The sequence below is a fragment of the Podarcis pityusensis genome (genome assembly GCF_964106645.2).
Source record: "Podarcis pityusensis genome assembly, chromosome: 13".
NCBI lineage: Eukaryota > Metazoa > Chordata > Lepidosauria > Squamata > Lacertidae > Podarcis > Podarcis pityusensis.
This window is the reverse complement of record NC_138038.1, coordinates 9,920,883-9,977,501: the sequence shown is the minus strand read 5'-3', so window position 1 is coordinate 9,977,501 and position 56,619 is coordinate 9,920,883. Positions and strand designations below refer to the sequence as shown.

General features: G+C 49.6%; 1 protein-coding gene across 1 annotated transcript; it reads right to left on the bottom strand.

Annotated features, from left to right (window-relative positions):
• Positions 1–29,575: 29,575 nt before the first annotated feature.
• LOC308460403 (mucin-17-like) lies at positions 29,576–50,099 on the bottom strand. The gene is made up of 11 exons (XM_080976762.1): positions 49,281–50,099; positions 46,212–46,325; positions 44,168–44,286; positions 43,956–44,014; positions 42,630–42,784; positions 41,671–41,727; positions 37,729–37,891; positions 36,689–36,850; positions 34,821–34,921; positions 32,384–32,445; positions 29,576–30,768 (listed from the first exon to the last, which is right to left on the bottom strand). The coding sequence occupies exons 1-11, from the start codon at positions 50,077–50,079 to the stop codon at positions 30,730–30,732; spliced, it is 1,830 nt and encodes a 609-aa protein (XP_080832888.1). The 5' UTR covers positions 50,080–50,099; the 3' UTR covers positions 29,576–30,729.
• Between the last annotated feature and the right edge of the window lie 6,520 nt (positions 50,100–56,619).

Below are 56,619 nucleotides of genomic sequence, written 5' to 3'. Positions count from 1 at the left end.
GTGGTTGTGGGAGTGGCGGAAGTCGTGATAGGCGAGTCAGTGCTGGTGGTTGTGGGAGTGGCGGTAGTCGTGACAGGCGAATCAGTGCTGGTGGTTGTGGGAGTGGCGGTAGTCGTGACAGGCGAGTCAGTGCTGGTGGTTGTGGGAGTGGCGGTAGTCGTGAGAGGCGAGTCAGTGCTGGTGGTTGTGGGAGTGGCGGTAGTCGTGACAGGCGCGTCAGTGCTGGTGGTTGTGGGAGTGGTGGTAGTCGTGACTGGCGAGTCGGTGCTGGTGGTTGTGGGAGTGGCGGTAGTCGTGACTGGCGAGTCAGTGCTGGTGGTTGTGGGAGTGGCTGTAGTCGTGACAGGCGTGTCAGTGGTGGTGGTGGTGGTTGTGGGAGTGGCGGTAGTCGTGACAGGCGTGTCAGTGGTGGTGCTGGTTGTGGCAGTGGTGGTCGTCGTGACAGGCGAGTCAGTGCTGGTGGTTGTGGGAGTGGCTGTAGTCGTGACAGGCGTGTCAGTGGTGGTGGTGGTGGTTGTGGGAGTGGCGGTAGTCGTGACAGGCGTGTCAGTGGTGGTGCTGGTTGTGGGAGTGGCGGTAGTCGTGACAGGCGAGTCAGTGCTGGTGGTTGTGGGAGTGGCGGTAGTCGTGACAGGCGAGTCAGTGGTGGTGGTTGTGGGAGTGGCGGTAGTCGTGACAGGCGAGTCAGTGCTGGTGGTTGTGGGAGTGGCGGTCGTCGTGACAGGCGAGTCAGTGGTGGTGGTTGTGGGAGTTGGGGTAGTCGTGATAGGCGAGTCAGGCCTGGTGGTTGTGGGAGTGGCAGTAGTCGTGACTGGTGAGTCAGTTGTGCTGGTTGTGGGAGTGGCGGTAGTCGTGACTGGGGAGTCAGTGCTGGTGGTTGTGGGAGTGGCGGTAGTCGTGACAGGCGAGTCTGTGCTGGTGGTCGTGGGAGTGGCGGTAGTCGTGACAGGCAAGTCAGTGCTGGTGGTTGTGGGAGTGGTGGTAGTCATGACAGGCGTGTCAGTGGTGGTGGTGGTTGTGGGAGTGGCGGTAGTCGTGACAGGCGAGTCAGTGCTGGTGGTTGTGGGAGTGGCGGTAGTCGTGACAGGAGAGTCAGTGCTGGTGGTTGTGGGAGTGGCGGTAGTCGTGACAGGCAAGTCAGTGGTGGTGGTGGTTGTGGGAGTGGCGGTGGTCGTGACAGGCGAGTCAGTGCTGGTGGTTGTGGGAGTGGTGGTAGTCGTGACAGGCAAGTCAGTGGTGGTGGTGGTTGTGGGAGTGGCGGTGGTCGTGACAGGCGAGTCAGTGCTGGTGGTTGTGGGAGTGGCGGTAGTCGTGACAGGCGAGTCAGTGCTGGTGGTTGTGGGAGTGTCTGTAGTCGTGACAGGCGAGTCAGTGGTGGTGGTTGTGGGAGTTGGGGTAGTCGTGATAGGCGAGTCAGGCCTGGTGGTTGTGGGAGTGGCAGTAGTCGTGACTGGTGAGTCAGTTGTGCTGGTTGTGGGAGTGGCGGTAGTCGTGACTGGGGAGTCAGTGCTGGTGGTTGTGGGAGTGGCGGTAGTCGTGACAGGCAAGTCAGTGCTGGTGGTTGTGGGAGTGGTGGTAGTCGTGACAGGCGTGTCAGTGGTGGTGGTGGTTGTGGGAGTGGCGGTAGTCGTGACAGGCGAGTCAGTGCTGGTGGTTGTGGGAGTGGCGGTAGTCGTGACAGGCGAGTCAGTGCTGGTGGTTGTGGGAGTGGCGGTAGTCGTGACAGGTGAGTCAGTGCTGGTGGTTGTGGGAGTGGCGGAAGTCGTGATAGGCGAGTCAGTGCTGGTGGTTGTGGGAGTGGCGGTAGTCGTGACAGGCGAATCAGTGCTGGTGGTTGTGGGAGTGGCGGTAGTCGTGACAGGCGAGTCAGTGCTGGTGGTTGTGGGAGTGGCGGTAGTCGTGAGAGGCGAGTCAGTGCTGGTGGTTGTGGGAGTGGCGGTAGTCGTGACAGGCGCGTCAGTGCTGGTGGTTGTGGGAGTGGCGGTAGTCGTGACTGGCGAGTCAGTGCTGGTGGTTGTGGGAGTGGCGGTAGTCGTGACAGGCGAGTCTGTGCTGGTGGTCGTGGGAGTGGCGGTAGTCGTGACAGGCAAGTCAGTGCTGGTGGTTGTGGGAGTGGTGGTAGTCGTGACAGGCGTGTCAGTGGTGGTGGTGGTTGTGGGAGTGGCGGTAGTCGTGACAGGCGAGTCAGTGCTGGTGGTTGTGGGAGTGGCGGTAGTCGTGACAGGCAAGTCAGTGCTGGTGGTTGTGGGAGTGGTGGTAGTCGTGACAGGCGTGTCAGTGGTGGTGGTGGTTGTGGGAGTGGCGGTAGTCGTGACAGGCGAGTCAGTGCTGGTGGTTGTGGGAGTGGCGGTAGTCGTGACAGGCGAGTCTGTGCTGGTGGTCGTGGGAGTGGCGGTAGTCGTGACAGGCAAGTCAGTGCTGGTGGTTGTGGGAGTGGTGGTAGTCGTGACAGGCGTGTCAGTGGTGGTGGTGGTTGTGGGAGTGGCGGTAGTCGTGACAGGCGAGTCAGTGCTGGTGGTTGTGGGAGTGGCGGTAGTCGTGACAGGCGAGTCAGTGGTGGTGGTGGTTGTGGGAGTGGCGGTAGTCGTGACAGGCGAGTCAGTGCTGGTGGTTGTGGGAGTGGCGGTAGTCGTGACAGGCGAGTCAGTGCTGGTGGTTGTGGGAGTGGCGGTCGTCGTGACAGGCGAGTCAGTGGTGGTGGTTGTGGGAGTGGCGGTAGTCGTGACAGGCGAGTCAGTGGTGGTGGTGGTTGTGGGAGTGGCGGTAGTCGTGACAGGCGAGTCAGTGCTGGTGGTTGTGGGAGTGGCGGTAGTCGTGACAGGCGTGTCAGTGGTTGTGGTGGTTGTGGGAGTGGTGGTTGTCGTGACAGGCGTGTCAGTGGTGGTGGTGGTTGTGGGAGTGGCGGTAGTCGTGACAGGCGAGTCAGTGCTGGTGGTTGTGGGAGTGTCTGTAGTCGTGACAGGAGAGTCAGTGCTGGTGGTTGTGGGAGTGGCGGTAGTCGTGACAGGCAAGTCAGTGGTGGTGGTGGTTGTGGGAGTGGCGGTGGTCGTGACAGGCGAGTCAGTGCTGGTGGTTGTGGGAGTGGTGGTAGTCGTGACAGGCAAGTCAGTGGTGGTGGTGGTTGTGGGAGTGGCGGTGGTCGTGACAGGCGAGTCAGTGCTGGTGGTTGTGGGAGTGGCGGTAGTCGTGACAGGCGAGTCAGTGCTGGTGGTTGTGGGAGTGTCTGTAGTCGTGACAGGCGAGTCAGTGGTGGTGGTTGTGGGAGTTGGGGTAGTCGTGATAGGCGAGTCAGGCCTGGTGGTTGTGGGAGTGGCAGTAGTCGTGACTGGTGAGTCAGTTGTGCTGGTTGTGGGAGTGGCGGTAGTCGTGACTGGGGAGTCAGTGCTGGTGGTTGTGGGAGTGGCGGTAGTCGTGACAGGCAAGTCAGTGCTGGTGGTTGTGGGAGTGGTGGTAGTCGTGACAGGCGTGTCAGTGGTGGTGGTGGTTGTGGGAGTGGCGGTAGTCGTGACAGGCGAGTCAGTGCTGGTGGTTGTGGGAGTGGCGGTAGTCGTGACAGGCGAGTCAGTGCTGGTGGTTGTGGGAGTGGCGGTAGTCGTGACAGGCGAGTCAGTGCTGGTGGTTGTGGGAGTGGCGGTAGTCGTGACAGGCGAGTCAGTGCTGGTGGTTGTGGGAGTGGCGGTAGTCGTGACAGGCGAGTCAGTGCTGGTGGTTGTGGGAGTGGCGGTCGTCGTGACAGGCGAGTCAGTGGTGGTGGTTGTGGGAGTGGCGGTAGTCGTGACAGGCGAGTCAGTGGTGGTGGTGGTTGTGGGAGTGGCGGTAGTCGTGACAGGCGAGTCAGTGCTGGTGGTTGTGGGAGTGGCGGTAGTCGTGACAGGCGTGTCAGTGGTTGTGGTGGTTGTGGGAGTGGTGGTTGTCGTGACAGGCGTGTCAGTGGTGGTGGTGGTTGTGGGAGTGGCGGTAGTCGTGACAGGCGAGTCAGTGCTGGTGGTTGTGGGAGTGTCTGTAGTCGTGACAGGCGAGTCAGTTGTGCTGGTTGTGGGAGTGGCGGTAGTCGTGACTGGGGAGTCAGTGCTGGTGGTTGTGGGAGTGGCGGTAGTCGTGACAGGCGAGTCTGTGCTGGTGGTCGTGGGAGTGGCGGTAGTCGTGACAGGCGTGTCAGTGGTGGTGGTGGTTGTGGGAGTGGCGGTAGTCGTGACAGGCGAGTCAGTGCTGGTGGTTGTGGGAGTGGCGGTAGTCGTGACAGGCGAGTCTGTGCTGGTGGTCGTGGGAGTGGCGGTAGTCGTGACAGGCAAGTCAGTGCTGGTGGTTGTGGGAGTGGTGGTAGTCGTGACAGGCGTGTCAGTGGTGGTGGTGGTTGTGGGAGTGGCGGTAGTCGTGACAGGCGAGTCAGTGCTGGTGGTTGTGGGAGTGGCGGTAGTCGTGACAGGCGAGTCAGTGCTGGTGGTTGTGGGAGTGGCGGTAGTCGTGACAGGCAAGTCAGTGGTGGTGGTGGTTGTGGGAGTGGCGGTGGTCGTGACAGGCGAGTCAGTGCTGGTGGTTGTGGGAGTGGTGGTAGTCGTGACAGGCGTGTCAGTGGTGGTGGTGGTTGTGGGAGTGGCGGTAGTCGTGACAGGCGAGTCAGTGCTGGTGGTTGTGGGAGTGTCTGTAGTCGTGACAGGCGAGTCAGTGGTGGTGGTTGTGGGAGTTGGGGTAGTCGTGATAGGCGAGTCAGGCCTGGTGGTTGTGGGAGTGGCAGTAGTCGTGACTGGTGAGTCAGTTGTGCTGGTTGTGGGAGTGGCGGTAGTCGTGACTGGGGAGTCAGTGCTGGTGGTTGTGGGAGTGGCGGTAGTCGTGACAGGCGAGTCTGTGCTGGTGGTCGTGGGAGTGGCGGTAGTCGTGACAGGCAAGTCAGTGCTGGTGGTTGTGGGAGTGGTGGTAGTCGTGACAGGCGTGTCAGTGGTGGTGGTTGTGGGAGTGGTGGTAGTCGTGACAGGCGTGTCAGTGGTGGTGGTGGTTGTGGGAGTGGCGGTAGTCGTGACAGGCGAGTCAGTGCTGGTGGTTGTGGGAGTGGCGGTAGTCGTGACAGGCGAGTCAGTGCTGGTGGTTGTGGGAGTGGCGGTAGTCGTGACAGGCGAGTCAGTGCTGGTGGTTGTGGGAGTGGCGGTAGTCGTGACAGGCGAGTCAGTGGTGGTGGTTGTGGGAGTGGCGGTAGTCGTGACAGGCGAGTCAGTGCTGGTGGTTGTGGGAGTGGCGGTCGTCGTGACAGGCGAGTCAGTGGTGGTGGTTGTGGGAGTGGCGGTAGTCGTGACAGGCGAGTCAGTGGTGGTGGTGGTTGTGGGAGTGGCGGTAGTCGTGACAGGCGAGTCAGTGCTGGTGGTTGTGGGAGTGGCGGTAGTCGTGACAGGCGTGTCAGTGGTTGTGGTGGTTGTGGGAGTGGTGGTTGTCGTGACAGGCGTGTCAGTGGTGGTGGTGGTTGTGGGAGTGGCGGTAGTCGTGACAGGCGAGTCAGTGCTGGTGGTTGTGGGAGTGTCTGTAGTCGTGACAGGCGAGTCAGTTGTGCTGGTTGTGGGAGTGGCGGTAGTCGTGACTGGGGAGTCAGTGCTGGTGGTTGTGGGAGTGGCGGTAGTCGTGACAGGCGAGTCTGTGCTGGTGGTCGTGGGAGTGGCGGTAGTCGTGACAGGCGTGTCAGTGGTGGTGGTGGTTGTGGGAGTGGCGGTAGTCGTGACAGGCGAGTCAGTGCTGGTGGTTGTGGGAGTGGCGGTAGTCGTGACAGGCGAGTCTGTGCTGGTGGTCGTGGGAGTGGCGGTAGTCGTGACAGGCAAGTCAGTGCTGGTGGTTGTGGGAGTGGTGGTAGTCGTGACAGGCGTGTCAGTGGTGGTGGTGGTTGTGGGAGTGGCGGTAGTCGTGACAGGCGAGTCAGTGCTGGTGGTTGTGGGAGTGGCGGTAGTCGTGACAGGCGAGTCAGTGCTGGTGGTTGTGGGAGTGGCGGTAGTCGTGACAGGTGAGTCAGTGCTGGTGGTTGTGGGAGTGGCGGAAGTCGTGATAGGCGAGTCAGTGCTGGTGGTTGTGGGAGTGGCGGTAGTCGTGACAGGCGAATCAGTGCTGGTGGTTGTGGGAGTGGCGGTAGTTGTGACAGGCGAGTCAGTGCTGGTGGTTGTGGGAGTGGCGGTAGTCGTGAGAGGCGAGTCAGTGCTGGTGGTTGTGGGAGTGGCGGTAGTCGTGACAGGCGCGTCAGTGCTGGTGGTTGTGGGAGTGGCGGTAGTCGTGACTGGCGAGTCAGTGCTGGTGGTTGTGGGAGTGGCGGTAGTCGTGACAGGCGAGTCTGTGCTGGTGGTCGTGGGAGTGGCGGTAGTCGTGACAGGCAAGTCAGTGCTGGTGGTTGTGGGAGTGGTGGTAGTCGTGACAGGCGTGTCAGTGGTGGTGGTGGTTGTGGGAGTGGCGGTAGTCGTGACAGGCGAGTCAGTGCTGGTGGTTGTGGGAGTGGCGGTAGTCGTGACAGGCGAGTCAGTGCTGGTGGTTGTGGGAGTGGCGGTAGTCGTGACAGGCGAGTCAGTGCTGGTGGTTGTGGGAGTGGCGGTAGTCGTGACAGGCAAGTCAGTGCTGGTGGTTGTGGGAGTGGTGGTAGTCGTGACAGGCGTGTCAGTGGTGGTGGTGGTTGTGGGAGTGGCGGTAGTCGTGACAGGCGAGTCAGTGCTGGTGGTTGTGGGAGTGGCGGTAGTCGTGACAGGCGAGTCTGTGCTGGTGGTCGTGGGAGTGGCGGTAGTCGTGACAGGCAAGTCAGTGCTGGTGGTTGTGGGAGTGGTGGTAGTCGTGACAGGCGTGTCAGTGGTGGTTGTGGGAGTGGCGGTAGTCGTGACAGGCGAGTCAGTGCTGGTGGTTGTGGGAGTGGCGGTAGTCGTGACAGGCGAGTCAGTGGTGGTGGTGGTTGTGGGAGTGGCGGTAGTCGTGACAGGCGAGTCAGTGCTGGTGGTTGTGGGAGTGGCGGTAGTCGTGACAGGCGAGTCAGTGCTGGTGGTTGTGGGAGTGGCGGTCGTCGTGACAGGCGAGTCAGTGGTGGTGGTTGTGGGAGTGGCGGTAGTCGTGACAGGCGAGTCAGTGGTGGTGGTGGTTGTGGGAGTGGCGGTAGTCGTGACAGGCGAGTCAGTGCTGGTGGTTGTGGGAGTGGCGGTAGTCGTGACAGGCGTGTCAGTGGTTGTGGTGCTTGTGGGAGTGGTGGTTGTCGTGACAGGCGTGTCAGTGGTGGTGGTGGTTGTGGGAGTGGCGGTAGTCGTGACAGGCGAGTCAGTGCTGGTGGTTGTGGGAGTGTCTGTAGTCGTGACAGGAGAGTCAGTGCTGGTGGTTGTGGGAGTGGCGGTAGTCGTGACAGGCAAGTCAGTGGTGGTGGTGGTTGTGGGAGTGGCGGTGGTCGTGACAGGCGAGTCAGTGCTGGTGGTTGTGGGAGTGGTGGTAGTCGTGACAGGCAAGTCAGTGGTGGTGGTGGTTGTGGGAGTGGCGGTGGTCGTGACAGGCGAGTCAGTGCTGGTGGTTGTGGGAGTGGCGGTAGTCGTGACAGGCGAGTCAGTGCTGGTGGTTGTGGGAGTGTCTGTAGTCGTGACAGGCGAGTCAGTGGTGGTGGTTGTGGGAGTTGGGGTAGTCGTGATAGGCGAGTCAGGCCTGGTGGTTGTGGGAGTGGCAGTAGTCGTGACTGGTGAGTCAGTTGTGCTGGTTGTGGGAGTGGCGGTAGTCGTGACTGGGGAGTCAGTGCTGGTGGTTGTGGGAGTGGCGGTAGTCGTGACAGGCAAGTCAGTGCTGGTGGTTGTGGGAGTGGTGGTAGTCGTGACAGGCGTGTCAGTGGTGGTGGTGGTTGTGGGAGTGGCGGTAGTCGTGACAGGCGAGTCAGTGCTGGTGGTTGTGGGAGTGGCGGTAGTCGTGACAGGCGAGTCAGTGCTGGTGGTTGTGGGAGTGGCGGTAGTCGTGACAGGCGAGTCAGTGCTGGTGGTTGTGGGAGTGGCGGTAGTCGTGACAGGCGAGTCAGTGCTGGTGGTTGTGGGAGTGGCGGTAGTCGTGACAGGCGAGTCAGTGCTGGTGGTTGTGGGAGTGGCGGTCGTCGTGACAGGCGAGTCAGTGGTGGTGGTTGTGGGAGTGGCGGTAGTCGTGACAGGCGAGTCAGTGGTGGTGGTGGTTGTGGGAGTGGCGGTAGTCGTGACAGGCGAGTCAGTGCTGGTGGTTGTGGGAGTGGCGGTAGTCGTGACAGGCGTGTCAGTGGTTGTGGTGGTTGTGGGAGTGGTGGTTGTCGTGACAGGCGTGTCAGTGGTGGTGGTGGTTGTGGGAGTGGCGGTAGTCGTGACAGGCGAGTCAGTGCTGGTGGTTGTGGGAGTGTCTGTAGTCGTGACAGGCGAGTCAGTTGTGCTGGTTGTGGGAGTGGCGGTAGTCGTGACTGGGGAGTCAGTGCTGGTGGTTGTGGGAGTGGCGGTAGTCGTGACAGGCGAGTCTGTGCTGGTGGTCGTGGGAGTGGCGGTAGTCGTGACAGGCGTGTCAGTGGTGGTGGTGGTTGTGGGAGTGGCGGTAGTCGTGACAGGCGAGTCAGTGCTGGTGGTTGTGGGAGTGGCGGTAGTCGTGACAGGCGAGTCTGTGCTGGTGGTCGTGGGAGTGGCGGTAGTCGTGACAGGCAAGTCAGTGCTGGTGGTTGTGGGAGTGGTGGTAGTCGTGACAGGCGTGTCAGTGGTGGTGGTGGTTGTGGGAGTGGCGGTAGTCGTGACAGGCGAGTCAGTGCTGGTGGTTGTGGGAGTGGCGGTAGTCGTGACAGGCGAGTCAGTGCTGGTGGTTGTGGGAGTGGCGGTAGTCGTGACAGGCAAGTCAGTGGTGGTGGTGGTTGTGGGAGTGGCGGTGGTCGTGACAGGCGAGTCAGTGCTGGTGGTTGTGGGAGTGGTGGTAGTCGTGACAGGCGTGTCAGTGGTGGTGGTGGTTGTGGGAGTGGCGGTAGTCGTGACAGGCGAGTCAGTGCTGGTGGTTGTGGGAGTGTCTGTAGTCGTGACAGGCGAGTCAGTGGTGGTGGTTGTGGGAGTTGGGGTAGTCGTGATAGGCGAGTCAGGCCTGGTGGTTGTGGGAGTGGCAGTAGTCGTGACTGGTGAGTCAGTTGTGCTGGTTGTGGGAGTGGCGGTAGTCGTGACTGGGGAGTCAGTGCTGGTGGTTGTGGGAGTGGCGGTAGTCGTGACAGGCGAGTCTGTGCTGGTGGTCGTGGGAGTGGCGGTAGTCGTGACAGGCAAGTCAGTGCTGGTGGTTGTGGGAGTGGTGGTAGTCGTGACAGGCGTGTCAGTGGTGGTGGTTGTGGGAGTGGTGGTAGTCGTGACAGGCGTGTCAGTGGTGGTGGTGGTTGTGGGAGTGGCGGTAGTCGTGACAGGCGAGTCAGTGCTGGTGGTTGTGGGAGTGGCGGTAGTCGTGACAGGCGAGTCAGTGCTGGTGGTTGTGGGAGTGGCGGTAGTCGTGACAGGCGAGTCAGTGCTGGTGGTTGTGGGAGTGGCGGTAGTCGTGACAGGCGAGTCAGTGGTGGTGGTTGTGGGAGTGGCGGTAGTCGTGACAGGCGAGTCAGTGCTGGTGGTTGTGGGAGTGGCGGTCGTCGTGACAGGCGAGTCAGTGGTGGTGGTTGTGGGAGTGGCGGTAGTCGTGACAGGCGAGTCAGTGGTGGTGGTGGTTGTGGGAGTGGCGGTAGTCGTGACAGGCGAGTCAGTGCTGGTGGTTGTGGGAGTGGCGGTAGTCGTGACAGGCGTGTCAGTGGTTGTGGTGGTTGTGGGAGTGGTGGTTGTCGTGACAGGCGTGTCAGTGGTGGTGGTGGTTGTGGGAGTGGCGGTAGTCGTGACAGGCGAGTCAGTGCTGGTGGTTGTGGGAGTGTCTGTAGTCGTGACAGGCGAGTCAGTTGTGCTGGTTGTGGGAGTGGCGGTAGTCGTGACTGGGGAGTCAGTGCTGGTGGTTGTGGGAGTGGCGGTAGTCGTGACAGGCGAGTCTGTGCTGGTGGTCGTGGGAGTGGCGGTAGTCGTGACAGGCGTGTCAGTGGTGGTGGTGGTTGTGGGAGTGGCGGTAGTCGTGACAGGCGAGTCAGTGCTGGTGGTTGTGGGAGTGGCGGTAGTCGTGACAGGCGAGTCTGTGCTGGTGGTCGTGGGAGTGGCGGTAGTCGTGACAGGCAAGTCAGTGCTGGTGGTTGTGGGAGTGGTGGTAGTCGTGACAGGCGTGTCAGTGGTGGTGGTGGTTGTGGGAGTGGCGGTAGTCGTGACAGGCGAGTCAGTGCTGGTGGTTGTGGGAGTGGCGGTAGTCGTGACAGGCGAGTCAGTGCTGGTGGTTGTGGGAGTGGCGGTAGTCGTGACAGGCAAGTCAGTGGTGGTGGTGGTTGTGGGAGTGGCGGTGGTCGTGACAGGCGAGTCAGTGCTGGTGGTTGTGGGAGTGGTGGTAGTCGTGACAGGCGTGTCAGTGGTGGTGGTGGTTGTGGGAGTGGCGGTAGTCGTGACAGGCGAGTCAGTGCTGGTGGTTGTGGGAGTGTCTGTAGTCGTGACAGGCGAGTCAGTGGTGGTGGTTGTGGGAGTTGGGGTAGTCGTGATAGGCGAGTCAGGCCTGGTGGTTGTGGGAGTGGCAGTAGTCGTGACTGGTGAGTCAGTTGTGCTGGTTGTGGGAGTGGCGGTAGTCGTGACTGGGGAGTCAGTGCTGGTGGTTGTGGGAGTGGCGGTAGTCGTGACAGGCGAGTCTGTGCTGGTGGTCGTGGGAGTGGCGGTAGTCGTGACAGGCAAGTCAGTGCTGGTGGTTGTGGGAGTGGTGGTAGTCGTGACAGGCGTGTCAGTGGTGGTGGTGGTTGTGGGAGTGGCGGTAGTCGTGACAGGCGAGTCAGTGCTGGTGGTTGTGGGAGTGGCGGTAGTCGTGACAGGCGAGTCAGTGCTGGTGGTTGTGGGAGTGGCGGTAGTCGTGACAGGCGTGTCAGTGGTTGTGGTGGTTGTGGGAGTGGTGGTTGTCGTGACAGGCGTGTCAGTGGTGGTGGTGGTTGTGGGAGTGGCGGTAGTCGTGACAGGCGAGTCAGTGCTGGTGGTTGTGGGAGTGTCTGTAGTCGTGACAGGCGAGTCAGTTGTGCTGGTTGTGGGAGTGGCGGTAGTCGTGACTGGGGAGTCAGTGCTGGTGGTTGTGGGAGTGGCGGTAGTCGTGACAGGCGAGTCTGTGCTGGTGGTCGTGGGAGTGGCGGTAGTCGTGACAGGCGTGTCAGTGGTGGTGGTGGTTGTGGGAGTGGCGGTAGTCGTGACAGGCGAGTCAGTGCTGGTGGTTGTGGGAGTGGCGGTAGTCGTGACAGGCGAGTCTGTGCTGGTGGTCGTGGGAGTGGCGGTAGTCGTGACAGGCAAGTCAGTGCTGGTGGTTGTGGGAGTGGTGGTAGTCGTGACAGGCGTGTCAGTGGTGGTGGTGGTTGTGGGAGTGGCGGTAGTCGTGACAGGCGAGTCAGTGCTGGTGGTTGTGGGAGTGGCGGTAGTCGTGACAGGCGAGTCAGTGCTGGTGGTTGTGGGAGTGGCGGTAGTCGTGACAGGCAAGTCAGTGGTGGTGGTGGTTGTGGGAGTGGCGGTGGTCGTGACAGGCGAGTCAGTGCTGGTGGTTGTGGGAGTGGTGGTAGTCGTGACAGGCGTGTCAGTGGTGGTGGTGGTTGTGGGAGTGGCGGTAGTCGTGACAGGCGAGTCAGTGCTGGTGGTTGTGGGAGTGTCTGTAGTCGTGACAGGCGAGTCAGTGGTGGTGGTTGTGGGAGTTGGGGTAGTCGTGATAGGCGAGTCAGGCCTGGTGGTTGTGGGAGTGGCAGTAGTCGTGACTGGTGAGTCAGTTGTGCTGGTTGTGGGAGTGGCGGTAGTCGTGACTGGGGAGTCAGTGCTGGTGGTTGTGGGAGTGGCGGTAGTCGTGACAGGCGAGTCTGTGCTGGTGGTCGTGGGAGTGGCGGTAGTCGTGACAGGCAAGTCAGTGCTGGTGGTTGTGGGAGTGGTGGTAGTCGTGACAGGCGTGTCAGTGGTGGTGGTGGTTGTGGGAGTGGCGGTAGTCGTGACAGGCGAGTCAGTGCTGGTGGTTGTGGGAGTGGCGGTAGTCGTGACAGGCGAGTCAGTGCTGGTGGTTGTGGGAGTGGCGGTGGTCGTGACAGGCGTGTCAGTGGTTGTGGTGGTTGTGGGAGTGGTGGTTGTTGTGACAGGCGTGTCAGTGGTGGTGGTGGTTGTGGGAGTGGCGGTAGTCGTGACAGGCGAGTCAGTGCTGGTGGTTGTGGGAGTGTCTGTAGTCGTGACAGGCGAGTCAGTGGTGGTGGTTGTGGGAGTTGGGGTAGTCGTGATAGGCGAGTCGGTGCTGGTGGTTGTGGGAGTGGCAGTAGTCGTGACTGGTGAGTCAGTTGTGCTGGTTGTGGGAGTGGCGGTAGTCGTGACTGGGGAGTCAGTGCTGGTGGTTGTGGGAGTGGCGGTAGTCGTGACAGGCGAGTCTGTGCTGGTGGTCGTGGGAGTGGCGGTAGTCGTGACAGGCAAGTCAGTGCTGGTGGTTGTGGGAGTGGCGGTAGTCGTGACAGGCGAGTCAGTGCTGGTGGTTGTGGGAGTGGGGGTAGTCGTGATAGGCGAGTCAGGCCTGGTGGTTGTGGGAGTGGCGGTAGTCGTGACTGGTGAGTCAGTTGTGCTGGTTGTGGGAGTGGCGGTAGTCGTGACTGGGGAGTCAGTGGTGGTGGTTGTGGGAGTGGCGGTAGTCGTGACAGGCGAGTCTGTGCTGGTGGTCGTGGGAGTGGCGGTAGTCGTGACAGGCAAGTCAGGGCTGGTGGTTGTGGGAGTGGCTGTAGTCGTGACAGGCGTGTTAGTGGTGGTGGTGGTTGTGGGAGTGGCGGTAGTCGTGACAGGCGAGTCAGTGCTGGTGGTTGTGGGAGTGGCAGTAGTCGTGACAGGCGAGTCAGGCCTGGTGGTTGTGGGAGTGGCGGTCGTCGTGACAGGCGAGTCAGTGGTGGTGGTTGTGGGAGTGGCGGTAGTCGTGACAGACGAGTCAGTGCTGGTGGTTGTGGGAGTGGCGGTAGTCGTGACAGGCGAGTCAGTACTGGTGGCTGTGGGAGTGGCGGTAGTCGTGACAGGCGCGTCAGTGCTGGTGGTTGTGGGAGTGGCGGTAGTCGTGACAGGCGAGTCAGTGCTGGTGGTTGTGGGAGTGGCGGTAGTCGTGACAGGCGAGTCAGTGCTGGTGGTTGTGGGAGTGGCGGTAGTCGTGACAGGCGAGTTAGTGCTGGTGGTCGTGGGAGTGGAGGGAGTTGTGACAGGCGAGTCAGTGCTGGTGGTTGTGGGATTGGCTGTAGTCGTGGCCGGCGTGTCAGTGGTGGTGGTGGTGGAGGGAGTGGCCGTAGTCGTTATTGGCGATTCAGTTGTGACGGTTCTGGGAGTGATGGTAGTTGTGGTCATTGAGGTGGTTGTGGGAGTGTTGGTAATTGTAGTTGGAGAGCAGGTGGTTGTTGGTGTGGTTGTTGGTGTGGTGGCAGTCGTGACTGGCGATGCGGTGGTGGTGATTGTGATACCTGTGGTAATCGTGACAGGCAAGGCCTTAGTTGTTGTTATGGGACTGTTGGTAGTCGTCAACTGCAAGGTCGTGGCGGTGTTCTCCTTTGTGGTTGCTGCGGTCGTCTCCTTTGTGGTGGCGGCGTTCTCCTTTGTGGTGCCGGTTGCTGAAGTGGCGGGAGCTGTGGCCAGTGAGGTCATAGTATTGGTGTCTTCTCTGGTTTTGGTTGTTGTGGGAATGGAGGTAGGCCCACCTGGCAAGCTGTTAGTCGTGGTCACTTCTGTGATGGTGTTGGGAGATCCGCTTGTTTGTTTTGGAGCACCCCTTTCCTCTACGTTTCCCATCCTTTTTTCGATGTTGAGAAAGTTATTCCCACTTTTGGTGGTTTTTTGGGTTGTGAGCTGAATCCTGCCTGGTCTTTCTGTTGTATCCATTTCACCTCTTTCTTCTTCATTCCCTTTTACTCTCCAGCTAACATCTACAAGATAGAAGATGGGCGTAGAGTTAATTCATAATTTCTGTGTGTCAATCTCAGTTATGATTGAGCGGCATTCAAAATGCTATTGCCCCATAGATTTCTACAAAGCCGATATGATACCAGCAATTTTGTTTTCAATTCCTTTCCTAATGACCCCTCCTGTGGAATTTGCATTTTTTTCAAAGCTTCACTGAGTTGTTTAGTATGACCTCAAGGCCTGGTCCCAGTTCATACCCTCTGAGTGTATACAAGCACTGACCCACTTGTTAGCAATCGGCAACTCTATGATTCTATCATTCTATGGCTCACTCTATCTTCCTTTAAACTGAATTACATTTTGCCATTTAACACCCGTTAACTCAGTTTGCAGATGGCTATGGGAATCATGCAACATATTTTTCTTTTTCTTCTTTGTTTGCTACTGCTAGAATTAGTGGGGATTTGTCAGGATAGAAGAATTTGCTAGGGAGTGTTTCAATTTGATGCTATTTGTCATAGGAACCAACTCCTAGGGACCGTCAGGGACTTGGTCCCCACAATAAAATATTTGAGGGGACTGGACTCCCCCCAAGTTGATGGGTAAAGTAAAGGTAAAGGGACCCCTGACCATTAGGTCCAGTAGTGACGGACTCTGGGGTTGCGGCGCTCATCTCGCTTTACTGGCCGAGAGAGCTGGCGTACAGCTTCCGGGTCATATGGCCAGCATGACTGAGCCGCTTCTGGCGAACCAGAGCAGCGCACGGAAACGCCGTTTACCTTCCCGCCGGAGTGGTACCTAATTATCTACTTGCACTTTGACGTGCTTTCGAACTGCTAGGTTGGCAGGAGTTGGGACCGAGCAACGGGAGCTCATCCCGTCATGGGGATTCAAACTATTTTTGGAAGTTGAAAGTCTGACGGGGCTTCTGTGGCTTCTGATTGGCTGCAGGAACTTCCTGCAGCCAATCAGAAGCTGCACACTGGTTTCCTAATATTTTGTCATCTAATAAATTTTATTGGAAATTTTATTTACAACATAACACAACCTCCCCCAGCACAGAAATCCACCCCCATCAGACACAAACATAACAAACAACAAGCATAGTATACAACAATACAAACAACCAAATAAAAGACTTCTTTATCCTGTTTCTGGCATCCTTAGTTACTTCTTATAAGCTGTTTCCTTTATGAATAATTATTAAGATTTTTCTAATTATAACTTAAATATCCACAAAGTCTCCTGCAGATATTAATCGAAACAAGTCCAGGTATGAATTTTAGGGCACTGTTTTGTGAAGTATTCTCTGCATTTCCTCCATGCTTTTTGAAACTCTTGTCTAGTGTGATCTCTAATTGCCTCTGTTAATCTAGCCAGTTCAATATACTCTAACAGTTTGTCTTGCCATTTCATTTTTGTTGGCACAATTTCTTTTTTCCAGTTTTTAGCAATTAGGATCCTTGCCGCTCCTGTAGCGTAGAGGAATATTTTCTGATCTTCTCTTGCTATACCTGCGTCTGTTATCCCTAGTAGAAAAGCTTCTGTACTTTTTATAAAGTTATACTTAAACATTTTTTAAGCTCGTCATATACTATGTTCCAGAAGTCAAACGGTCTTCCGGAATTGATTCCGTTCGACTTCCAAGGTACGACTGTATTTTATTCAAGTTGGTACCCCTGCTTTGTGTTGGATATAAAAATAATCAGAACACATTGAAGGAATGATACCCGGCACTATAACTAGTACAGTTGTACCTTGGTTGTTGAACTTAATCCGTTCCAGAAGTCCGTTCGACTCCCGAAACCATTTGAAAACCAAGGTGCGGTTTCCAATTGGCTGCAGGAGCTTCCTGCACTCAAGGGGAAGCCGCGTCAGACATTCAGCTTCTGGAAAACGTTCGCAAACAGGAACACTTGCTTCCGGATTTGCGGCGTTCGGCAGCCAATTTGTTTGGGAGCTAAACCGCTCAGGAACCAAGGTACCACTGTACTGTTCAGGGTTGCCGACTTGAATAAAATATTGGGCAGGGCCCAGGTAAGACCTGCCCCACATAATCAATCACATGATGTCTTGCAGGCACACCATTTGAATGGCAATGCCCATCAACTTTGGGAGCCCCCGGCCCCCTCAAATATTTTATGGGTGGGGGCTGAAGGGACCTTGGTCCCTAGGAGTTCTGGTACTGTTACACAGCACCCCAGTCTCTGAGCGGAATGAGGCACAGCGGAGACTGTGGTGTCTTTACGATATATGGTTTTTTTTAAAACACATATCTCCAGCCTGATGGAAGGCTTCACAGCATCAAGACCCTAAAAGGGTCTTGTTTCTCCCATAACCTCAGCCCTGGTTTCCAGCAGAAATCGGCTTCTGGCTTACATAACTCAACTCATCTGTGGCGTTATCTGTTGAGGGAGTGGCCCCCCTCATCTGCTGACTCACACAGAGCTTATTTCGTCCTCCTCAAGAAGCTAGTTTTGCTTTATTAACTTTTAACACTTCCTGGATCCAGGGATTAGAAGGATCTGGAACCCAGATCTAGGGAACAGTGGAGTCTGGCACGCAGCTTGACACCCCCAGCAGTTCTGCCACTGCTGCTTCTCCCGCCTGGACCAAGGAAAGCCAGCTATGTGCCGCTGGTCCTGAATGTGGAGATACGGTTTTTAAAGGCACAATAACCCTGTTCTGCCCAGTTCCAGCCCTAATGCTGAAGCTGAGTCTGCCATCTTGTACCAGCTTACCTGGGAGCAAGCCCCATGAAACTCAAATAAACATACTGTATTTTTTTGCTCTATAAGACGCACTTTTCCCCTCCTAAAAAGTAAGGGGAAATGTGTGTGCGTCTTATGGGGCGAATGCAGGCGGGAGGCTCTGCTCAGCGCTCCCTTTAAAGAGCCGTGTGGAGGGTGTGTGCGGCTCTTGGGGGCTTTTTCCCGAGGAGGGAGAAGGGCAGCCCATCAGTCCCTTCTCCCTCCTCGGGGAAAAGCCCCCAAGAGCTGCAAACACGCTCCGCGTGCTCTTTAAAGGGAGCGCGGCTCTTGGGGGAGCCTTCCTCCCGCTGCCAGGCGATCCCGCTTGCTGTCCTGGCTTCTGGCTTAGCCACGCGAAGCCTCTTGAGGGCAGGGGGTGTCTTCATCCCACTGCCCTGAAGAGGCTTCGCGCGGCTATCCCAGAAGCCAGAACAGCAAGAGGCTATCCCAGAAGTCAGATCCCTCTTGCTGTTCTGGCTTCTGGGATTCAGAATATTTTTTTTCTTGTTTTCCTCCTCCAAAAACTAGGCGCGTCTTATGATCTTATAGAGCAAAAAATACGGTAATTCTGAATTAACCAGTGTACAGTAAGTTCAGTGATTCTTAAGGAGTGGGAGCCCTGCAATTGTTGTGTTGCAGTGGGGCAACTTCCCTCGGGTGCCCCTCTTTCATCACAGGCCAAACTATGGAAATTGCAAGGACTGCTTGGAAATAAGGCAGAAATGGGAAAGTGTACTAAAGGGGAGGGAGAAAAGCAGCTCTTTGGGTCACCACAGATTCCTAATGCCCAGTGTCCAAGCAACTCAGCTATCAATCATAGATCCAACTTCACTCATTTGCTAAAAACAGCGAAAAACAGCCACCACACACAGAAGCATAAATACAATCATATTGTATTGGTCCAGCTCCGAGGGCCTTCTGGTGGTTCCCTCACTGCGAGAAGCCAAGTTACAGGGAACCAGGCAGAGGGCCTTCTCAGTAGTGGCCCCCGCCCTGTGGAACGCCCTCCCATCAGATGTCAAAGAGAAAAACAACTACAGTGGTACCTCAGGTTACAGACACTTCAGGTTACAGACTCCGCTAACCCAGAAATAGTACCTCGGGTTAAGAACTTTGCTTCAGGATGAGAAGAGAAATCGTGCAGTGGTGGCGCGGTGGCAGCAGGAGGCCCCATTAGCTAAAGTGGTACCTCAGGTTAAGAACAATTTCAGGTTAAGAACGGACCTCCAGAAAGAATTAAGTTCTTAACCCGATGTACCACTGTACCAGATTTTTAGAAGACATCTGAAGGCAGCCCTGTTTAGGGAAGCTCTTAATGTTTAATGGACTATTGTATTTTAATATTCTGGAAGCCACCCAGAGTGGCTGGGGAAACCCAGCCAGATGGATGGGGTATAAATAATATATTATTATTATTATTATTATTATTATTATTATTATTATTATTATCATTATTAGGCTATGGTTTCTTGCTAAGAAAAACCAGGTCAAATAGAGGGGAAGTTCAAGTACGAACAAATGAAAGCGACTTTATCTGTTAGGTGTTTAGCAAAGGCACAGGTGTGGCTCCTCACCACCATCTTTTTAATATTCTGACTATGGTTTAAAAATAAATTTTAAAAAAATCTCAGGATATCAACATATAGAGCAAAATGCCATGAAACAACCAAGCACAAAATCACCCAGCACATCTTCCTTCCATCAAGGGCATTTTGAACCAATCTAAGGGCTCATACAGAAAACCTGATTGCCATTTGCTCTGATTCAACAGTAAAATGCTGGTTTTATCGGGGAAAGTGCCGGGACAAATAAAATAAACAAACCACTACAACATGGGTTTTAAAGCACAGATCTGTGCCTAGTAACATGTCTCAAAAGGAAGTCCTGATGAGCCCTCACTGTCCAATCCATATTATTTACAACAAGTCTCTCCAAAGCCCTCCATGAGTTTGTTTAAAACCTGAAACAACTTAAAAGTTAAATGTGATTAAATAGAAATTTGGTGCTTCTGGGCAGGATAAATAAAACAGCTGTATATAAATCACTGTTTATGACTGGTGTATATTGCAAATAAACACACAGAGAGAATAGCCTCCATTTGATTATTATTTAACAATGAGTGCCTGGCTGACTCTTCAGCTTCCAAAGTCACAAAAAGCAACAGAAGACTCACTACATGCCTTGAGCCTCCAGCCTTTATTTTAGGCAGACCCAGAAGCCTTGAAGGTGGCTCAGTAAGAACAGAGGCGCCTGTCTAGCCAGAAGCATTGTTCTCTGAGATAAGGGCCGTAGCTGAGCTTATTCTATCAAACAATGGCCCTCTAGATTAAACAATTGGCCCTCCAGATGTTAATGGACTCCCCTTTGCCCCAGCCAGGATGGTGAATGCTCAGAGATGGTGGAAGATGGAGCCCCTCAAGATATGGAGGACCATAGGTTCTCCAGATCTGCTGGCAAACATGAGGCATTGGAAGCCTTCCCCATCAAACCCTTGTTAGTGACCTGGGATGGTTGTGATGATATACAGTCGTACCTTGTCTCTCGAACAAATTGGCTCCCAAACAAATTGGCTCCCAAAACGATCGAAATCCAGATGTGAGGGTTCCGGTTTTCGAACGTTCTTTTGGAAGCTGCGCTTCGGTTTCTGGACATTTTGGAGGTCCAACGGACTTCCGGAACGGATTCTGTTCGACTTCCAAGGTACGACTTGGCAAAGGAAAGTCATTGTGCACATACTCAAAGGCACATCCTTCTTCATTATTGCTTCATAGCTGTCTCAAAATCCTGGGGCTGCCCCCCATTTCCCACAACACAACCTTCTCCTCACCCTAGGCCGCCACTCACCTGCCTCCGCAACGGAGCTGGCGAAACAGGTTGCCAGGAGCAACACCCAAACTCCCTTCATCTTCTGCTGCACCTTGCTATGTGAGAGAGGTCCTCTGTTTTAGGCCTCAAGATTTTGAAGAGGCTGCCAATCACAGGAGCGAGACTGTGGCTCTGGGGCTCCAGCAGACCAAGTGGTGCTGTCAACTTTTGTGTAAAGGATATGTACTCAGCCCAGTAGACCTCTGACCTCCCAGGCACAGGGCATCATTCCTACTCACTTAAACGAAGAAAACAGAGCCAGCATTCCATTGGAACAGAATTAGTACTAGCAAATAAAAAATTATTGGGTTATATAATTTGCTCGCAGTTAGCAGAGAACAAGGACGGTGGACTCTCTGGCATAATAAAAAATGATGATGGTTCAACAACCCTACCCTCTTCAGGTAGAGTTGATTCTTCTTGCGTAATACAGCACTTGATTACCAGAGAATGTCTGGCTTTGTGGACCAAAAGCCGTACCGGGGGTGGCTCATCCCATTTCGCAGTTAGAGCTAAAACTCTTGGCAAAGCTAACAGACAAACTGCGAGGGAAAAGACAATAGTGACTTTGAAAAAGAACCTTTTACATCATATCTGCAGAAACAACAAAAAAAACACCAGAGTCATTGGCAGGATTTAAATAAATGTTTGCAATTTTATTTACACAAAACAGGAAACTTAATAGTATGACAATATGGAAGTATATATAAACAGCAGAATATAATATGAGATGTAATAAACCAGGGACGTAAGTTGAGGGAAGTCAGCAGGGAAGGGGGAAATTGAAATCTGAATGTAATGTAATGATTATAGATATTGTTTTTTTTTTAAAAAAAACCCCAATAAAAATGATTAAAAAATGATTAAAATAAATAAATAAAATAAAACAGCAGGTGCGGCCCCACCCTGCCACCGCAACTCTTCCAACATTTCCCCAATGAAAATAGAGACGTCTCATTCCATAAGGCTAATTTTACTATTTATACTCCACACATCTAACTGGGATGCCCAAGCCACTCTGGGTGGTTTCTAATATAAAAAAACCCAGAATACAACATTGAACCTTGAGAAAACAAACATCCCTATACAGGATTGCCTTCAGATGGCTCGGGGGTCAGATAACTCTATACCCTCCAACCTATCTCTGATGAAAATAGGAACATCCCAAGAAAAAGCGGGACATTCTGGGATCAGATCAGAAACCGGGACGGCTTCTCTAAATCAGGGACATCCCTGGAAAATAGGGACTGCAACCTGCACCACTTGCCGTGCCACCTTCACCGCCGGCAGAGAAGTAGCAGTGCCATGAGACCAATTTTGGGCGAGAGCTGGAGCACACCACAAGATCTTGTGTGATTAGGGTAAGATCTCACCTGAAATCAACACGGAGGACAGCGGCGGAGGTGGCAGGGTGGCTGTGGGGCCACTGCCCAAGGGGCTTCCCCATCACCCCACCTAATGCCTGGGCCAGGGTGAAGCGCTTGCCTCAGGTGCCAGAAGTGCAAGAACTGGCAATCTGCCCACTCCACTGTTCCCACCGCCGCAAGGGACATGCCTGTATCATCATTGTTAAGTTGTGGGTGAACATATCAGACGACACAGCGATTCTTCCAAAGCAGCTCTTTATTTGTAAGCTGGAACAGAACTGAACTGAGGAGCTCAGTCAGCCTGCTTATATAGAGCTCCAGAACAATCGCAACTGTTGCAACTTTCTAAAACTATCCAATCACTGAACGTCACTTTCGATCCTTCATTTGCATAACTATCTACAGTATCCCCCTGCTGGCCCAGGGTAAAAACTTCAGTACATAACAATCATCATCAAACCTTTTATTGGCATCACATGCAAACATCCAAAACAAATCAGTACAGAATCACCACTTCCCCAGTGGCACAAAACATTTGCTAAAAGAAAATAGGCAGAGTAGTCTATCCTCACAGCTCTAGGTCTCCAGGGAGATCAGACGTCTGCAGTGTATTTCAACGACAAAAAACCAAACAGAGATATTTAGCCACTAACTTGATGAGCTCCTGATCATTCCCCAGTAATAGAAAATGTATGACCTCCGACTCCGGTTTCCATTTGGGGATGCAGAGTTGATCTAGAAATTGCTGATGGAGATCAGCATATAGTTTACAACTGAGAACCATATGTGTAAGGGTTTCCACCAGGTGGTCTTCACATGGGCAAGTTCTTTCTCCTTCCACCCTGCATGAGAACCTTCCCCAAAGGAGGTTGGATGGATTTGAATTAAACCTGGCCAGCAAAAATGCCCTTCTTTCTTGAGTAGCAGAAATTCAAGGTAATTGTGGTTAATTTCATGTGCCCAAGAAAGTTGAAAATAAAGAGCGGAGCATGTTTTCTCTGCTGCTACTGTTAGTTCGTTGCGTTCAATATCCCACAACCTAGTTTTTATTATAGCCTTGGCAGATGGTAGGGACATTGATCGCAAAAGTTCCACCAACAGCCCAAGTTGCTGTACCTTCTTGTTAAACTCTGGAGCAGATCATTAAGCAAACAGTCTGTGAGCACCTAGAAAGGAATGCTGTGATCACCAATAGTCAGCATGGATTTCTGAAAAATAAGTCATGTCAGACTAACCTGATCTCGTTTTTTGACAGAATTACAAGCCTGGTAGATGAAGGGAACGCAGTGGATGTAGCCTACCTTGATTTCAGCAAGGCATTTGACAAGGTGCCCCATGATATTCTTGTAAAGAAGCTGGTAAAATGCGGTCTTGACTATGCTACCATTCAGTGGATTTGTAACTGGCTGACTGACCGAACCCAAAGAGTGCTCATCAATGGTTCCTCTTCATCCTGGAATAGAGTGACTAGTGGGGTGCCACAGGGTTCTGTCTTGGGCCCGGTCTTATTCAACATCTTTATCAACGACTTGGATGATGGACTCAAGGGTATCCTGATCAAATTTGCAGATGACACCAAACTGGGAGGGGTGGCTAACACCCCAGAGGACAGGATCACACTTCAAAACGACCTTGACAGATTAGAGAACTGGGCCAAAGCAAACAAGATGAATTTTAACAGGGAGAAATGTAAAGTATTGCACTTGGGCAAAAAAAATGAGAGGCACAAATACAAGATGGGTGACACCTGGCTTGAGAGCAGTACATGTGAAAAGGATCTAGGAGTCTTGGTTGACCACAAACTTGACATGAGCCAACAGTGTGACGCGGCAGCTAAAAAAGCCAATGCAATTCTGGGCTGCATCAATAGGAGTATAGCATCTAGATCAAGGGAAGCAATAGTGCCACTGTATTCTGCTCTGGTCAGACCTCACCTGGAGTACTGTGTCCAGTTCTGGGCACCACAGTTCAAGAAGGACACTGACAAACTGGAACGTGTCCAGAGGAGGGCAACCAAAATGGTCAAAGGCCTGGAAACGATGCCTTATGAGGAACGGCTAAGGGAGCTGGGCATGTTTAGCCTGGAGAAGAGGAGGTTAAGGGGTGATATGATAGCCATGTTCAAATATATAAAAGGATGTCACATAGAGGAGGGAGAAAGGTTGTTTTCTGCTGCTCCAGAGAAGCGGACACGGAGCAATGGATCCAAACTACAAGAAGGAAGATTCCACCTAAACATTAGGAAGAACTTCCTGACAGTGAGAGCTGTTCGACAGTGGAATTTGCTGCCAAGGAGTGTGGTGGAGTCTCCTTCTTTGGAGGTCTTTAAGCAGAGGCTTGACAACCATATGTCAGGAGTGCTCTGATGGTGTTTCCTGCTTGGCAGGGGGTTGGACTCGATGGCCCTTGTGGTCTCTTCCAACTCTATGATTCTATGAAACTGTTGTAGCCCTGGGGAAAGAAAGGGGTCTAACAAAACTTCACTGAGGAGAGGATCTTTATCTGATGTAAGGCAGATGTTTAACCAGCATAGGAGAAAGCTCACCCAGGCGATAATCTCTACCTTGTGTTGACCTCCCTCTTGGCACAAGACTGCCTAGGGTACACAGTGGGGGACAGTAAAAATCTTGAAGAGGAAAGCTGCCTTTTTTTTCAAGATGGTGTCGTTAGAGGAAGCATCGATTTGAGCGCCCCGTCAGTTGTGCGGTTTTTATTAGTTTTTATTAGCTTTTATCAGTTCTAGTATTTTATTGCTCGGTATCTTTTTCTTAATTACTATAAATTTAAGCTAAAAGTTATAGAGAACGCCCTGGAAAGTCTCGGAGAAAGCCTTAATTAGCTCCAGCTCGACTCAATCTACCAACTACTTATTAGCAGGAGAGGAGATAAAACGCCCTAATCTTGTGTTGTAAACAAAATCTGCCCTTTTTCCCTTATGGTGTATCCTAGAGCCCATATAGAGTCCTTACGTGGGTTCCCTATTGGTAGGAGAAAATAACAAAGGCCAACCAGAGAATATTGAGAAGCAAAGCAGCTAGTAAGCCTGATCTTTATGGATCTGTTGCAACAGGGTGCTCCCCTCACACGCAGGAAAGGAGGAGGACCCAGAACCAAGGTGTGTCTGCCCTTATATAGACATTTTAAATTCCCTGCCCTGGAGCTCAAGACCACCCCTCCATACATCATACATACATCACAGAAGGAGTGTAACCCAAGACCACCCCCCACAAACATTATACCTACATCACAGAAAAGGTGGTCTACAACAGAAATTTGAATGTTGTTGCTTTTCCTGTCTATCAGGTTATCTGATAATGCCTTATCTGATTGCCTTTCCTGGTAATTTGTCACCCTTTGAGATGGTGATTTCCCAATTCCTGAGGCAATGGGAAGGTTCCCTGACCGGACTTCCGGGTTGGCGCCATCGCCGAATGGCGGACTCCCTCCGAGCTCCGGAGGGAGTCTGCTCGGCAGGGGCTGGGTCCTACCGCACCGGCGATGCGGGGACCCTTAAAAACCACGGCCACGAGGGTCGTGGACATGGAGACTCGGCTGGCACCGCTAGCGCCCTCCCGACTCGTGAAGGAGCCTTTTTAAAGGCTAAGGATCGGGTGCCGGGGAGAAGCGTGGTGCTTTGAGTCCTCTGCTATCCCTGCCGAGCGCAGCCGCATGCCATCCGGCGGAGAGCGCTGACTTCTTCTATTGAAAATTCGGACTTTTAGACAACAACCCGTGAGTAATTTGGAAACTGGGTTTAAAAAGAGGAAAAAAAGAATTTCTTTTTGAATTGGATATGAGCGGGGGGGGATCCAAAAAGGAAGTCAGTCCCCCCCCCTATTGTAAACCTTTCAAGACAAGGACGGGGCAACCAAGGTCCAAAAAGATTTGTATTGCTGATAAAAACTAAGAATTCTACGATGGGGAATTATAAGAACTGTGCTGGAGGATGAACTGAGGGAGAAGAAACGTAACCCCCCCCCCCTGGGAACCGGGGTGATTGAAGAGAGAGCCTGGTGAAAAGAGTCGGAGATTTTGACAGCTGTCAAAGTAGCTGTCAAAGTCGGAAAGCAGAGAGGATTTTATTATGAGAACTTTGCTGGCTAAATTTGTTACAATTTGCTACAACTTGTTAAAACTTGGATACAAAATGGCGAAAATATGGATAACAATCGGACTTTTGGACTAGAGAAGACAAAGTTATAACAATCCCCCTAGAGGAGTTTCGGGACATTACAAAGATGGTCGTAAGTGAAAAAAAACACCATTGGAATTTTACAGGACTGGTTATCTTCTGGGAAAGCTGCGAAACGGAAACAATATTTTGTCTACAGGGTGTTCAGCTAAAGGAGACAATAGAATTTTCTATTGAAGAAAGGAAGGGACTGAACGCAAGTTTTTGTTCCTGAATAATAATAATCCCTGCAGACTTACTAAGCTTCTGAATTAGAACGTTTCAGCAGCGGAACAAGAGGAAACTGGACTACAATTTGGAAAGAACAATGGGGGGAGCTTTATTACAGATCTGAAGTTAAGTGTTCTAAAAATGATTATGAAAGGGAAAAAAAAAAAGAAAAGAAAAAACCAGCAAGGAGTTGGGGGAAATAGGTGATTTATGGATTGTAAGAATCCCAGGCGGATAACATGGTTTGGTGGTCAGGGGGAAATTAAACCGGGGACAGGGGGGGAGAACTAAAATCCAAAGGCTTGTTAACTTCTTTTTTTTTGAACTGGCTTTGTCTTATCTATTATACTCTTTATTTCTTATTTCTGATACTTTTATTATGTGGGGTGTTTTTATTATTAAAAAAAAGGGAAATTGTGGAATGAAAATGGGGTGGGCCCTGGGAAAGAAATTTTTTGTGTTTTATTAAGGGTATTGATGTGGAGTGCAGAAATTTTAAATTCAAATAATGGTTTAAACAAATTAAGTTTTTAATTAGAATTGAGAGCTTGTGGAGCCAACAATATGAAAAAGGAATATGGTAGGGGTGGGGGAAGGGGGGAGTCCCAGAAAGCGGATATATGAAAATAAGGCTATGAACGTATTTAAATTCCTGCTTTCTGTATTTTCTTTTTTTTTTGAAAATTTTAATAAATATTATTCAAAAAAAAAAAAAAAAAAAAAAAGGGAAGGTTCCCTGACCCCCTCCCTCCTCGCAGAGAAAACATTTGGTCAGTTGGGGAGTCAAAATGGTTTCAGGTCGGGCTTCCTGTGCTGATCTATGTACGTGCTTGGTTGGTATATTTATGAACATTTATTATTATATATAAGACCTTAAATTTTATTATTACAATTGGAAGGACGCTGGGTTTCCTGATTTACAGCAGAAAATAGTAGCAGCTGTTGGCTGTACACCGGGGTGGCCAACTCCCAAGAGACTGTGGTCTACGCACAGAGTTAAAAACTGGCAGTGATCTACCCCCTTTTGGGGGGTTCAGGTCAAAGTTGAGCGCTTTTTTAAGGAATGAAAGCCCTATTTTGGGGGAGGATGGGATGGCCCGTTTTTTAGGGGTTCAGGTCAAAGTTTTTTTTAGGGAGGAGGAAAGCCCCGTTTTGGGGGGATGCAAGGCAATAATGTTGAGCTTTTTTAAGGGGAGACAAAGTTGTTGAGCTTCTTTGGGTGGAGCCAGTGATCTACCACAGACATCCAGTGATCTACCAGTAGATCACGATCTACCTGTTGGACATGCCTGTTGTACACCATCAAGGACGATTTAGAGAAAGAGAAAGAGAACTTAATTGAAGGGTGGCCCCAGGATGACTAAGGTGGAGGTGGGGAGGTCTGGATTTTAATGCAGCCTTCCAGGACTCTATTTGCAGACCCAACAAGGGTCCCTATTTTCCAGGGACAGTCCCAGATTTATAGAAGCCATCCCAGTTTCTGATTTGATCCTCGAAAGTCCTGCTTTTCCTTAGGACATCCCTGTTTTTGTTGGAGAAATGTTGGAGTGTATGGAGTTATCCAACCCACCCTCCCTGAGCCAAGGAGAGAAGTAACTATACAACCTTTAGAAGACTTCTGGAAGCAGCCTCGTAAGGGGATTAAAAAAAAAAAAAGTTTAATGTTTTATTATGTTTTTATACACGTTGGAAGCTGCCCAGAGTGGCTCGGGCAACCCAGCCAGATGGGCAGGCTACAAACAATGCTCTTTTTCTAGAAAAGAGGTGCCAGAACTCACCATGAACACCTCACTTGTTCTCTTATACAGTCGTACCTTGGAAGTCAAACGGAATCCATTCTGGAAGTCCATTTGGCTTCCAAAATGTTTGGAAACCAACGAGCGTCTTCTGATTGGCAGCAGGAAGTTGGAATGGCTTCTGTAAATCTGGGACTGTCCCTGGAAAATAGGGACGCTTAGAGGGTATGATTCCTGGGAAGATCCATAATATGGAGGCTGCTGCCAAGACGTGCCAGGTCACACTGCCACCTCGAAGGACCACAGAGGATGGCACTGCCAACAGTGCCTCCCCAGCTGATTTTAGAAGCATTTTTGTTAGGGATTGTAGGACAAGACCCGCCAAGGGAAATGAAGAATTTATTTATGTATGCAACAACAGCGGCAAGTGTCTTGATAGCACAAGGATGGAAGAATGAGGAAATCCCGACGAAAGAACAATGGCAAGAGAAATTGATGAACTATGCAGAAATGGCTAAACTGACAAACAGACTTTAAAGAATGAAAACATTTTACGTACAGTGGTACCTCTGGATGCGAACAGGATCCATTCCGGAGCCCCGTTTGCATCCGGAGCAGAACGCAACCTGCGTCTGCGGTGCACATGCCACGATTTGCTGCTTCTGCGCATGCGCGCGACGTCATTTTGAGCGTCTGCGCATGTGCGAGCTGCGAAACCCGGAAGTAACCAATTCCATTACTTCCGGGTCGCCGCAGGACGCAACCTGAAAACGCTCAACCTGAAGTGAATTTAACCCGAGGTATGACTGTATTACTTAAAAAGACAACAAAATGAATCAGACTCCTTGGCAGGTTTTGAATAAACATCCACAAATCTATTGATTGTTAATATAGTAGATAGGTAATATAAGGATTTATACAATTTTACAGTATGCAGAGAACAATATTTAGTTGAGAGATCAGAGAGAGGAGCTGAGGGAAGTCTTGTTGGGGGAGGGAGGGTTTGATGGGGGGAAATAGGGGGGAAATGATGAATATGAGATGTTTTTGTTATGTACTGAAGTTCTCACCCTGGGCCAGCAGGGAGATACTGTAGATAGTTTTCACTCAGGTCCACATATGCAAATAAGGGATTGAAAGTGACGTTCAGTGATTGGATAGTTACAGAAATTGGTTACAGTTGCGTTGTACTGGAGCTCTATATAAGCAGGCTGGCTGAACCCTTCAGTTCAGTTCAGTTCTGGCCTATGAATAAACAAGAGCTGTTTGAAGAATCGCTGTGCCGTCTGATATGTTCACCCACAACTTAACAGTTTTGATACGTTGTTATGTTGAAACTGTTAATTAAAAAAAAAAACACCAGTGCCTCCTCAGCTGATTTCAACAGGCAGGGAGATCTGCCCAGGAGGATGTGGTCTTTTAAGTAACTGGTGGCCAAATTTATCGAGACTTCTTTATCTAGACATCTTGAATTGGGCTCAGAGGTTGATTGGCAACCAGTACATGTCATCGCAAGTGGAGTGATATGTGATATGAAGCGCACCGGGTGCAATTTATGCGCCGTCGTCAGGAGCAACGGCATATACGATGTATGGCAACAACAACTGATTCCAGAGGTTATAATGGCAAGCAGGTATGTTTTTGCTTATGGACAGAAGAAGAAAAAGCACAGCACTCTGAGAGCAAAGTTTACGGTGCAATATAAATACTTTAATTGCTTACAGAATCTGAAAACAAAACACCTTGAAAAACATAATCTCTATTCAGAACTTTAAACACACACGCACACATACAAAAACCACCAGCAGCAATTAAATCATTTTCTGCCATGTCTGGAAAATCCCCTGAAATTTGGTGTGCATGGGAAAGGAATGCCCGTTTTAGGGGCCGCAGCTTGGAGGCAGAAAGGAGGAAAAGTCCGTCCCCCCAAAGTATCCTATTAGCCCTATTGCACGCTTCTCGTCCAAGAAACGACACTTTATCATAAATACAAGCATTTCTAAGGCATTCATCCATACAACCACCCTGTGTAGCATTCTATTTAAAAAACATTTATAAAAAAATAATAGCGAGGTAAAAGCTGTGGCGGTGTGGACGCAGGTGGCGCTGTGGGTTAAACCACAGAGCCTAGGACTTGCTGATCAGAAGGTTGGCGGTTCGAATCCCCGCGACGGGGTAAGCTCCCATTGCTCTGTCCCTGCTCCTGCCAACCTAGCAGTTCCAAATCACGCCAAAGTGCAAGTAGATAAATAGGGAAGGTAAATGGCGTTTCCGTGCGCTGCTCTGGTTCTCCAGAAGCAGCTTAGTCATGCTGGCCACAGGACCCGGAAGCTGTACGCCGGCTCCCTCGGCCAATAAAGCGAGATGAGCGCCGCAACCCCAGAGTTGGCCACGACTGGATCTAATGGTCAGGGGTCCCTTTACCTTTACCTAAAAGCTGTTACTTGGCAGACCAAAACTATGGCTAAAGTGCTATAATGCTTGGCACACACAATGATAGAACACCCTCCATCTGTCACATTCCTTGTCCTTTTTCTCTCCTTTTATTTGCCAAAGAAAGATCTGATTTTGGTGGCGGCTATTTAATCTTTCCAAAATGCCCCACATGGTGTATTGATCCATGTGGCTTTCTGAAAAGCCGCCTTTTCACCCCCACACGCCTGGTACACAGTTAACTCCCCAACAAAAGGAATTTGAATGTCACACACACACAATTTGCCATGCTTTTAAATTCTTTTCTTTTGTAAAATGCATGTGCTGCTTAATTGCAAACAGAATCTCTCGTTTTACGAAAAAATAAACCAAATATTAAAGGTAACAATAAAAGGCAGAGTTAAAAACAGGAAATCAAAAAACCCCCAAAAAGATTAATATTATAAATTAAAATCAGTTCCAGAGTGAGGTATTGATGGTGATATATTAGATTTGAATCTATGGGTTGTCTGTGCAAACTTAGAAGTGCTGGACAACCGTGTGTATTGGAAGAAGTCGTCGATAGTGCTTGCACCGCCATTCAACGAAGCCTGGGAAAATCAACACGTAGGGTGAGTCGCGTTTGGGCAGAAAGGGATTACTGGTTCGATGTGTGTCATGTGACAAAGGGTGTACACAAAGAACATCTGTGACTGTTTCTAAAAAAACTTTCAACATTCCCCTACAATTCTGTTACAGGTGACGTAAGATATATTCTTCTTTTTTTATAGCACGTTGAAACTGTATCGTTATGAATCACCCTGCATTTTTTTAAAAATGGCAAATTAGGAGGGGTGTATTGGGGGCACACACAAAAATGGGTTGACCACACCTGGATGTAATTTACAGATGAGGACTCCAACATATATTGCTTAGGGATATCGAATGAACCACTCCATGATGTTTCCTTCCCTCCATGGATTGTAGCACAGTTTATGGATTCTTTTTTGTGCAAACAGTCATGTGTACTCTTTGTTGGTTCCTCTACGGATCTGTTTTCAGCAGAGTGGTCTTCTTCATAATAGGCTGAGAGTCTCATCCAGGAAACAGTTTCAGAAGAATTTTTTAAAGCTGGCATGCTGAACTCCACTGCCACCCATCAGACCCGCCTTTCTGTTAGTGGGCTTCCAGTTGCGATCCGTTGGGTGTTAAGTTTCTTCATTCACCTCAGCTCCTGGAGGGAACTATCCGAAACGAGTCCCAGGGTGGGAATCAACACTGGGTTGTTATCTCTGGCTTCTGGAACTGCAGCTGCAAAGAGAAGTATAAAGTGTTATGTACTGAAGTTCTCACCCTGGGCCAGCAGGGGGATACTGTAGATAGTTATGCAAATAAGGGATCGAAAGTGACGTTCAGTGATTGGATAGTTTTAGAAAGTTCTTACAGTAACGTTGTACTGGAGCTCTATATAAGCAGGCTGACTGAACCCTTCAGTTCAGTTCTGTCCCGGCCTGTGAATAAACAAGAGCTGTTTGAAGAATCGCTGTGTCGTCTGATATGTTCGCCCACAACTTAACATAAAGTGTGTTGTGAGGTCCATGAAAAAGCAGAGCTCATTTGAAACCAGAAGAAACGCGAAACTCTGCTTCTTCCTGACTTCGAAAGTAGCTGCATATTTAACAGAGTGAATATTGCCTGTGATCGTTGCAAAATATCAGAGGCAGAATAAAATTGCCACAACTGCTGAATGAGAATCAAAGTTGTATGAGTTTGCCACGACGGCAAGCTTATTGCTTATGTAAGGGGTACAAGATATGCATGACAAAGCTATACACATTTAGGATACTTTTATCAATTTTTGGCATGCATACAGTTTATGAAATTTTATAAATTATGATTTTGGATCTGTGGAATCAACAGAGCTTGTTAACAAAGGAGATGTGCAAAAAACAAATTGATGTTTGGAATTGTCGTTTTAAATTTATTTATTTTTATAGAAAAAACGAAACCTAATCACTTCCGTATTTGCATCACACAGCTAAGTCTGAACTGAAATACCCTCCCTTTTTACTGCCACATTTGCTAATTAATATGGAGAAGGGGCTCAGCAATTTTAAGGGAGGGGTGACAAGACCGTTGTCTTGCTTCAGTAATGGACTGGATGAGAGCCAACAAACTGAAGCTCAATCCAGATAGGACTGAGGCACTGTCAGTGGGCGATTCCCTTGACCAGATGGATGGGAGGTTGCCTTCTCCCTCTGAAGTAGCAGATAAGATAGCTTGGGTGGTCCTCCTGGAACCTTTGCTGTTGCTTGAGGTTCAGGTGGCCTCAATAGCCTTCCATCAGCTTCAGCTGGTGGTCCAGTTGTGCCCTATTAGGACCGGGATAGCTTAACTTCTCTTGTCTATGCTCTGGTAACCCTTAGGCTGGATTACTGCAAAGTGTTATATGTAGGGCTGTCTCTGAAGACGGTTCGGAAGCTTCAGTGGCCTTGTTGCTCACCGGGGCAAGATGGTTTGAGCATATAACTGACTGCCAATCATATAACCAGCTGCCAATCAGTTTCTCAGCCCAATTCAAAGTGCTGGTTTTGACCTATAAAGACTCAAATGGCTCAGGCCTTTCGAACTGTGTGGCGTGTGTGTTGTTTGTTACTATGTTATGTATTTTTGTGTTTCTACATTTTAACACCCCTCCCCCCGGTGATCCTCGGATGAAGGGCGGAATAGAAATTTAATAAATAGTAACTGGTGCTGGCAATGATTCATATGTTGACCGATGGCTATTACTACGTCTCTCATGTTTCATAATGGCGCAGATCTCCATGCTTGCTTTCGCTGTCTACACAATCATCACCTGTCGATTGATCTCAGGAGATGATAACCGAAAAAAATCTGCCCAAGATGAAACTATAGCTGTACGTACCTGCATTTCAGTATCTACTGCATCAAGAGTTGGTCTGAACACCTGTTTTCTGTCTTCAAGTCCTAAGAAACAAAGAGTATTATTATTATTATTATCATTATTTGTATACCACCCTTCTTCCAAGGATCACAGGGCTGTTTACAATACAGATACACAAAAATGCATGTCATAGTAACAAACAAAAAACAACAACGCTCCTTCCACATAGTATTAGTACAGTGGTGCCCCGCAAGACGAATGCCTCGCAAGACGAAAAACTCGCTAGACGAAAGGGTTTTGCGTTTTTTGAGTCACTTCGCAAGACGAATTTCCCTATGGGCTTGCTTCGCAAGACGAAACGTCTTGCGAGTTCTTGTGAGTTTGTTTCCTTTTTCTTAAAGCCGCTAAGCCGCTAATAGCCGCTAAGCCGCTAAGCCGTTAACAACCGCTAAGCCTCTAATAGCCGCTAAGCCGCTAATAGCCGTGCTTCGCAAGACGAAAAAACCGCAAGACGAAGAGACTCGCGGAACGGATTAATTTCGTCTTGCGAGGCACCACTGTATTTCTTAATTTAAGAGCAGCAAGAGTATTGGAATGATTTATTGGCCGTAACCCAGAAAGCCCCTTTCCGCCTCTTACACAGCCTTTCCTGGGGGCACACAGTGAGGGTTCTCACTTCTTCCTCCCTAAGGGAATAGCTCAGTCGGTAGAGACGGAGACTCTTAATCACAGGGTTCGAGCCCCACATTGGGGGAAAGATTCCTCCATTGCAGGGGGTTGGACTAGATCATCCTCGTGGTCCCTTCGAACCCTATGATTCTAAATTTTGGGGCTGCATTGCACCAGAGTTTTGAGCCAAAGCTCTGAGAAGACAGTCCTGGCCGGTGGTGTTGCGTCCTTTGCTGGCACCCGGGGTGTGCGTGCCAGCGGGGAATGCAGGCGAGGCGTGGAGGGTGAACAAAACCTGCCAGGCCAACCCAGCCATCACCGCCAATGCCGCTGGGCAGGCACAGGGCATGGAGAGTTCATGGGGTCATGTTGCGCTTCCTGCCCACGTGCCCAGGAGAGAGTCCGGCTGGCCGACGAGGCCCTTGGTGTTCGCATCCCCCTCCTTCCTGCCCTCATGCTATGCCTCTGGTCCTGGCCTGTGGCCAGCAAGATATCACGCTGCAAATACCGCCTTGCTGAGGGCATAATTGTTATAAGAATTTTAAGGTCTCAAATACAGAATCAATATTCGTAAATGCACACATATCTAAATATATGAACCATGTGTCTGAAATAGTATGGGAGAGCAATCCTGAAGCCATTTGGACTCTCCCAATGACCTCAGATATAACTCTGAGGTAAGGGAGGCAAATGAGGAAAGCCTTCCCATTGTCTTTTTGCTTGCAAATCCTGTCTTAAGGGCATATTTGTGTATGAATAGGGTGAGCCTAGGGCTTGCCAATCAGAAGGTCAGTGGTTCGAATCCCCGCCACGGGGTGAGCTCCCGTTGCTCAGTCCCAGCTCCTGCCAACTTAGCAGTTCGAAAGCATGTCAAAATCCAAGTAGATAAATAGGGGGAAGGTAAACGGCGTTTCCGTGCGCTGCTCTGGTTCGCCAGAAGCAGCTTAGTCATGCTGGCCACATGACCCAGAAGCTGTACGCCGGCTCCCTCGGCCAATAAAGCGAGATGAGCGCCGCAACCCCAGAGTCAGTCACAACTGGACCTAATAGTCAGGGGTCCCTTTATCTTTACCTTAGGGTGAGCCTGTGACCTGGATTCAAGAACTAAATTATTAACCATCACCAAAGAATGTCCAGGCTGCCCAGGTAATGCAATCAGGAACCATTATCAGGTATCCTTGCAAACAGGATTTCTGCTGTAGACCCACCTCCTTCTGTGATGTGTGTGTGTATATATATATATATATATGGGGTGGTCTTGAGCTACAGGTTGGGCAGTTTCAAGAGACTATATAAGGGCTTGCGCAACATTGTTCCGGGTTCTCCTCTCTCCTGCGTGTGACGAGTGGGGACCCTGTTGCAACAGTTCCTTGAATAAAGATCAGCCTTGCTAGCTGCTTTGCTTCTCAATATACAGTGGTACCTCTGGTTGCAAACGGGATCCGTTCCGGAGGCCTGTTTGCAACCTGAAAAGAACGCAACCTGTGACTGCGCGTCTGTGCATGCGCGGGTCACAATTCGCCACGTCTGCACATGCGCGTGACGTCATTTTGTGCGTCTGCGCATGCGCGAGCAGTGAAACCCAGAAGTAACCCTTTCCGGTACTTCCGGGACGCAACCTGAAAACGCGCAACCTGAAGCAAACGTAACATGAGGTATGACTGTACTCTGGTTGGGCTCTGTTATTCTCTCTTACCAATAGGGAACCCACTTAAGGACTCTATGGGGGCTCTGGAATACCCCATAAGGGAAAAGGAGCAGTTTTTCTTATAACATAATGAATCATTACCATCCTCGCAGGCTGCTTTATTCACGATGCTCAGGCCTTTGGAAGGCTTCCACTCTTCCTCTTGATCCTCCACATACCAGAGCTCCTCTCCGTCAAGGAAGCTGCAAGGACAATATGCACAGGTCACTCCTAGGATGACGCCTCCTGGAAAAGATTGCACATTGTCTCTATCTCTCCCTCTCATAGGGGTGCCAGCTCAAGGGCTTCTGCTACCTGAGGCAGCAGCCTCACTCTACCTAACGGGTGGTCTGTCCTTGTCCCTCTGTCTTCCTCATCACCACACCCTCCATGTTCTGCCTTGTTAACGGAGAAATCTGAAGGCTCCCTTGGACAAAAAACAAGGACACCAGCCAGGAATACCAGAGCTAAACAGCAGCCAGTAGGCTTGGTCTTTATTGAAGACTGTCGCGACAGGACTCCCACCTGCCACAAGGTGGAACAAGATGGAAGCCCCAAATAAAATAGCCCCAAACTTTTATTATAATCCCCATGTTACCCCCCCTCCAAACTACATCACTCATACATCACGGTTGCATGAAAGGGGAGGTCTGGTGGCAGTAATCTGAGCATCCTGGACCCTGCCCTATGGTTCTCCTTGCCCTCCACCAAACACCCATCTAGTGTAACAAAAAAAATCTTTACATTTCCCTGTTTCCCAGCCAAGTTAATCACACCCTTTTGTCTTCATCTGGGTTTGTTATTTCTGGAATAACAATACCTGTCTGGCACTCAGGTATCAGGATGCCAGCGATTATCACTCAGGCAGAGGGGCTGCTGAGTAGCTGAGCTCACATGTCTATATGAAGTGAGCCAGTACATAGATACATTTATCAGTGAATTCTTACATTTGGTATCGTGCAGCAGAGGCCCTTTGAATAGATAGGAAGAAACTGTGATGAAGTGTTTTGTGGGGACAAATCACAAAAGTCACAAACGTGATTGTGCTGGTTTTGGTAGTGGGCTGCATGTGCATGATATCTGCTGGAGGGGCAACCCCCCCCCCAACCTATACATAAATTCCTGCAATAGCCTCAGAAGCCCAATTTTTCAATTCTTTCTATTCGCAGTCCCATTTACACAACCCAGAAATATAGCCCTGTTAATGTTCCTGCACGTCCCTCTCAGAGATCCGGGGACAACCTGGGCCTTTTCTAACTCAAGAGAAAACTTTGTTCAGTTCACATACAATGGTATCTTGGTTTTCTAGCGTCTTAGAAGCCAAAAACCTGGAAGTAAGGTAATTGCTTCCGTTTTCAAACGCGCCTCAGAAGTTGAACGGCTTCCCCTGTGTGGTTTTTTTTCAATTTTCTCAATGGAAATTGCAGGCGGTCCTTTGCACCTCGGTTTTCAAACGTTTCGGAAGCCGAACGGTCTTCCGGAATGGATTACGTTCAAAAACCGAGGTACCACTGTATTAATGTGAAGTCGCTTAACAATTCACATTTACGCAGGGCAATGTGTGAACTAAAACACAGCAGCCCTTCAGAAACCCCCCCCCCACTGTTTTCTGAATTTTCCATGCAGTTCTTGAACTGAAACAAGCACGTAAAAAAGTGTGTTGTGAAAAATTGTGCACGAAAATGCTTATATTCGTGAAAATACTGTATCCTCCCCCCCTGGTGAAAATACTGTATATTAAAAACCATTATATACGGGGAATTTGCTTGCAAAAATGGACATGGGGATATATATATATATATATATATATATATATATATATATATATATTGCAAACTAATGAGGCAAGAACTGAAAAAGTTGGCAGGGTGGGGGATAAACTGAGAGAAACCGAGAATGATAGATTCATCCATCATTCTTTCTCTCTCTCAGTGAACCAAGTTCTCCATTGGAACTCTTGTGTTTCTTACCTCTCTTTAGATTTCTTCCTCATGGCTCTGAAGAGGAAGAAAGCCAGGACAGCACTGGTCACAAACAAGATGGCGAGCCCAATACCAAGGCCCACCTCACTCTTCTGGAAGCGTGTCTCGCAAAAATCTCCTGTGTACCAAAACTTGTCCATATCACTGCACCTGTGAGGGAAAAGATAGAGAGGTTGCTATACCCCAAACCTTAGCATGCAACCTGCTTGAGGCCACTGACATCTTCATCTGCAAGCGTTTGGTGTCCCTTCATGCTTCGTCTAGAAATGTCCCAATACACATGCATTCTCTTACCCACATTATATCAGCGATAATCATCCCGCGAGGGCGTTGCCCGCGGCAAGTGTCCCGGGGGCGGCGTGCCGATGTCACCCCTCCTCAGGGATGACACCCAGGGCGGACCACACCCCCCGCCCCCACCGCGCCCCCCACCCCCCGCTTTCTCTGCCAGTTGGTGCGTGCAAATTTTGCTATGTTTACATTTTGTTAGGTAAAGGTAAAGGGACCCCAACCATTAGGTCCAGTCGTGACCGACTCTGGAGTTGTGGCGCTCATCTCGCTTTATTGGCCAAGGGAGCCGGCGTACAGCTTCTGGGTCATGTGGCCAGCATGACTAAGCCGCTTCTGGCGAACCAGAGCAGCGCACGGAAACGCCGTTTACCTTCCCACTGGAGTGGTACCTATTTATCTACTTGCACTTTGACATGCTTTCGAACTGCTAGGTTGGCAGGAGCAGGGACCGAGCAACGGGAGCTCACCCCGTCGCGGGGATTCGAACCACCGACCTTCTGATCGGCAAGTCCTAGGCTCTGTGGTTTAACCCACAGCGCCACCTGTGTCCCTACATTTAGTTAACAACGTGCTAACGAGAACTTTTGCAGGACATGTGGGGGGGAAATGGGGTGTGTGTGTGTGTGTGAGTGCAGACAGGTATAGGGGTCATTATTTCAAGCTTTAAGTAGTGGGTGGTCTGAAGAGCCTGGAGCTGGGGGGGTTTTCTGCTACGCCCCCGCCGCCTGTCCACTTACAAGCACTCGGGGCCTGTTTCACGAAGGCGACACTCTCCATAGTGGCAGTTCCAGGAAATCTTTGTGCCCTTGATGCAGTTGGTAATACAGCGCAATGTTCCCGTGGACATATCGGCATAATAGTAGGCTGCATATTGAGGCTTGACGATATTTTTGCAATAATCTGGGAAAGAAAAAAAGGAAGAAATCTGGTCGTTTGGCGCAAGTCAAAGCAAAGGGGCATAACAAGTCAGTTTGCTGAAACTTAGAAAGTCTATTTTCAGTGCCTAAATGAGAGATTTCCTGGTGGAATAACCCGGACCAATCACTGGGAGCACTCATGGAAATCTTAAAAAGCAGAGAGATACATGGAGCATGGGTTTGTCAATGACATCCAGTCTCAGGGGTGGGATACCGTATTGACCTGAATATAAGCCGCACCCAAATATAAGCCGCGCCTTTAAAATTGGAGGGGGGGGGGGAGGAAAAAAAATTAAAATTAGCAAAGATCTACCACACAAATGATAATTTATGCTGAAAGTGTAAAGAAAAAGAAGGTACTTTTTATCATATGTGGTGGACGTGTCCTAAGGTGAAAGACTTCTGGGAAAAGATTTATAATGAGCTGAAAAAAATGTTGAAAAATACATTTATTAAAAAACCAGAAGCCTTCCTACTTGGAATAATAGGATTGGAACTGCCCAAAAAAGATGTTAGATTGTTTTTGCATGCCACTACAGCAGCAGGGGACGCGGGTGGCGCTGTGGGTTAAACCACAGAGCCTAGGACTTGCGAATCAGAAGGTCGGCGGTTCGAATCCCCACGACGGGGTGAGCTCCCGTTGCTCGGTCCCTGCTTCTGCCAACCTAGCAGTTCGAAATCATGTCAAAGTGCAAGTAGATAAATAGGTACCGCTCCGGCGGGAAGGTAAATGGCGTTTCCGTGCGCCGCTCTGGTTCGCCAGAAGCGGCTTAGTCATGCTGGCCACATGACCCGGAAGCTGTACGCCGGCTCCCTCGGCCAATAAAGCAAGATGAGCGCCGCAACCCCAGAGTCGGTCACGACTGGACCTAATGGTCAGGGGTCCCCTTTACCCTTTACCTTACAGCAGCAGGACTGCTACTAGCTAAAAATTGGAAATCTCAAGAACTACCAACAGTAGAAGAATGACAGATGAAGATGTTGGACTTTTAGGAGCTGGCTGACCTGACTGGAAGAATCTGCGATCAGAAAGAAGAGGAGTACCAAGAAGATTGGAAGAAATTTAAAGACTATTTAGCTAAATATTGTAACATAAGATAATTAGAAGTTACTTGAAAGTATCAAATAGGCTTAGGATTAGAGTAAGAATGAATTGTAATACATTATGGATTTCATTATTATGAAAAGAGAAGAAGATAGTAAATTGAAGGAGTTAATTTTATTAGAAAGAGGATATTAGAGAGCTGTTACAATGAAATTCAGTTAGGAGGAAGTCAGTTAACAATGAAATTTAAATTGGGTTTTAGAAGTATTATGAGTGTATATTCTTGTTTCTCTTTTCTTTTTAGTCTTTTCTTTTGTGTGTTTTTACATGTTATGTCTGTTATAAAGGTGGAAAATCAATTTGAAAAATTTGAAAAAAAGAAAAGAAAAAGAAAAAATACCCGAATATAAGTCGCTCCATTCCTTGCTGTTCCTGGCTGCATACTGGGCAAGGGGCTCTTCCCCTTCCTCACTCTATCCCTTCCTGGCCTTGGGGGAGAGGAGGGGGGACTACGCACTGGGCAGGCACCGCTTCGCCCCCCCCCCCCCGAGCTCCTGGCTGCATACCACACGGTCGGAATTTGGGGGAGAGGTCAGGCTTATATTCAGGCCAATACGGTACTTGATGCTGGTGACATTGTCCTGTCCATCATCACCTCCCTCCTTGCATCTCAGATTTTTTTCAATGAATCTGGGACACTTTTTTTGTTTGTTTTGTTTTTTGAAGCTGAGTAGCAACAGGGAAATCAGCCCTGAGTGCTCACTGGAAGGACAGATCCTGAAGCTGAGGCTCCAAGACTTTGGCCACCTCATGAGAAGAGAAGACTCCCTGGAAAAGACCCTGATGTTGGGAAAGATTGAGGGCACAAGGAGAAGGGGACGACAGAGGACGAGATGGTGGGACAGTGTTCTCAAAGCTACCAGCATGAGTTTGACCAAACTGCGGGAGGCAGTGGAAGACAGGAGTGCCTGGCGTGCTCTGGTCCATGGAGTCACGAAGAGTCGGACACGACTAAACAACAACAGGTGATAAAATGCATTCTACTTGGCAGGGCAGGCTACCTGCTTCCATTGGCATTTTCTAAGGACAACTGGTTTAGACACGGCTGTGTCTGCTCTGAATGGACAGGCAATGGCAGATGGAGGAGACACTTTTCAGTGTCCCAAGGGCTGCATTGCCTTGTGGGAAACATTCTGAAGGCTGCATGACAGTAGCCGGCGGGGCCTGAAGCAAAAATTGGCGAAGCCATAGATATAATAATAAAAGAAAATTATTACAAATTAGTTTGGAGGTAGTATTTAACACCAGTCAGATTAAATCAAATAAACAAGGAATATTTTGTGTTATGTTGGAGGGGATGCCAGGAAGCCAGCATGAGGTGGGGGTGTAAATATGTACAATTTTTCTGGCAAAGGGAGTTTGAGCAGATAACAGAAATCACTGGGTTAAAGCTGACCGAAAGTCCAGAGGTTGCATTATTATCAATTTACGCCGGGGTGGAAAGTTCGCAGGCTAGGAAGGACTTGCTCACAAATTTATTGACAGCTGCACGAATTATGATAGCCAGGAAGTGGAAGGGGCAAGCAGAATATAAAATGGAAGAATGGTATAAAGAGGTGTGGGATATAGCTATCAGTGACAAATTAACACCTGCCATTAAGGTAAGAGCTGGTATGTTCCGTGGAAGAGCTTAAGGTCCACAAATGACAACATTTTGGAGGTCCCAGGTCGCAAGGTGGTTAGATTGGTTTCAACTAGGGCCAGGGCCTTTTCAGTACTGGCCCCGACTTGGTGGAACGCTCTGTCACAAGAGACTAGGGCCCTGCGGAACTTGACATCTTTCCACAGGGCCTGCAGGACAGAACTGTTCCGCCTGGCCTTTGGTTTGGACTCAGTCTGACCCTTATGTTTTCCCTCCCCTTATGGTTTTGATCTGTGAGCTACTTTTAAAATGAGGCTGCATTTTAAATTGCATTTTAACCTGTATTTTAAATTGGGTCCCGTCCCCCGTCCCCCGTTATGATTTTACTGTAATTTTACTGGTGTTAGCCGACCTGAGCCCGCCTCTGGCCGGGGAGGGTGGGGTATAAATAAATTTATTATTATTATTATTATTATTATTATTATTATTAGGAATATGCAGGATAAATTATTTTGAGGAGATATGGAAGGTGGTTGTAGAATTTGTACTGTTAAAACGGAAAGGGGTCAAACCATCACAAGAGGTGTTGAAATTTTGGGAGGTTGGATAGTTACAATGGAATGGTCTCGGTGGCGGGGTGCACATTTTTGTTTTATTTATTTATGATTATTACTTTGTCAAAATAAAATAATAATAAAAAGAAAGAAAGAAAAAGAAGCCATAGATGTGATTGTTGCCCTTGAATGGGGAAGCTACATTCCAGCCAGGCAAAGGACAGAGGTTTCTCTATATGCGCACGGCCTGCACTTCTCTGTCCAGGAAAGCAAATGGTATTATCACATCCTAGCCAGACGAAAGCACTGAAGGAACACTTGAATCTGGGTTTATGAGGGCTATTTCTTGAGGGGAGTGGCTGTGGCTTGGGCGAGAGTCCAGAAAGAGAGGCCTGAGACATTTGACCCTGCAGCCCAAGGTTCCCCACTCCCTCAGCTATGGGGACAATACTGCGAATGCAACATAAGGGGACTTGAAGAGACTCTCCCTTCACCCTCCCATTCCCATATCTAGTACTCACCTTCTGCCGAAAAATTTCTAACCAGAGCGGGGGACTCTATAACACGGAAACAGTAGTCTGGAGCAAGAAGGAGAAGATTGCATTGTTCAGTTCCAGATTATTATTATTATTATTATTATTATTATTATTATTATTACCCTGCACACCCTAAACTATCTAATGTGTGTCACAAAGACAGGACTCATCCACACCTCTGCTTGTCGCTTGCCTAGAAAACAGTTTTCCATTTAAACCACACTTTCTAAATCAAATACACGGGTCTTAGCAGTTTTCCTATTGCTCCGGTCCTTTCCCAGGGAAAAGCCCGCCTGCTTTCTAGTGCTAAATCGGAGCAAACCTCAAACCAGCTCAACAAAACACACATGGGTAAATCTCCCTAGCTTGGAGATTTACACAGCCTGCGTGTCTTTGCTAACACAAAGACTGCATTATATTTTTTGTAATGAGGCCAAGTTCTTTGCTTTTTTAAATCGTTTGGAACCTTTCTTATTCATTACTTTTACTGCCGATGGATGAGACTTGTTTACTGGAACTACTGGGACTCTGTAAGTAAAAACTTCACTGATCGGCTAGGTGTCTGTGATTTATTCTAGCCTAAGTACTTTCACTGGAAACGTTTGTTTAAAGGTAGATGAGGGCAGATGTAAAATCCAACCAAGTTTTCACATAGCAATCAACCATAGTGCTAACTCTGCTAAGAAAGGTCAAGAATCTCTTCCCAAACCTTCTCTCTCCAACAGTGAATAGTCCTTTCTTGATGTAACCAAGAGATACGTCACTGTGTATCAGTTCCCAGAGGCCAAAAATATATACATATCTGAATATTTGTTCATAAAGGGACCACAAGTCTCTGGTGTTATTTGATGCTAAGGAAACCAAACTTTATAGCTAAGTCCCTGGAACTTTGCTCAGAGGAGGGAAGCAATATTAAAACTGGAACTCTGTTCTTCAGAACTTACCTTTGTCCTGCTGGCTACAGTTCCTGGCGTTGGCGTGTTCCAACTGCTTCACGAGCTCCTGTGTCCGGTTGACGATCTCTCTATCGATAGCACTGACGTTGTTCGGCATATTGATTTCCATGATGATCGTGAAGTTCACATCGATGCTGCCATTGCTAAAACAACAGTGGAGGGAGTACATCTCAGATGCTGAGCCGCCATTTTGTGGTTTGATAATAAGAATGGGGGGGGGGGGCTGCTTCTTTTTGTTCAAACAGACTGTGTATCCAGTGTAAATAAAATAGTACAGTGGTACCTCGGGTTACATACGCTTCAGGTTACATACACTTCAGGTTACAGACTCTGCTAACCCAGAAATAGTGCTTCAGGTTAAGAACTTTGCTTCAGGATGAGAACAGAAAGCGTGTTCTGGCAGCGCGGCGGCAGCAGGAGGCCCCATTAGCTAAAGTGGTGCTTCAGGTTAAGAACAGTTTCAGGTTAAGAACAGACCTTCGGAACGAATTAAGTTCTTAACCCAAGGTACCACTGTACAATAATAGCTCAGTTGGCAGAGTAAAGGTAAAGGGACCCCTGACCATTAGGTCCAGTCGTGACGGACTCTGGGGTTGAGGCGCTCATCTGGCTTTATTGGCCAAGGGAGCCGGCGTACAGCTTCCGGGTCATGTGGCCAGCATGACTAAGCCGCTTCTGGTGAACCAGAGCAGCGCACAGAAACGCCGTTTACCTTCCCGCCAGAGTGGTACCTATTTATCTACTTGCACTTTTGATGTGCTTTCGAACTGCTAGGTTGGCAGGAGCAACGGGAGCTCACACCGTCACGGGGATTCGAACTGCCGACCTTCTGATCGGTAAGTCCTAGGCTCTGTGGTTTAACTCACTGCGCCACCTGCGTCTCAGTTGGCAGAGTATGAGACTCTGAATCTGAGGGTTGTGGTGAAGACTTCTGCGTTGCAGGGGGTTGGACCAGATGACTCGCAAGGTCCCTTCCAACTCTACAACTCTACGATTCTAGGATTATCAATACTATATAGATAAAATCGATAGATTTTTTAAAAGTATGCATAACTGAATTATATGTCCAGATTGGCTCTTAACCTGAAACTGTTCTTAACCTGAAGCACCACTTTAGCTAACGGGGCCTCCCGCTGCCGCCACGCCGCTGCTGCGCGATTTCTGTTCTCATCCTGAAGCAAAGTTCTTAACCCGAGGTACTATTTCTGGGTTAGCGGAGTCTGTAACCTGAAGCGTATGTAACCTGAAGCGTATGTAACCTGAGGTACCACTGTATATCTCTCTCGCAAGCTGGTCTCTGCCTCAAGTACTCACTTCACGCTCAGTATCATCACATCACGGTATCCGTCCACATTCTTGTAGATTTGTCCCATCTATAATGTCGGCGGTGGGGGTGGGGGAAACACAGAATATCTTCATTAAAAAAGGCATGAAACAGAAATATTTTCATAAACAAAGAGAAAGACCTTTTCAGGTGAGAATGGCAAGAGAAGATGCATGTGCGTGAGCCAACGACTCATGGTTACCTCCTTCTTAAAATCTGCCTCCAGTGTTTTAAACTCTTCTGAGTTTGCGTCATCGTATTCCTTTAGGTACCCCCTGTTGGTGATCTTCACCTTGGCAGCAAATTCCACAGGCACGTTTACTAAAGCAGAGAGAAAGAGAGAGACCCACTAGCAGCAGGGACCAGGAGCTTTCCAGCAAAGTAGCTGTCAAACCTTGAAAGCCAGTCCCTGTGCCGGTAGCAAGAGCAGCAGGTTCTTCACATCAGCCAACAGCTTTGATTTTTTTAAAAAATTATTATTTCTACTTAAACTGCTGAAGGCAAGGTCTGTGTAACTTGTGGGATGTAATCCTCTGGAGCAGTCAAGTACAACATTTCCTGTTTGCCTAGAGTGAACATGCATGGGGAATGTTGGACCAGCCAGTTGAACTTCCTGTTACACCTGGCTGGAGCATCCTTGCTTTTGCATGTGACTAGTTAGGTGGGTGCGACCTTTCCAGACCTGGTAAAAGGCCAAGTCACGTAGCCACCTCTCTTATTTTTCGTCCTGCTTCCTTCCTGCTTCACCTGGACTGTCAGCCAGCAGTCCCTAAGTTATCTCCCATATGGGGTAGACCTGTTTGTACATATTTGTAACTTTAAGCCTAAAGCCTGCCTTCAGGGATCACACTGTGATCATGAGTAAAACTACTGTTTGTTACTTATGGATAAGACTATTGTGTCTTTATTCTTTTAAGAGGGATCAAAGGAGTCTTACCAGGAATAATAGAACGTATTTCAATCTGGGCAAGCCAGACTGAATTGCTTATTATCTTAAGAGACTCACACGAGTCTGCAACCCGCTTCTTGCTGCGCAAAAGGGAAACACACTCTGCTGTATAAAGAAACTTGCTAGCGCAAGTCAGGAAGGATAATATGAATCAATATATCCTCTCCTGTTACCCACAACGTTCCCACATAACCTGCAATCTCGCTTCCAGTTTATTGGTCAAAGCTGGGCATGTCTTCACTCGTTCGATCCAGCAGCTTCTGAGCAGCTTCCAAAGCCTGACCTTTAACATTGTGTAAATTGGTCCTCCTAAAGTGAAGAAGCTTTTGCCAGCATCTTAGAGTCCCATCTTGGGGGCCTCTAGCCATGTGATTAAAAACATGTCTACTCTAGAATTGGTCAGCTCAGGTCCATGGGAAAGGAGGAGCACCTGATCCATACCCTCCAAATGTCCCCATTTTCCAGGAATGGTCCCGGAGTTACGAAAACCGTATCAGCTTCTGATTTGATCCCAGAATGTCCCTATTTCCCCTGCTGAGCTTGGGGAGGACAATGAGCTGGCGCTTGTCCCAAGTGGCAGCGGCAAGGGGGCATCTCCTTGCTGCTCCATCCAAGGTCCAGCCCCGTGTGATGCACCAGCTCTGAGGCATAGGCATTAGGGATTAAGGGTGTTTTCAGGATGGAGGAGGGCATATGTGCTGTTTCCCATTGCTGTCGTGGTCTAAACCACTGAGCCTCTTGCGCTTGCTGATCAGAAGGTCAGCAGTTCAAATCCCCACGATGGGGTGAGCTCCCATTGCTCTGTCCCAGCTCCTGCCAACCTAGCAGTTCGAAAGCACGCCAGTGCAAGTAGATAAATAGATACCGCTCTGGCGGGAAGGTAAACGGCATTTCTGTGCGCTGTGGTTTCCGTCACGGTGTCCCGTTGTGCCAGAAGTGAGCCAGAAAGCTGTCTGTGGACAAACGCCGGCTCCCTCGACCTGAAAGCAAGATGAGCGCCACAACCCCACAGCTGCCTTTGACTGGACTTAACCATCCAGGGGTCCTTTACCTTTAGCTATGTGGTTGTGGCACTCGCCCTTCTTCTGATAGAATATGCTCTGGGGAAGGGGCAAAAAAATATGGGGGGCCAAGGAGGGTTAGTTGGCAGGGAGTGAGAAATGTCCCTGTTTTCATCTGAGGGGTGTTGGAGGGTTTGCTGATGCCCTGGTTTTTCTCAATACAAAAGCCACTGCAGAGGGCAGGAGTTTCTACTAGACTGGAAGAATAGGGTCAGGCAGCTCTCGCTTCTACTTACATGTAGCCGAATCGATCTCATCAGCAGCAAATTCACACCGCGGCCCATAGAATAAATTGTCAAGGCACAGACACTTAACACCATCGTATGTTCCTCCGTTTTCACATTCATTTGCTGGAAGAGAGAGCAGCAATCTCGGTAAAGAAGAAATGTTGGGAAGTAAACCCCACCCACCGCAACAGAATCCCTTAAAATGACAGGGGGAACTGCCCCTCACAGCTTAAATCAGTATACCCCAACCTGGCGCCCTCCATATGTGGTGGACTCCAACTCCCATCAACCCTAGCCAGCTTTACCAAGCCCAATGGGCAGGGATGATAGGAGCTGCAGTGCAAAACATCAGGAGGGGCACCGTGTCACGGAAAGCAAGCTTAAAGGATGGGCGAGTAGAATGTGTGGGGGATTGCAGTCAAACTACGCAGGAGGGCTAGTTAGTGCATGAAGGGGTTAAGACCAGAGAGGTCTGCTCCTAGACTCATCTAGGTCACACCCCTTTACCTCCTTGAGGGAGGAAGCAAAGTTGCTTCTCTTCCTTTCTCTCACTGTGTTCCAGCCATGTAACCAATCAGAACAGGGGTGTCTGAATTTGCTCAGACCACATGTTTGAAACAAGAGTGTGTGTTTTGCACCCATGCAGGCATGAATCAAGCCATTTTGATTTTGTAAGTAAAGCATTTTAAACGTACTTAACAGTGTGTGGTCTGTTCATTGCCAGAAGGGGAGATGGGGGCGGGGGGGGGGCGCAAACACTGTAAGCAAACTAAACAGGATATCAAAAAGGATCTAACAACCTACAACCCCACACCATACTGCTATTGAAATAAATAAATATTTTTATTTTTTTTAATGTGCAGTAGCACCTTAGAGACAAACTAAGTTTGTTCTGGGTATAAGGTTTAATGTGCATGCACACATCTTCAGATACACTGAAACAGAAGTCACCAGACCCTTATATATAGTGGGAGGGTGGGGAGGGGATTTTCTCAGAAGGGTAGTAGGAGATGGGTGATTGACTCAATGGGTATGGTAAACCTGTTGACGACTGTTAACGACTGCAATTAGTTCTACAGGAAGAAGCAAGGGATAGTATGCAGGTGACCAAAAATCGCTTCAGCGAGACAAGAATCCAATATCTCTATTCAGACCAGGTCTCTCCATAGTTTTCAGTTTTGTAATAAGTTGTACTTCAGCAACTTCTCTTTCAAGTTTGTTTCCATACTGCTGTTTAACTTTGCCTCTTTTAAACCCTCCTGGGGGCTCTCTCCCACTGGAGAGTGTGCAAATCACCACATTTTTTGAATCCAGGCATTCAGCTGGAAGCAGGGTATAAATAATAAATTATTATTATTATTATTATTATTATTATTATTATTATTAGTCTGGCAATCTTTTGTTCTGCAACTGGTACTAAGTGTTGGAATTCTGCCTGGGTCAGAGGAATGTGCCACAGCGTAGGCACCGGCAGATATTCCTGTCGACCTCCCCGCGTCTCCCAACCTCTGCTGATAAGCAGGCGAGGTCCGGCGATTCTTCTCAGATGTATGAGAGGAACACACCGTTCTTCCTCTCTCCCCTTTGGTGTCCCCAGGGAGGGGAAAGAAGCAGACAGAAAACTATTTACATCATTTATTTCTGCCTCTTACATCAGTACAGAGAATCATGTCTGCACTCAACAACAGCAAGAAGAAACTCCTCCCAAGTACATCCAGTACGGGTCATATGACACACACACACTGAGCTAACATCCGGTGCTCAGCACAGAATGGACTGCCCCTTTGTTCCCATGGCAACAGTCACAAACATCCTGTCTGGCTTTCCAGCCACAAGCAGCTGGCTGAGCTGCTAAAGCCTTTGCTTGCTGCAGCATTGGTGCTTTATGGTAACACTAAGAGGCAAGTTGCGTCCAATTGTTGAGCTTGCATGACTAGTTGCCACTGATAGTCTTTTCTCCTCCATGGATTTTCCCAACCCCCTTTCAAGGATGTCTGAGTTGAGTGTGCTTATTGCCTGAACATGACACAAGTCCCACATTGGCTTTGGGGTAGAGCTGGGGGCAAAGCTCATGGGCACATAAACTTTGATCTCCAAAGCCAGCAGATGGACGGAAGAGTCCCACCTATGGCATCTCCACTCAAGCCCCTGGGGTAACAGAGGCGGAGAATGAGGCCAGACTTGGCTCCACCGAGACAGGAAATCGTATTGAAGATTGGCGACGGGGGATACAAGGAAGAAGAAGAAAAGTACCGTATTTTTCGCCCTATAGGACTCACCGGCCCATAGGACGCACCTAGATTTTGGGGCGGGGGGAAATAAAGGGAAAAAGATTTATTTCTCCCCCCAGGCATGGGGCTGGGGCGGGGGAAGCCCGAGCTTCCCCCTCTCCCAGCCCCCAGAACGGGACCCAGAGCAATGCCGAAGCTGCGTGCAGCTTTGGCATCGCTCTGGGAGCTTGCGGGGCTGGAGGAGGGGGAAGCCCTCCGCCAGCCTTCTAACCAAGTCGGGGGACAGCGGGAAAGGCGCGCTGCGCCTCCCCGCTGTCCCCCGAGCTTGTGGGGCTGGCAGTGGGGCTCTCCTGAAGCCTGGAGAGCGAGAGGGGTCGGTGCGCACCGACCCCTCTCGCTCTCCAGGCTTCAGCGAAAGCCTGCATTCGCCCCATAGGACGCACAGACATTTCCCCTTCATTTTTGGAGGGGGAAAAGTGCGTCCTATAGGGCGAAAAATACGGTATTCTGTGGAGGAAGGTGGGGGAAAGGCATGTCTACATGAGGCTGCCCCATTATGAAAGAAATCCCAATTGGATCTGCACAGAGGGAGATACGGAGGAGGTGCATGTGTCCCTGAAGAAAGGAAGAAAATTCAGGACACACTCATTCTTTGGGTAGAAACCGTATTAAAGGAAGACGCCTGAATGCCTCTAGGGGCCTGATAAGTGGAATCCAAAGAGGGACCCTCATGATTGGGTCCATGCAACCCAATTCAGAAGCTATCTTGATGTTCCAGTTTTGGAGACGGAGCAAAAACAACCCTCTTATAAAAATACAGTATTCACAAAGAAGAAGTGATTCTTACCTTGAGGAGTAGATGTGTGGCTGCTCTGGGTATCTGGGATCGTGGGTGTTGCAGGAGGAGATGTGGTAGAAATAATAGTACTAACTTCTGATGTTGTCTTGTCACTAACTACTGTTGAATTACTGGTGACAATTGTTGTTGTGGTGGTAATATATGTTGAGGACTCTGGGGTGACGTTCTCTGTTGCGCTGCTGGTGACTGGTGAGGAGAAAGTTGTGTCCTCTGGTGCCACACTTGTAATAGCTGAGGAAAAAGTTGTGTCCTCTGGTGCCACGCTTGTGAAAGCTGAGATGGTGCTGGCATCAGTGGACTCTGGAGTGACGTTCTCAGTTGCGCTGCTGGTGACTGGTGAGGAAAAAGTTGAGTCCTCTGGTGCCACGCTTGTGAAAGCTGAGATGGTGCTGGCATCTGTGGACTCTGGGGTCACGTTCTCAGTTGCGCTGCTGGTGACTGGTGAGGAAAAAGTTGTGTCCTCTGGTGCCACGCTTGTGAAAGGTGAGATGGTGCTGGCATCAGTGGACTCTGAGGTGATGAATTCAGTTGTGCTTTGTGTGTCAGGTGAGGAGAAAGTTGTGTCCTCTGGTGCCACGCTTGTGACAGCTGAGATGGTGCTGGCATCCGTGGACTCTGGGGTGACGTTCTCAGTTGCGCCGCTGGTGACTGGTGAGGAAAAAGTTGTATCCTCTGGTGCCATGCTTGTAATAGCTGAGATGGTGCTGGCATCAGTGGACTCTGGGGTGACGTTCTCAGTTGCGCTGCTGGTGACTGGGGAGGAAAAAGTTGTGTCCTCTGGTGCCATGCTTGTGAAAGCTGAAATGGTGCTGGCATCCGTGGACTCTGGGGTGACATTCTCAGTTGCGCTGCTGGTGACTGGGGAGGAAAAAGTTGTGTCCTCTGGTGCCATGCTTGTAATAGCTGAGGAAAAAGTTGTGTCCTCTGGTGCCACGCTTGTGAAAAGTGAGATGGTGCTGGCATCAGTGGACTCTGGAGTGACGTTCTCTGTTACGCTGCTGGTGACTGGTGAGGAGAAAGTTGTGTCCTCTGGTGCCACGCTTGTGAAAGTTGAGATGGTGCTGGCATCAGTGGACTCTGGGGTGACGTTCTCAGTTGCGCCGCTGGTGACTGGTGAGGAAAAAGTTGTGTCCTCTGGTGCCACGCTTGTGAAAGTTGAGATGGTGCTGGCATCAGTGGACTCTGGAGTGACGTTCTCAGTTGTGCTGCTGGTGACTGGTGAGGAAAAAGTTGTGTCCTCTGGTGCCATGCTTGTGAAAGCTGAAATGGTGCTGGCATCCGTGGACTCTGGGGTGACATTCTCAGTTGCGCTGCTGGTGACTGGGGAGGAAAAAGTTGTGTCCTCTGGTGCCACGCTTGTGAAAGCTGAGATGGTGCTGGCATCAGTGGACTCTGAGGTGATGAATTCAGTTGTGCTTTGTGTGTCAGGTGAGGAGAAAGTTGTGTCCTCTGGTGCCACACTTGTAAAAGTTGAGATGGTGCTGGCATCAGTGGACTCTGGGGTGACGTTCTCAGTTGCACTACTGGTGACTGGTGAGGAAAAAGTTGTGTCCTCTGGTGCAATGCTTGTGAAAGCTGAGATGGTGCTGGCATCAGTGGACTCTGAGGTGATGAATTCAGTTGTGCTTTGTGTGTCAGGTGAGGAGAAAGTTGTGTCCTCTGGTGCCACGCTTGTAAAAGTTGAGATAGTGCTGGCATCAGTGGACTCTGGGGTGACGTTCTCAGTTGCGCTGCTGGTGACTGGTGAGGAAAAAGTTGTGTCCTCTGGTGCCACGCTTGTGAAAGCTGAGATGGTGCTGGCATCCGTGGACTCTGGGGTGACGTTCTCAGTTGCGCTGCTGGTGACTGGTGAGGAAAAAGTTGTGTCCTCTGGTGCCACGCTTGTGAAAGCTGAGATGGTGCTGGCATCCGTGGACTCTGGGGTGACAGTCTCAGTTGTGCTGCTGGTGACTGGTGAGGAAAAAGTTGTATCCTCTGGTGCCACGCTTGTGACAGCTGAGATGGTGCTGGCATCAGTGGACTCTGAGGTGATGAATTCAGTTGTGCTTTGTGTGTCAGGTGAGGAAAAAGTTGTGTCCTCTGGTGCCACGCTTGTGAAAGCTGAGATGGTGCTGGCATCAGTGGACTCTGAGGTGATGAATTCAGTTGTGCTTTGTGTGTCAGGTGAGGAGAAAGTTGTGTCCTCTGGTGCCACACTTGTAAAAGTTGAGATGGTGCTGACATCAGTGGACTCTGAGGTGATGAATTCAGTTGTGCTTTGTGTGTCAGGTGAGGAGAAAGTTGTGTCCTCTGGTGCCACGCTTGTGAAAGCTGAGATGGTGCTGGCATCAGTGGACTCTGAGGTGATGAATTCAGTTGTGCTTTGTGTGTCAGGTGAGGAGAAAGTTGTGTCCTCTGGTGCCACGCTTGTAAAAGTTGAGATAGTGCTGGCATCCGTGGACTCTGGGGTGACGTTCTCAGTTGCGCTGCTGGTGACTGGTGAGGAAAAAGTTGTGTCCTCTGGTGCCACGCTTGTGAAAGCTGAGATGGTGCTGGCATCCGTGGACTCTGGGGTGACGTTCTCAGTTGCGCTGCTGGTGACTGGTGAGGAAAAAGTTGTGTCCTCTGGTGCCACGCTTGTGAAAGCTGAGATGGTGCTGGCATCCGTGGACTCTGGGGTGACAGTCTCAGTTGTGCTGCTGGTGACTGGTGAGGAAAAAGTTGTATCCTCTGGTGCCATGCTTGTGAAAGCTGAGATGGTGCTGGCATCCGTGGACTCTGGGCTGACGTTCTCAGTTGCGCTGCTGGTGACTGGTGAGGAAAAAGTTGTATCCTCTGGTGCCACGCTTGTGACAGCTGAGATGGTGCTGGCATCAGTGGACTCTGAGGTGATGAATTCAGTTGTGCTTTGTGTGTCAGGTGAGGAGAAAGTTGTGTCCTCTGGTGCCACATTTGTAAAAGTTGAGATGGTGCTGAAATCAGTGGACTCTGAGGTGATGAATTCAGTTGTGCTTTGTGTGTCAGGTGAGGAGAAAGTTGTGTCCTCTGGTGCCACACTTGTAAAAGTTGAGATGGTGCTGACATCAGTGGACTCTGAGGTGATGAATTCAGTTGTGCTTTGTGTGTCAGGTGAGGAGAAAGTTGTGTCCTCTGGTGCCACGCTTGTGAAAGCTGAGATGGTGCTGGCATCAGTGGACTCTGAGGTGATGAATTCAGTTGTGCTTTGTGTGTCAGGAGAGGAGAAAGTTGTGTCCTCTGGTGCCACGCTTGTGAAAGCTGAGATGGTGCTGGCATCCGTGGACTCTGGGGTGATGTTCTCAGTTGCGCTGCTGGTGACTGGTGAGGAGAAAGTTGTGTCTTCTGGTGCAATGCTTGTGAAAGTTGAGATGGTGCTGGCATCAGTGGACTCTGAGGTGATGAATTCAGTTGTGCTTTGTGTGTCAGGAGAGGAGAAAGTTGTGTCCTCTGGTGCCACGCTTGTGAAAGCTGAGATGGTGCTGGCATCCGTGGACTCTGGGGTGATGTTCTCAGTTGCGCTGCTGGTGACTGGTGAGGAGAAAGTTGTGTCTTCTGGTGCAATGCTTGTGAAAGTTGAGATGGTGCTGGCATCAGTGGACTCTGAGGTGATGAATTCAGTTGTGCTTTGTGTGTCAGGTGAGGAGAAAGTTGTGTCCTCTGGTGCCACGCTTGTGAAAGCTGAGGTGGTGCTGGCATCAGTGGACCCTGAGGTGACGTTCTCAGTTGCGCTGCTGGTGACTGGTGAGGAGAAAGTTGTGTCTTCTGGTGGTGTGCTTGTAAACCCTGGGACATTGCTGGCACCAGTGGACTCTGAGATGGTGTACTCAGTTGCACTGCTGGTTTCGGGTGAGAGGGAAATTGTTTTTTCTGGTATGGAAGTTGAAAAAACAGATTCAGTCCTTTCTTCTGTGCTTGTGTTCATTGTGTCTGTGCTGGGATTCTGTCTTTGTGTGTCACTGATGGCAGGAGACACGTCCATCTTGAGATCTCTTGTATGTCTGGAATCAAGTGCTGCTTTCTGAACGTTTCTATCTTCCTCTTTTCCCATCAACCGCGTTTCCCATTTTTCAAGATCCTGAGTCTGAATTTTGTCTCTGACTTCATCTCTGAATCGACCTGTCAAAACAGCAAAGTCAATACTAGCAATGTCACTTTTGCTCCTTACCTTTAATGAGCTAGTCTGGATTTCTTAAATTCAATGGTTCTTTTTGAGGCCTGAAATCTGTTTCTATTTCTGAAGTATTTGAGGGAGCAGGTTTATATGTTGTAAATGGAATAACAGGTCCCTTTAATCCCAAGGACACTGACAAACTGGAACGTGTCCAGAGGAGGGCAACCAAAATGGTCAAAGGCCTGGAAACGATGCCTTATGAGGAATGGCTAAGGGAGCTGGGCATGTTTAGCCTGGAGAAGAGGAGGTTAAGGGGTGATATGATAGCCATGTTCAAATATATAAAAGGATGTCACATAGAGGAGGGAGAAAGGTTGTTTTCTGCTGCTCCAGAGAAGCGGACACGGAGCAATGGATCCAAACTACAAGAAAGAAGATTCCACCTAAACATTAGGAAGAACTTCCTGACAGTAAGAGCTGTTCGACAGTGGAATTTGCTGCCAAGGAGTGTGGTGGAGTCTCCTTCTTTGGAGGTCTTTAAGCAGAGGCTTGACAACCATATGTCAGGAGTGCTCTGATGGTGTTTCCTGCTTGGCAGGGGGTTGGACTCGATGGCCCTTGTGGTCTCTTCCAACTCTATGATTCTATGATTCTATGATTCAATACATTTTGAACTATGAGTATTCAACAGTGAAACTAGAGAATTCTAGAAGAATGACAAAAGACCAACAGGGACCCAACAGATTGTATCGAAAATCTGTGATATTCCCTGAAGGGTATGAACGTTGTTCGTTTTCTAGAGGATGTGAAGTCCAGTGAGACCATCGTATGAGACTGACCATCAGAGAATCCCCTCTGACCTCTCCAATCCATACAACTAAAATACTCAGATTGGAGGTCCACAACCTTTGTGGGGCCCAATGCAGATTTGGAGATTTTAAAAAGTGTCCTGGGTACCACAAAATATCCACTACATAGAAGCAAAACTGGTGGTAGTCTGTTGTTAGCCGTCCTGAGCCCAGCTTTGGCTGGGGAGGGTGGGATATAAATAAAATTTTATTATTATTATTAGTCAGAAACTGCCCCCTCTTCACCGTGTTGCAAAACACCTTTGCCCGCGAAGCAATTTAAACATGGACAAAAAAAACCAGGAAAAACTCTCCTCTCTCCTCTGCCAACCAACTAGTCTTCTCCCCCTCACAAAAAAGAGGGGTAGACCTTAATTTGTAAAATAAATTGAGAGGGGCAGGAGACCTAGAGAAATTTTATGTTACGAACCGCCCTGAGATCTATGGGTATAGGGTGGTATACAAATTTATTTATTTAAAAAATGTCAGCTCCTCAAGATTCACCTTCTGTATCACCCAAAGAGGAAGGGCTCCCTCCTTCTGAGAACCATTTTCAAAACACTGTTGACTTCAGTCAACTATCATCCAACTCTATCCTCTTTAGTCTGAAAACCAATGGGGCTGCTCAGTCTTAAAATCCACCTTTTTGTTTTGTTTTGTTTTGACTATTTAAAATATTTGCACTCTGACTTCCAATAAAACATTTTCATGGTGGCTTACAACATATATTTTAAAACAGCTAACAGTGCAGCAACAATAACAGTGAACCAGGGGAAAAATGGGAGCATTTGCCAGCAACAGGAAAAACAGCTCAAGAATAACCCAGAAGTGATTTCAGAAACTGCAGGAAGTCCATGGGAGACCAAACTGTTTTTGACTAGGGTCTAAAGACCATCAGGCTTCTGCCAACCTAGCAGTTTGGAAGCATGTCAAAGTGCAAGTAGATAAATAGGTACCACTCTGGTGGGAAGGTAAACGGCGTTTCCGTGCGCTGCTCTGCTTCGCCAGAAGCGGCTTAGTCATGCTGACCACATGACCTGGAAGCTGTACGCCGGCTCCCTCAGCCAATAAAGCGAGATGAGCTCCGCAACCCCAGAGTCATCCATGACTGGACCTAACGGTCAGGGGTCCCTTTACCTTTAAAGACCATCAGGCAACAGGCAAGATGATAGGAGGAGCGATTTCCATGGATGAGGTACCACTAGCAAAAAAGGCTCCAAGAACCAGCCATCCTGCCTCAGGAATAACATCTCCCCCCCCCCCCCCCCAGATTTTTGGCAGATTGTTGACTCAGTGATGAAACAAAGACGATCTGCACACATGGCCCAAGGCACATATTTCTTTCTGATTGCCTCCAGACCCTCCAAATATCTCTATTTTCCTGGGACAGTCCCAGATTTACAGAAGCCGTTTCTGATTTGATCCCGGAATGTCCCACTTTTCCATAGGATGTCCCTGTTTTCGTCAGAGAAATGTTGGAGGTTATGGAGTCATGCAACCCCCCAAGCCAAGGAGATAAGTAACTAACCAACCTTTAGAAGACATCTGAAGACAGCCCTATAGGGATTTTTTTTTTTAAAGTCTAATGTTTTATTAAGTTTTTATATATGTTGTAAGCCACCCAGAATGGCTGGAGCAACCCAGTCAGATGGGTGGGGTATGTATAAACAAACAAACAAACAAACAAACAAACAAACAAACAAACAATTAAAGGAATAGGACATCCCTAATAGGAGGCGGGTGGTGCTGTGGTCTGAACCACAGAGCCTAGGGCTTGCCGATCAGAAGGTCAACAGTTCGAATCCCCGCGACGGGGTGAACTCCCGTTGCTCGGTCCCTGCTCCTGCCAACCTAGCAGTTCGAAAGCACGTCAAAGTGCAAGTAGATAAATAGGTACCGCTCTGGCGGGAAGGTAAATGGCATTTCCGTGCTGCTCTGATTCACCAGAAGCGGCTTAGTAATGCTGGCCACATGACCCAGAAAAACTGTTTGCGGATAAAAGTCGGCTCCCTCGGCCAGTAAAGCAAGATGAGCGCCGCAACCCCAGAGTCATCCACGACTGGACTTAACGGTCAGGGGTCCCTTTACCTTTACCTTTAATTTCATCAAAGAAATGTTGGAGGGTATGTGCCTCACATATTCTGGGACAGGCTAAAATGGGCAGAGCCCAAACATTCTGACAGGGCTGGAGTTGAAGATGATAGTCTGGCTTTCTGAACAACTATGGGCTCATGCAAACTTCCTTTTGCACTGCACTTTTCGCACTTTAAAGCTCTGTGTTTGAACCATAGCTGTCAACTTTTCCCTTTTCTTGCGAGGAATCCTATTCGGAATAAGGGAATTTCCCTTTAAAAAAGGGAAATGTTGACAG

Bases quoted from the DNA above. Each gene is read 5' to 3' on its own strand.
- LOC308460403 (XM_080976762.1), bottom strand. From the start codon at position 50,079: ATGGCACCAGAGGACACAACTTTTTCCTCCCCAGTCACCAGCAGCGCA. The intron at 42,785-43,955 runs GTGAGTACTTGA...CTGTTGTTTTAG, and splicing joins GTGATGATACTGAGCGTGAA to CAATGGCAGCATCGATGTGA. The intron at 41,728-42,629 runs GTAAGTTCTGAA...TTCTTGCTCCAG, and splicing joins CTGTAGCCAGCAGGACAAAG to ACTACTGTTTCCGTGTTATA.